The sequence below is a fragment of the Eptatretus burgeri genome, chromosome 7 (genome assembly GCF_056783735.1).
Source record: "Eptatretus burgeri isolate ZD-2024b chromosome 7, Ebu_testis_v1, whole genome shotgun sequence".
Taxonomy (NCBI): domain Eukaryota; kingdom Metazoa; phylum Chordata; class Myxini; order Myxiniformes; family Myxinidae; genus Eptatretus; species Eptatretus burgeri.
The window spans coordinates 87,851,514-87,922,621 of record NC_140967.1 but is presented as its reverse complement, the minus strand read 5'-3'; the positions used below and the strand labels follow the sequence as shown (position 1 = coordinate 87,922,621).

Sequence of the window (71,108 nt, the reverse complement as noted above, 5' to 3'; positions counted from 1 at the left end):
TTGTGAACAAGCACTTAGTTAATTTAATCAACATGAAGAGAAATTATATTTGCCCCTATCCAATCATGAACAAGTTTGAATTCACCTTCTGCTGTGTCAACAAGGACATGAGGGTCTCGAAGTGATCAGAAAATATTTCAATTGTCAGTGAACCATACAAATGACAAGATGGACAAGGTGTGTATGTGTGTATGTGTGTGTGTGTGTGTGTGTGTGTGTGTGTGTGTGTGTGTGTGTGTGTGTGTGTGTGTGTGTGTGTGTGTGTGTGTGTGTGTCCTCCATAACTCCAAAGCCATGAAACCGAGCGGCCCAAAACTTTACATACATACTGAGGGAACTCCAAGGGAGTACATTATTAAAACTGGGTATTTGGGTAAATTCCAACACCCCTTAATTAACGGCTTACCTTCATGAAAGACATCCTTGATGAACCTGACTTCATCTTGGAGGGGTCTTTTGATTCGGCCTACTCAAAACGCCTTGCCTTGGAAACATGATCTTCTCTCACGTTATCTTCTTCTGTCAATTTGCGAAGACGAGCTTTCAACATGAGGTTGTCATGAAGGATACTTAGTTCTGATGTACATGAAAAATGGGAAAATGATGATGATTCCTGATTTTAAAGGCGATGACATATTTGTGAATATATTGTCGACTCGTAAATACAACGTGACACTTCACTTATTACATAACGAAGGATCATTGATGTAACAGTCAGACAAAGATCTCCGCTAATCGGAGGTCACAGGAATTCATATATATATATATATATATATATATATATATATATATATATATATATATATATATATATATATATATATATATATATATATATATATATATATATATATATATATATATATATTGGAACCCAGGAAAGGTGTGGGAGGTTTGGAAGGGAGTCGGGGATGGAAGGGAGTCGGCTCATAATGACCCACATCTGACCTCGACTTGGCCGGCGAGAGTGATGTGAAGGATTTATTGGGAAAAGTGAGACAACCCAGAGAGTGCTTCTTATCGCCCCGGTTTGAAACAACAATCTGTGCAGGTAGACAAGAGTAAGACGAGCAAGGGTCTCGAATAGCGGTTTAACTCCGAGCAGGGCAACTCTGGACTGAAGATCTATCAAGCGATAACGAACATAAAGAACATGACATAATTCCTTTACAAAGGCATGTCCGTACAAATGGCGAATACATGAATAAGAAAGGTAAAGAAAGATAGAGGAGAGGGAGGGAATATTTGGGGGTTGCATTCTCAAGACATTCAGCAAACCAGCGAGTGAATCATGTCCATGGAGTCAAATGGCTGAAGGTCTTCGCTCCAGTCCAAAATAAGACCTCAAGAAGGAAAGACACAGATAACAAGTTCTCATAAAATGAGTTATCATCAATAACATTTGTCATAAATAACATCAAGATGAATCAATTCAATAAATATTAAGTAATTTGAAAAACACATTCAGTGATTAAATGAGACTACAATTGTTATAAATGTCACATTGAAGCAGATTGATTATAAAAACAACTAAAAAAGGAAAATCCACTTCAACAGAAGGGAAAAGGGGGTGGGGTGTGAAGAGGGAAGGGAGGGGTGTGAGGAGGGAAGGGAGGGGTGTGAAGAGGGAAGGGAGGGGTGTGAGGAGGGAAGGGAGGGGTGTGAGGAGGAAGGTGCAAGGGAGAGACAGACTTGTGGGAAGAGATGTTGCATTTTACGAGAGAGAGAGGGTTAAAAAAGAGGGAAGACAATGTTCCCGTTTGCGTTTTTTTCCATTTCAACTTTTCAGGCTTCATCGTTTCCGTTTCAGGCTGTTATCAACATTTTTTTTTTGTGATTTTGCCTGTTGTGGCAGGCATTTTGGACGCCATCTTGGATTTTTAAGAATGTCAACAGAAGCCCAATTATCAGAAACGAGTAACTAATGATCAGGAGCCAAATGCCAATGATTATTTTTCCAGTTTGCCACATTTTTGAGATGTTATATACCGTATTCCATGATTTCACTCATTTTGGCGGCCATTTTGGACGCCATCTTGAATATCGCCAGAATGCTTGAAAATTTGCTTTTGTTGACATCTCAAATATGTGACAGGGCCATAAAAGGAAGTTTAAAATAGTTGGTTTGGTAGAGTCCTTGGGGTGGGGTAGGGGGGGGAGGGGGTGCATGAATACCCTCCGTGGATACTTGATGAGAGTGTATTCTGTTGAAAACAATTTCCTTCAATACACGGACTCTTCCAAACAAGTGAATGTACCTGAGATCACATTGGAGCCATCACCGAAACCTTTTTTGAAAGTACAGTCAAGGACAGGGATTTCACTCCTGATGGATATTTTGCATTTCACAAGAACAGGAACCTGAAATTTTATAGTGAAGGCTCCAAAGCTGCAGAAAACCATGGTGAGGTCTCATTGTTGACGAAAAGGAATTCATCACCAACTTACATTGTTCATTGTCTGCCACCTGAATGGACACCTCACCGTGATTAAGGGCAGCAACGGCAGAAGCCATGTGCTATGCAAGACCTTCAACAGGTAAACATTTTTCAATACCTTTTGACAGGTGGGGTGAACACACTGGGTGCAAACACAGCCAACCCCAAGATCATAACAATAAGTTGAAATAAATTTTGGAACTTTGTCTTTCACCGACATTGCTGTAAATACTTCCTTCGCTAAAGAAGAACATCCTTAATTGTGGAGATAATTGTAATTATAATTTTTGAGGGAAGGTGAATTATTGACATGGTCATCCCCATGCAGAATATATAACAAGAACTTTAACTCCCTTTGATTGGATGACATCACCTGATTCACCTTTTCATCGATTACCTGCTCCATCCATGCATTTCCTTCTGTGGTCTTTTCTGAACAAGTTATCAAACTGATGAAGAAATCAATGTATTTAATCTTTCATATTTCTGTTGTTTCTTTTTTCCCCAAAGGCCCCTCAGAAGAGATGCTCCTTCCTGCTTACCTGAAACCATCCTTCCGGTTGGAATGTAAGTTGCCAAGATTATTGTCTTGCATCACAAATTATTCCAAACTTTGCCGAAACTACATGTTCTTCACCTGCATCATGTCCCATTTTGTCTGTGCCTCAGAAGTGTTGAGGACAAACCAATATTTTGCTGAACATGAATCCAGACAAGCATCAAACAAATGTTCCAGTTGGTGGAAGTCTGGTATGAGTGTTAATGTATACGTATCAAAGTCATTGTCTCCACCTGGATGATTGGTTCACGAGCGCCAGCCAGAGTGACCACCATATTTGTTGTGTCTGTGTGTCTGTATGTATGTCTGTCTTTCTGTCCAGAGCACAACTTCATGGGATGTGATCCGATTTGGATGAACCTTGAATATGATGTTGATATCCATGCCTCGTTTTGTCTTCCTGGCGATGGGTGTCCCACACCCATTGTGGACGGAGCCACGCCAACTTGTAATTTTTGTTTTTTCTCGATTTTTAATCGAAATTCCCACTCGAGAAATTGTGCACATTGGCCATATGTACAATATATAAAAAATTCAGTTTGATTCGGTCAATTTTGATGGAGAAGATAGGTTTTGAAGAAATGGGTGGGAGTTTTGCACCAAAGATCATAATCCTTGACCTTTAAGGGCCACAAAGGTCAAATTTTCAAAGTTGTGGGAATCGAACCGGGTTTTCGACCTTCTTCGACAAACTAACCCCAATAAGCTATCGCACGTATCCTGTTTCCTTGTTTTAATGTCCACAACATTGTTTTGTGACCTTTAAAGGTTATGCAAAGGTCAAATTTTGAAAGTTGTTGAACGAAACCGGGTTTTCGACATTTTGCAGCTTATAACCTTTCACTCGTACCACACCATGTTGATCATTTTTATAACGAACGCTGTGAGCTGCATACTTAACGCGTGCACATGAGAGAATAGGAAACAACAAGAACAACAACACAATACCCCTGGCTATTTGGAATCCGTGTTGTTAGCTATGACCTTTTGCTTCCGGTTGTTTTTAAACGCTGTGCGGTGTATAAACACGATTGGGTTTAATTTCTATCTTGTGAATATTACTTAACGCGTGCACATGAGAGAATAGGAAACAACAAAAACAACACAATACCCTGGCAATTGTGAATCCGTGTAGTTGCCAATGACCATTTTGCTTCTGTTTTTTTTTTTGCTTCTGTTTTTTTTTGTTTCCGGTTTTTGTCATGGGGAATGATGCATGCCGGGAGATAAAGGCATCGTCGGAGACATGAATGACCCAAATAATATCACACATGGTGTATATTTCCTCCACTGATTTTAATAAAGATATCTCTCGCATCATCAAAAAATAATTTTTAATCGTGATTTACGTTATTTGATCGCTGATCCCGAATCCAGGCCAAAGTAACCGGAAATTGCGTATACAGTTGTGAACCAGTTATAGGTAAAGTCAGAAGCGAATGTAAGAAGTATACTACGTTCGCTTCTAGTATTAATTTTTTTTCTATGAGATCCTGTTCTCGGCGGTGTAGTTGTTGTTGTGAAGGTAAAGTTGAGGTAATATTTATTTTTTCAGATGAGATCCTGTTCCAGGTGGTGTAGTTGTTGTTGTGAAGGTAATGTTGAGGTAATTTTTTTTTTTTTAGATGAGATCCTGTTCTCGGCGGTGTAGTTGTTGTTGTGAAGGTAATGTTGAGGTAATATTTATTTTTTCAGATGAGATCCTGTTCTAGGCAGTGTAGTTGTTGTTGTGAAGGTAATGTTGAGGTAATATTTATTTTTTCAGATGAGATCCTGTTCTCGGCGGTGTCGTTGTTGTTGTGAAGGTAAAGTTGAGGTAATATTTATTTTTTCAGATGAGATCCTGTTCTCGGCGGTGTCGTTGTTGTTGTGAAGGTAAAGTTGAGGTAATATTAATTTTTTCAGATGAGATCCTGTTCCAGGCGGTGTCATTGTGAAGGTAATGTCGAGGTTATATTTATTTTTGCACAAGAGATCCTGTTCTCGGCCGTGTCGTTGTTGTGAAGGTAATGTTGAGGAATTTTTTTTTTCAGAAGAGATCCTCTTCTCGGCGGTGCAGTTGTTAATGTGAAGGTAATGTTGAGGTATAATGTCGAGGTAATATTTATTTTTGCACATGAGCTCCTATTCTCGGCGGTGTAGTTGTTGTTGTGAAGGTAATGTTCAGGTACTATTTATTTTTTTTCAAGGCAAAAAGACTTTAATTTGATATATTTAAGAAGCGAATGCAAGAAGAACTCGACGTTCGCTTCTCGGCTTTGTCTATTCCACATTAACTTGGTCAAAAATTATCACATTGTCTCATCCTTGACTTCTGAAACAATCCACATCGTCAAATATCGCTCGTGAACCATCGTCGCCTACCGGCTTGTCTTCTTCTTCTTTAGTTTTACCACACCCGATACACCGCCAGAAGTACCTCCACGCTGCTACACCGCCCCATGCACTCCACCCCCGTTTTGCCGCCTGCAGGAGACTCAGGACTCCATGTTGGGCCAGACCGGAAGTGACGTTTCTTCGCAATCACGGAGCACAACCAACCACAATCAGCAATCATCATGAAATGAAGACGAGAGAAGAACCTTCAGAGTTTAGGCTTTATTCCATTTGATTGAAGCCGCTTCTACGGGCACACCAGGAAATACAGACGCAGCATGGAGTACAAGCAGTAAGGTACACACGCGCAACTAATCACTGCAAAATAAATCAGTATTATATATCAATCAGTGTTCTCACCATTCAATGAGCACCAAGTGAGCCGGCGACATACAACGGCAATGCCCCAGGGACAAAACCCCGTGGCCGAGCCGAACCTCAGCTTTATCTCTTCTGTGCTCGAGCCGGGCATCACGTGGTCACACGTCACGACCTTCCATTCACCACATTCTCCCCGTCTTTAAAATGTAACTAGAGGCCCAGCTAACGCACCAGGATTACTTCAGCGCGACAGGAGTATACATTTCAAGCAATGCGAACTATCTAATCCACAGAAGCATACATGCCAAGCAGTGAGGATTATTTGGAGTTGAAGGAGCATGGTAATGAGCATCGATATATTATGTAACGAGCATATAGGGGCATGAGCATCGAGGATGCCGATAATCCCCTTTACAGATTGAGTCGGCGAGGGGGTATTATTCGCCGGCCTCTCCGGGAGTAGATGGCGGTTTCACTTGAGGGAGGCTTCCGATCCTTTTGGTGAGCCTCGACTCGAGCCGGAGATGACTCCCCGATCGCCCCCGGGTGGAACGCGGTAGCTCCGCCGTCACCCTTCTCGGGTGGAGTCCCTGGGGGGGAAACACCTGGGGAGGGAATGTCAGAGGGAGGTGTGCCAGATGGTGGTGTACCGGCGGGGGGAGTGCCTGAGGGAGCCAAATGACGAACCGACACAGTGGTCTCCCTGCCATCCGGGAGCCTGACATGAGCGTATTCTGGATTAGTGTCGATGAGTTCGACCTCTTCCACCATGGGTTCATACTTGCTTTGTCGTACCGGGCGTTTCATGAACACTGTTCCGGGATGGGTTAGCCAGTTGGGCACCGATTGGCCGTCAACATAACGTCGTTGGTGAGTAAACATTCGTTCGTGAGGAGTCGCATTGGTGGACGTGCAGAGCAAAGAGCGTCGAGAAGGGTAACCTCCCACCACTCGGGCCCCAGTCCTCTTGATTTCAACGCCAGAGTTACGGCTTTCCAAATAACTCCATTATATCGTTCCACCTGACCATTACCCTGTGGGTTGTAACCCGTCGTTCGACTAGTTGCGATGCCGTGCTCTAATAGGAATTGTTTTAGCCCGGCCGACATGAAACACGGCCCTCTGTCTGAATGTATGTACGAAGGTTTCCCAAACATAGCGAAGAGGTCAGACAGACATTTCACGACAGTGCCCGAGGTCATATCCGAGCACGGAAACGCGAAAGGGAACCTTGAATACTCATCAACAACAGTGAATATGTATCTGTTGTCTGTCTCGGTCGGCAGGGGCCCTTTGAAGTCAATGTTTAGTCTCTCGAAGGGAGAAGTGGCCTTGATCGGTCTGCCAGAAGCCGAACCATAGAATCTGGGTTTTAGTTCAGCACAAACATGGCATGAAGCATTCATTTGTTTAATATCTTCAATAGAATAGGGCAGGTTCTGTCTGCGTACGAAATGTGCCATTCTGGTTACCCTGGGGTGGCACAGAGACACATGGAGGTCTTGCAAAGCCCGACCGATAGCGGCCGAGCAGTAGACCCGCGAGAAGGTGTCTGCAGCAGGGTTTTCCCTCCCGGGCCGGCAAACAATGTCGTAACTATAGCAAGCTAGGTCTATCCGCCATCTCACAATTTTTTCATTCTTAATTTTCCCGTTATTTTTCCCATCAAACATGAATGCCACGGATCGTTGGTCCGAAACGAGCGTGAAGTGGTTTCCCAGTAAATAATGTCTCCATTTCCGCAGCGCTTCGACGATGGCGTACGCTTCCTTCTCTATCGCTGAGTGTCTCTGCTCGCTTCCAGAGAGAGTTCTCGAGAAGAACGCGACGGGTCTCCCAGACTGGTTAAGCGTAGCAGCTATCGCGTGATCTGAAGCGTCGGTCTCCACCACAAAGGGCACCGAGCTATCGATCGATAAAACCACGGAATTACAGATATCGTCTTTGAGGTTGTGGAAAGCTGTCACAACAGCGGCATCTGGTGGAAAGTTTTTGCAATGCACTCGGGGATGTATTTTCTCGGAGTATTGCGAAATCCATCTTGCATAGTAAGCAAACATGCCGATCACCCGGCGCATCGTCTGCAGGTCCTGAGGTGGGGGTAGCTCACGAAGTGGGCGCAATCGCTCAGGATCAGGCTTAATCGTGCCGTTGGCTATTGTGTAGCCGAGAAGGTCAATTGATCTTGCCGAGAATACGCATTTCTCGTAGTTGAGAGTCAGATTATATTTTCTAGCAATGCTCAAGAATCTGTCCAGATTCATATCATGTTCCCCCTGATCCCTACCGCACACTGTGACATTGTCCACGTAAACAAAAGTGTCTTTGAGGTTTTCATCTGAGATGATGTCGTCCATAACCCGTTGGAAGCAAGCTACCCCATTCGTGACACCGAAAGGTATTCTCCTGAATTGGTAGAGGCGCCTACCTGCCTGGAATGCGGTGTAAGGTTTGTCTTCCTCTCGGATGGGAATTTGGTGATAGGCGCTTCGCAAGTCGATGGTACTGAATACCTTATAATTGGCCACGCGTTCGACCATCTCGTCTATGCGCGGCAGGGGGTAGGCATCGAGTTGGGTAAAGCGATTGACCATTTGGGAATAATCGACAACCATTCGTTTCTTATGGTTCTGGCTGCTGGTCACCAACACCTGTGCGCGCCATGGCGAATCGCTCGGTTCTATAATTCCTTCTTCCAGTAATCGCTTGGTTTCTGAAGTGATGAAATTCATGTCAGCAGTGGTATATCGCCGCGATTTGATCGCTATCGGTTTGCAGACCGGCGACAAGTTAGCGAACAGCTGGGGGGACGTTACCTCGGCGGTGGTCAAAGCATTTAAAATTAGACGAGGTTTGCTTCCTCCAAAGGGTATTTCGACGCTCGTGTGCTGCTTGAGGACATTATGACCCAGAATTACGTCTGCGCACAAATCACGAAGCACCAGTACCCTTACATCCCGATGCGTGTACCCTTTTACGTCCAATTCGACTTTGCAGTACCCTCGTACGCGGGACTGTGGTGAGGTGGCGGCCATGCATCCCGTATTGTCTGTCGGGTGGATTATCCATTTCCTGCCCTTTACTAGCGAGCTGTTGACGAAACTTTCAGAGCTACCGGTATCAATCAGTGCCTCAGCCATATGCCCGTTAATTCGTACGTTGATGATAGCCTTGGATAGATTCCCCGGGGAGGCTGCAGTTAATTTACTTTGCGAGTAGAGAGCCGCAGAAGTGGGTTTATTTCTCCTCAGAGTAGGTTTACATACCCTGGCATAATGCCCTTTCTTGTCGCAATTCATGCATGTGGCATCTCTGGCGGAGCATTTTTGGCGGGGGTGTCTTTTGTACCCACAAAAGAAGCATTTACCGACCGGAGTAGCAGCTGAGGAGTTTGACGTGGCCTGTGTATCCGCTCCTCGGGTGTTTCTCCATCCCCTTTGTCTGGCTGTGTCTGTGCCAGTGGGGTTCCTTGAGTTCCCATCGTAGCAGCATTCATTAGCAGCATCGGTGTCCCAAATGACTCAGATTGCTGCTGTGCCGTATCCATCGCTCGAGCCTGATCGACTACCTTGTCAAGAGTGGGTTGCGCTTTCTCTAGTAAGCGTTGCCGTATGTGGGCTGATCTGAGTCCTTGGATGAATGCCTCCCGTGTCGCTTCCTTTCGGTGTTCCTCGGCGCTTACGGCCCGGAAGCTGCAGTCTTTTCCCAGCTGATTCAGAGCTTGCAGGAACTGATCGATTGTCTCCCCGGCAGCTTGCCTGCGTGTGTTGAGAAGATGTCGTATGTATACCTCGTTCTTGCGCTTCACGTCGAGCGCCTGCAGCACGTCGATCGCTGCTTCGTAAGTGTCGCACTCCGAGAAGAGCCTGTACACGCTGGGCGAGACATGATTCACGAGAGCGGCAAATTTGTCAGCTCCCTCTTCGATGATGGTCAGATAGTGTGAGAAGGAACAGAACTAATGCGACCATTTCATTTCTGCGTCAGTCGCGTTTGGGTCTGCGTCGAACCTCTCTGGTTTGTAGATCTTGTCCATCGTTGGTTGAGAGAGCCGAGAAAACCAAATGGAATAAATTGAAATGAGGACGAGAGAAGAACCTTCAGAGTTTAGGCTTTATTCCATTTGATTGAAGCCGCTTCTACGGGCACACCAGGAAATACAAACGCAGCATGGAGTACAAGCAGTAAGGTACACACGCGCAACTAATCACCGCAAAATAAATCAGTATTATATATCAATCAGTGTTCTCACCATTCAATGAGCACCAAGTGAGCCGGCGACATACAACGGCAATGCCCCAGGGACAAAACCTCGCGGCCGAGCCGAACCTCAGCTTTATCTCTTCTGTGCTCGAGCCGGGCATCACGTGGTCACACGTCACGACCTTCCATTCACCACACATCATACGTTACACCGCCCTCAATGTCCTCCACCGCATTACACTGCCCTATGTTCCCCCATTCCCCTACACCACCCTATGTACCCCCATTTCCGCTACACCGCCTTATGTTCCCCCATTCCCCTGCACCGCCCTAATCCACGTGAAAATCTCGTTTATTTTTAATCGTCATTGTTTCATCATCCCTGCCCTGACGACATGAAGCCAATCGATTCTCTGTGATGAAATCGCCATTTTTAACCTGAATCCAGAAAATAAACGGGATTTTTAATTTTGAATTTAAAACACAAAACAATTCACACCCAGTTGATCCTTGTTGTAAATTTTAATTTAATTTAAACAAACTTTCAAACATTCGAACTTGTGGTTTGTTTCACTTGAGTGTGGGTTTTGTCAGTTTGTGAAGAACAGTAAATGAAAACAAATATTACAAGTAAACGCACAGACGTTTATCGTGACGCACAGACGTTTATCGTGACGCACAGACGTTCATCGTGACGCACAGACATTCATTGTGACGCACAGACGTTCATCGTGACGCACAAACGTTCATTGTGACGCACAGTGCGGATTCCACGACAGACTCGTTCACAGCGACAGAAGCAAGTTTACAAGCTCTGACAATGTGGACGCTGATTGGGATCATTTGTATCTTCATCTTCAGACTTTTTTCTTGGGGAATTGTCCAGCTGAACTCAGAACGGGAAATGTTTGTGTCTGCGAATCAGACTCGTCACGGACGATGGATTCTCAAGTCAAAACGGGTGAGGGGTAACTACGGTAACATGGGAGGGGGTGAGCTGGGGTTCATGGAGAGAAGAGAAAGTAAAATAAAGTACAGAACGACAACAAAAATATTTAATTCAGTTTTACATTTTGTGAACTTTCATTTTTCACGTTTCTCCTTTCTATTTGTGACTGCTCACCTTTTACCAATGTGACGTTCATGTAGATTGATTCGGTTTGTGAACAGTGATCAGTAAGTCTGTGGCCTCACTAAAATGTCATTGTGAAAGCCCCCTGAGGGTGAAACTTGGAGGTCATTTGGTTTGAGATTCCTTTTTTTATCACTGTGTTTCTGGTGAGGATTTGGTGAATTTACATTTTCAAATCTCCACAGACAGTGCAGCTGTGAGGGTACGAGAGCATCCCAAAATCAGACTTTTTTCTGTGTAAACTGATAAGGTCTTTGATATATAAAAATTGTGTAAATGTAAAATTCAAATTAACATCTCCTGACATCATGTGGGGCCACAATCAACCCCATACCTGGAGTTAACTTAATGGTTGGAGTGGTGGGCTTGGGATCCCACGATCCTCAGTTCAAACCCTCCTCAGATGTATAATTAATACCAGGTGGGGTTGACTCTGCCTGTCATCGTTCCGAGGTCGGCAAAATGAGTGCCACCATGCTGGTGTACTGTGTCGGAGTGGTGACCCGTCGAGCATTGTGTTCAAAAGCCAAGGACTCTGCTTCAGCAGCACCAACACTCTGCACAGAGTATGGTCCCAATGGATGGATGGAATCACCCCCGTAAATCAATGATGTCAGGACTTGGTTGTTGCTGAACTCGGTGTCCTGGTTCAATGAGGTGACTCCAGGATTCACAATTGTAAATATTAATCACAAAATTATAACCGAGGGGGTTTTACAAATCATTGGTATTGTAGCACCAGGCATTCATCACCAGGGATATCCAAGTATCTAAAGGTGTCAGATTTTAAAAACTATAATTTTAGTTATCTCACTATAACTGAACCTACACCACCGAATGGTTAAACTTCCCAAAATCCAGGCTGACTGCAAACCTCCATCTTGCTCCTTACTCATCCCGTCAGTAGAACTGCATTCCAGAGGTTGTGATTTCCCACTCTTCCCTGCAGGTTCTTCAGCAGACAGTGAACCCTTATCTCATGTCATCCTCCCCATTTTGACCCACCATCTTTATTACCCCCCATTAACGCTCCAAGCCTGACCCCCTTACTTGCAGATTGCAGTGTTCCCTTTCCCTCCTCTCACTCTTCTCTCCTCCTTTCCTGTTTGTCATTCCTTCCTTGATGGATCCAGGAGTTGCTGTGCTTCCCAAATGACAGCTCGTACTCTCAATCACCTTGCTCTTCCATGAGCCTCGATCTTGTTGAGTAAAAAAAATGGACGAGTTTCACATCAAATGCAGAAATGACAAACTGTTGAAAGATGGAGTAGGAAAGAAAGAAAGAGTTGATTTTTAGGTTGTTGAAAATGTCAATTGATTATAAAATATAACTTGTAGTGTTTGGTGGATAAAACCCACTTTTATCACATTTAATTTCTATCCTGACACTGCTGTCCATGTCCACGTGCTCTACGCAGATCATCCAATCCAAGTACCTTCACCTGGGGAATATCAATGAACAAGCCAGGCAGATGCAATGGATTGGGCTTACCTGGTTCGGCCTTGTGTTGATCGTAATCATTGCGGTCATCACCGCATGGTCTCGTGGATGGTTCATAAAGAAGAGAAATAAAAAGTGCCTCATTTCACGGTAAAGAGCGATGTGTCACATGTTTAGTTTTGGAATCTCTCACTCAGCTTGTCCTCCACCTCATCAAGGTTCTGGTCTTTCTTCTTTTCCTTCCTTTGTCCCAGTTTCTTAGCCCGTCCCTCATGCAGCAGGTCATGGGGTTGTGTGGGTGTGTGTGTGTGTGTGTGTGTGTGTGTGTGTGTGTGTGTGTGTGTGTGTGTGTGTGTGTGTGTGTGTGTGTGTGTGTGTGTGTGTGTGTGTGTGTGTGTGTGTGTGTGTGTGCGCGTGCGCAGGTCATTTACCATTTGAGCTTTTGTCATCAAATCTTCAACAAACCTTCTGAGAATATGAAGAACACTGTTTAATAAAATGTATAAATATAAATACACACACAGTTTATATTTTCTATCCATTGTTTTGATTGTTTATTTTGAGTGCGGTACAAAGTGGACGTGGACGGGCTTTGTGTTTTGGGATGCTTTCTCGTTGTCGTTTTGGTCTTTCTGAAGTCGACATTCTTCTCAGTCTCGTGTCATTCAGGAAATATTCTCTTTTGTAGAAGTTACAGGATGATGATAGAACAGCTGCGAGACATGAACATCAAGCTGATCAGCCACCTGGAGCACCAAGAGATGGAGCAACAGCAGAACCAGGCCGAGCAAATGATACTACATGAGCTTCTTGCCCAGCAAGAGCACGTAAACTCTGAAAATTTTGCGTTTATTGCAAAAGAAAATCAAGAATTAAAAGAAATTCTCCAAAACCTAAATATGAATCTGCGACAAGTACATGAAGTGGCACATCAGCATCAACAGCAAAATGAGGACCACAAAATGAAGGAGCAGCAGTTTCACGAGAAACAAGAGGAAACCAACAAACAATGTGAAAACCTTGCACGTGCAAACAAAGAACTGAACAAGGAGGTCCAGCAGCTGAAGAGCAAGCTGATACTTCTTGAGGAACAGCAGAAGCAGCTCGATCATGAAAATGTCCAGGAACAAAATTTGAACATGGAGGAGAGTCAACACCACAACAACTCTCCAGGAGCCTCCCGGCACTGTGTGGACACCCCAAATCAAGAAGGTTTCCATCATCGACCGGTAAATATCACTCATTGTTGATAATCAACATGTGTGGGTGGTTTCAAATTTGGGTAAATTAAAAATCCTTTTCTTGAGCAATGCACGAAGTTCTGAGTGAAATCACAACTTTGACAAACAACCAACTCGGATTTCATAACTAAAAGTCTCAAGCTTTGTAAACCTCAAAACTTTCACAACTTTACTTTGTCACTCAGACCTTGACTTCTGTTGTTTCTCTCGCTCAGGATCTTCTCAAACTCTTTGGCACTTTGTTAAACAAAATGTCCCCAGATAACTATCACCACCTTCTTGCAATGATCATGGCTCTAAACATCACGTACGGACATTTTGAGAGCATTGTTCAGATGATCGTCTGTCAAGCTATTGCCATGCCCAAACATTCAGCGGTCTATGCAAGTTTATGCCAACACCTCACCAAGGTGAGGAGCTTTAAACACTGATGGAGGTCACATGTTGGAACATCCTGGGCTTATTGAACACTTTTGCTCTTTTTCACATTCTCAGACCCTTCTACCCACCATGTCACCACCCTGCTTTGTCTTTCACAGATTGAAGTACCAATGGGGGACACAGCCAGAACGTTTGAGACCTTTCAGCAAATTTTGCTCAAACATTGCGAGGAGGAGTATTGCAAGAGTCTTGCTGGAATCAGCTGCATATGCGACATCAAGAGCGTTGAAGCCTCCAGATTGGTTAACTTGGGAAAATGGGTGATACTTGAAAAATTGTACAAAAAATGGGAATTTTGATCACACTTTACTAACGTTGCCTTTGAACATTTCTTTTGATTCAGGTGAACGAGGATGAACTGTGCACCCTCTTGATATCCAGAAAATGCTCCTTGGGAATCATCCGATTCATTGGGGAGCTCTATAAACTCGGTGCCGTCAACACCAACACCATCGTGCATATTCTTGCCGAGTTGCTCAGAGATGGAAGAAACCAATCTGTGGAATACATCTGTTGCATGTTGAATACCGTGGGAAAGGAACTTACTTCTGACTTGACGGATAACGTGGTAGATATTATCTTCTGATCTATGACAGACATGTTCAATTCCACTTGGGATTTTCATGAAGATCCATCACATAGCTTTTCGTGTCGATGACTTGCCAATTATTTTTGTTCCTCAACAGATGGATGAATATTTCCACCATTTGGAGTTAATTCTGAACGAAGGAAAGTTGTCAGCTCGCATTCTGTTGATATTGCAACGATTTATATTTCACCGCAAGGTAAATGCCTCAACCTACCTTTTCTAACCACAATAACCTACCTGCCACAGACATCTGAAGACAGTACACAGTATATCCGTGTCAACCCATGTCTGACATGTCTTTCCTTAAACAGCGCAACTGGGTTCCATTGAAACAGTGAAGATCCCTAAACACCAGCTGAAAAACAAAGGACCAGAAGATGTCGATCAGCACGGTGGAAGACCGACATGATTGTGGACTGTATGGTCTCGAAAAAAAACACAACCTCGAGGCCCACCCCCTCACCTTCACAGGTTGTCTGAACTGCTTCCAGATTCAGTCTCAACTCACCTGAATTAGTCACCTGAACTGAATCTAGTTTCTGTCATCGTGGAAGATCGTTGATTGTTGCATTCTTCCTTCCACCCTTCAATCTGTGTCTGCATATCATATTCAACTCAGAAATGCTCAACATCTCGACCTCCTTCGGTGAAACACTCAAAAGTACAAAAATCCATCATTCCTTTTTTCACCGAAATACTTAATTCTGTTCTGAGGATGTTTATATCAATTACATGTTTCATATTAGTTTGAATTGTGTTTTTGTTATTCCCCGCCGCGTGGCGGAAGGGGGATATTGTTATCACCCGGTCGTCAGGCTGTCCGTCCGTCCGGGCGTCAACATTTATAGCTGTGAGTGTGATAACTCATAAACTGTTTGCCATATCGATTTGAAATTTGGGTCACACATGTACCACCTGAAAAGGAAGAACCCCATTGATTTTGGGCGTGGCCGGATCCAAGATGGCCGACTGGGGCCGCCATTTTGAAAAAAATGTTTTTCGTAATAAATGGAAAACCGCTTATCTGATTTTAATTATTTTTGGTTCCTACGTTCCTCACCCCTTGGGAACTTTTTCGAGATGATGAACAAATGGTGTCTTGTTTCCAATTCTCCTCCCTCATTATCTGGAATATGGATGACCTTTTTCCTTCAATGGCGGGGGATTCCCCATCTCTGATGGTATATTTTTGTCTATGATCTTGTGGATTTAGATTTGTTTAAACATAATTTTTCTTGCTATTTTGATGTCAACCTTGTATCTTTGTATCTATCAATCTTCTGTTTGGCTTTACCAAGGATGTTTTCTTGAAAAAACCGAAATGATGATGATGATCAGCTCACCGTAAACAGTCAGTCGACTGAATTTCCTCCAAAATGTCAGCTCACTTTCACCGATTGGCGAAACTGCCTCCACATTGAATCTCAGCTCTACTGAATCTCGTTTCTGCCACCAGTTAGTTCACTTCAGTCAGATGTTCTTTCTCCAAAATCTCAGCTCACCTTAACCAGTTGGCTAAACTGCCTCAAGATTCGTGTCTTACCGAAACTCAACCGGTCAGCTGTGCTCAATTTGGTTTCTCTCAACAACTCACCTTAAAGAGTCCACTGAACTTCCTCTAATATGTCAACTCACCTTAACCAGTTGGCTGAGCTGCCTCAAGATTCAGTCTTACCTCAAATTTAGCAGTCAGGTGAAGTGCCTCCAAATACACCTAAATTCACCTTTACCAGTCAGCTGAGCTGCACCTCATTTCTGGACTCAGCTCATCTTCAACAATGCTGAACAATCTCAAGAGATAATCTGACAAGGTATCATTCAAAGGATTCCTCTTGATGTGGAAATGGCTGGGAAGAGGCGGAATGAGAAACGGAAACGGGAAGATGATGAAGGTTCCAGTGAAGAGCACAGTATTCACCAGGTAATGTAAAACCAGGTAATAAACTTTGAATGATTCCATAGTGATTGTTCATTTGATGGTATTATCTGTGTGAGCAAACAATGGCTGGCATTTTATAAAATGTACAAGTGAATGTTTACAGATGCTGACAGGAAACTTCATGTCCCCTTCGATACGACCACGTGTGCTTGATATTGTATCCTTCATGTGAAGCACATTTTATACGACACTTGACGTTTGTCACCTAAGAATCATCATCTCCTCCACTGGGTGTTGCCTCAAAACCATCAGAATGAAAACATTAGTTCCATTTGATAATTTTGTATCGACATACAAAACGCAATTCCCCAAAGCACGTTACATCCTACGTACGAAACGCAATTCCCCAAAGCACGTTCCACCCGACGTATGAAACTCAATTCCCCAAAGCACGTTACATCCTACGTATGAAACGCAATTACCCAAAGCACGTTACATCCTACGTACGAAACGCAATACCCCAAAACACGTTCCACCCGACGTATGAAACGCAATCCCCAAAGCACGTTCCACCCGACGTATGAAACTCAATTCCCCAAAGCACGTTACATCCTACGTACGAAACGCAATTCCCCAAAGCACGTTCCACCTGACATATGAAACGCAATCCTCCAAAGCACGTTACATCCTACGTATGAAACGCAATCCTCCAAAGCACGTTTTTACATCAATTTGATGTGGAAGTGAAGGTGTTTATTGCAACATTGACCTTTTGCATATGAAAACCATGTGATTCAGGAAATTGGCCCAGGTGTTTGGAAACGTTTTTGGAACAAACAAACAAACTCATTCTTACGTATCGAGATAGTGTCATTGCACTTCCACTGGTCATGTGTGGTGAATGATGATTGACGTGTACAATGTGACAGAACAGAGAGCCAAGTAAATGTGGATGAAAAGGAAAAAGTACGTAAAGTTGGTGAATACATCACAGTGCTTTTGTAATGTTGTGATTCCTTGCAGGAGAATCCCAGGAAAAGAAGGAGTGCAATCACCCACAGAGTTGCAAGAGGATTGTCAGATCTGGGATGAGAGGAATATTGAGGTAAGGGACACAAACAAGATATTTTGTGTCAATGTGGAACACCAGATATTTTTTCATGTTCACGTCTGGTTCAAGTTTCCCTTTGTCTGGCAAATTCCCCATTTTCTTCTTTACAAAGTGTAAGCCCCAATTTTAGATCCTCATTTTCGTTATGATCATTTTTATCATGATGCATGATCCTCATTTTTGTCTGAAAGGGTCCTTCCAACCCTTTTGCCATTCCATTTGATGTGTGCGTGTGCACATTGCTGCCTTGATTCATATTTCTTGGACCTGTTTTTCTCGGATGCCCTTCCTGTCACAAGTTGGTCCCACCAGATGGATGTTTTTTTTGACTCAGCTTCATCCTGGGACATTCCAATCATCTTGAAAGCCTTGGGGTCCTCAGCGTTAAACTGAGCAAGGTGTGAGGCAGGGGTGCCAGCCCAGACGTGAGAGCAGTTCTCCATCAAGCTGCGATTGAAGGCCTTGTCATTTGTCAAAAGTTGTACGGGAGGAAAAATAGAGTGCTCGGCCCATCGTTATGGAGAGATGCCAAGACTTGCAATGGTGGGTGAAGTTGGTGATTTAGAACCATGATAGTGAAAATGTTTAAAATGTAACGGCAATTGTTGAAATGTTACGGCCGTGACTATTTCTCCTTGACAACACGCAAGTATGAATTTCTCCCACCCCCAACCCCCACCCACCTCCCCTCCACTGAGCTCCAAGTTCACAGTTTCTGGGCCTTCTGCAATGAAAAGGCCAGCACAAGGACGTCGATGACTCACCATCGCTGCGAGACGACCCATGCTTTTTGTTCATTGAAGTGGACCACGAGGACCAAGAAGACTCCCATATGCCGCAGTCACGTGGTCCTACCACCAATATGTTGCAATTCACAGCAAAGAAAAGGCCATCGTGCTTTTTGTTCATTGAAGGAGGCCACGTGCATCAAGGAGACTCCCACGTTGAGTGGCCACGTGCTCCCACCAATATGTTACCATGAACGGTGTTGGGGAATATTCCTCTCTTAGAAAAGAGACCTTTTGCTGTCTGTCTTACTGGGTTAAAAGTTACATACTTTTCGTCTCTTCATAATCATTTATTAAATTGTAAAAACCTATAACCCACTGTCTTATCCTGTCACCGCGTGTACACTCCTGGACGTTTGTTTAATTCCCTCGAAGTCCAAGGTGACTGTTATGATAACACTGTACCTTTGACATTAATTCTGTTTTTGCTGTCCATGTCTGTGTTCTTTTAACTGACATGCTTATCCAACCCTCCCCCACTCTCCCAATGTATTTCTATGAGTGAGAAGTTCATTGTGGTGTGCGAGGGTGAGAATAAACTGGTCGGTGCTGACCTCTGAGTGTTTGAACTCAAAAGGGAAATAAATTGTTCTCTGAGAAAAGTACTCTTGTTGTGGAAAGTGAATTAATCGGTGTCTTTTGATTTGACGAAAAGGATTTACAATTGAGTCGGTTAAACGGTTAGCTCAAAGCAAGAGAATAAAATAGAATTCCAGAACAACTACAGAATTCCACAGCGATCACAACGAAACTTCAAAAGTCAAGATCAAGCCGAGAATTCCCCATCAACGGTGAAGTGAAGATCACCGTGCTTTTTATTCAAATGTTGGCCACATGGGTCGAAGGACTCACCTCGTGTTGAGTGGCCATGTTGTCCCAGTGTAAGAATGTGAACCCTTCAGGTTGAAGAATGCCATCAAGCTTATGGGCAGAGGTTTTTGCCAGGCATTGGGGAGCCACTAAAAATATCTCTGGACTTCAAATGAGCGGAATAGTGCCCACCTGGTCAACTCAACTTTTTCTCTCCAAATGTACAGAATCCGAATGTGAAGTATAAGTGATGTTTAAGACAGAATGGCGAGCCATAGTTACGCAACGCATTCGTTTTTCTTTTTCTTTCAGCAGAGGAATGTGATTGTAAACAAAAACAGGGTCAGAGGAGGGAGAGTTGTGCAAAATATGGGGGAAGAAACAGTGGGAGAAAAAGAGGAATAGAGGAAGCTTGAACAGCCTCGGGAGAGACTTGGTGAAGAGGCGGGGGTCATGTGACGGTTGTGGCCCGGGGTTGGAATTCGTGCACCCCCTCTGGGAGAATGGAAGCACACACACATAGATATTATTTATTTATTTCGTGTTCTCTTTGGTGTTCGCTAAATCATATCAATGTGATCAATATGCATTGTGCATGTGTAAGCAGCATAAGTGTCTGTTCCTTTCCCCTCTTTCCATCCACCTCTTTTTCTCTATCTTTCCATCTCTTCCGTTTTACACCATTCTCTTCCATTCCTCACCATTCACGTTCATTGCTCGCCTGCTCACAAACCCGTTCATTCATTTGCTCACATGGTAGCAGAATAATGGCGATGCCTGGCATGAGTTGAGATAGAAGTCGCTCAGGTAGAGGTTGTTTCGACCCTTTCATGCACACACCACTCACGTGACATGAATGGGGTATGGCAAGGACAACGGAAAATGGCCAGTGAGGGGGAGGGGCAGGGTATATACCCAGATCAGTCGCAAAATCTCTCGCTTCAACAAACGCCTGAGCGAGATCAGAGTTTTGAGAGCTTGTTCCCAGAGACATTTTCCACTTTTCGCTTCATTCCACCAGAACAGATTTTCAAACCTCACTCGCCACACTTTCTCTTCCATCTCACGTCTTCCTCATTTTTACACGCCTTTACTCACATCGCTCCAGTGTAGTATTTTCCAGCGCTGCCTTCCAAACGCCAAAGCCTGCCAATATTTACACGGAACGAGCTGTCCTGAGGCCGCAGAACATCATGCTGGTCGGCCAGGTACCAACTCCGGACCCGAGACCACCAGGGTTCAGTTGCAAGGGTCGACACGATGCGCGACTTTGGGCAAGATAGTTTTGAACAGGAGCGATCTCAGGTGGGGTGAAGGCTCGACAAAGTCCCTCAAACTTTTTCTTATCAACCTCTTCATTCTCTTTCTCCCTCAACCCAACCTCTCTGTGTCTTCCTTCTGGATCCAGTATTGTAATTGTGTATCAAGTGATTGTTTGCAAGTGCTCCGGGGTTGCGTATGATCGCGAGAGGGTAAGGGAGAATGTATACGTGTTTATAATATGCTTTACATGTGTTTGATATGTGTTCAACTTCTTGTAATTTCATGTATCATTTTCCTCACCATTTTCTGAGGTTAAAATCCCCACCCTGCCATTTGCTCTCCTCTGCATTCCTTTAATCATTCCTCCCATCGTTTTCCGCTCTTTCGATTCCCTTGCATGCTGTGGAGTAAATTCTTCAAGTGTTGAATGTGTCTTGATTTATCCTGCTTGTGTTGGACCGAATAGCATTCCCGGTGGGCAATATTGGTCTGAGTTCCCAATGGTAACGGAAGCCCACATCAAGCAGCATGCAACATTGCTTCACACGGCCAAAGTAACCGCCGCGTTGTCGCAAGCAAGATTCCCCATCCGCCATGCTTGATTCACTGGTTCGGTAAACCCACTTTGGGCGTGAGGATCCGGCCCGAGTTGAGGGTTGCAGTTGGCGTTTGTGGTTTCTCGTGACATGCCGCTGTCTTGGAGATCTCCAGAGGCGATGTCCATTGGAATATCTACAAAATAGAAGTTATCGTGAAAGAAACCAATGTATGCAAAGAAACCCATGTTCAAAAAGCATCAGCAGCAATAATCAGGTGTCACATGTCAGAAGTAGAATTATTTATGATCATGATTAAACGGACTGAATGTATCAAAGACGATATTTAAATTTTCTTTTCAAGCTTCCAATGCCATTAACTTGTTGAAGATTTGTATCCAAGTCATTCCAGAATTTGTGTTTTGTGGACACAAGAAATTTTTGTGTGAAAACAGTTCTGGTAAAAGGTAAATGAGGGTTTTCACTCTGTCTTGTTGGATAAGAGTGTATTTGGTTGTTTCTGATCAATAAAGATTCCATAGCATGCTTCACTCGGCCAAATTAACCGCCGCGTTGTCGCAAGCACGATTCCCCATCCGTCATGGTTGATTCACTGGCTCGGTAAACCCACTTTGGTCGTGGAAAATGATACACATCGGCATTCAATTGAAACATGAATTTACCTAAATTAAAATAAAGAAATCATCACCTTCCAGAACCTTTTTGTTGAGAAATAACACATCAGTGTGAGAATGAAAACCAGTATGAGTAACAATTCTGAGTGCTCGTTTTTGAATCAATAAAATTATCTCCCAATCGGTATTTGATACATTTCCCTCCCCCCCCCTCTCCCCAAGATAAAATTCCATAGTTTAAATAAGGGAGCATCAATGCAGAATATGACAGGTAATACATATACTGGGAAAAACCCTTAACTTGTTAATAATACCAACATTTGGTGAGAGAAATTTGTGTCGATAATCGGAATATCCTTTTGATGATATTGTTGCGGATCTGGAAGGGATGAGCACACAGACATTCAGGTTCCTATAGATTAGTTATGTCGGTGAGTACGTGTTTTGTAGTTCGTCCTTTTCCCTTGTTGATTGGGTAAATAAAGGCGCTGTGATTTGTATTAGGAAAACCCCATCTTCAGCGCAGCCGCAAAATGCCCATTGGTTGTGCACATGCTGCAGAACAGCACAAGCCCTCAGCTCCCGGCATCCCCCGCGCGCTTAGTCGGGGAAAGGTGAAGCCCCCACCCACCAAGCCCTCTGCTCCAGGTATTCAGTGCACGCTCAGTAGGTGAAAGGTGAAGCCCCCACCCACCAAACCCTCTGCTCCCGGCATCCTCTGCACGCTCGGGGGGGGGGGGGGGGGGGATGGAATGCGGCAGCCAACACCGACAGTTCATGAGTCACGCGGGAAGCGAGGCACGCCGGAGAGAAATAAAAAGGGAAGAGAGGGATGGAAACAGAGCTTCTACCAGCTTCTTCGAGCTTCTACCAGCTTCTTCGTGCTTTCTACCAGCTTCTTTGAGCTTCTACCAGCTTCTACTGGCTTCTACCAGCTTCTTCGTGCTTTCTACCAGCTTCTTTGAGCTTCTACCAGCTTCTACCGGCTTGTACCAGCTTCTTCGAGCTTTCTCCCAGCTTCTTCCGGCTTCTACCATTTTCTTTATGCTTCTTCGAGCTTCAAGCCTCTTGTTGGTTCTCCAGGTGTTTTCCTCCTGTCGTCCTTCGTGGCTGGTTCTCCGCTGGTCCGCCTGTGGTTCTGGTCGCGCACAAGTTCTGGGAAGTGCACACGGAGAGTCTTCTCCCGCCAACCGTCACCCTGCCGACTTCGCTCACTTGGATTATCCGGATCGTGCTGGGGTCCAGTCGGCCCCGGGGACCTGGTCCTCGAAGACCGCATGAGGCGGGCAGGTCCAAGATAGGTCTCAATGAAGACCAGCTGGTCCGATCGTGTGTGTGTGTGTGTGTGTGTGTGTGTGTGTGTGTGTGTGTGTGTGTGTGTGTGTGTGTGTGTGTGTGTGTGTGTGTGTGTGTGTGTTCGTGGCGCCAGTCCAACAAGTCGTGAATTGTATAAGTGTCTGTATATACTTGCATTTCTTATAATCGGCTGTAGGCTTTGCTCGTGTCTCGTCCCCATCCCCCCATTCATTGACTGCATGCCTACTGTAAATAAATTCCCCATTGTTTGAATGTCAACCTGCTCGTTTGTGTCATTTTCCCTGCATTGACTGCCACGGCACGTATTGGGAATTAACTGGCTTTTAAAGCAGATAAAAGTAAATCTGGTCCGACGGGACTTGGCAGTATCAAACCACTCGGCTTCGCATAAGGAACGAGCACGCTGAAGCGGCTCGTTTTCGTCCAAGTCCCGTCGAGGCGTAAACTCTCGGTATTTCTGTCCGCGCAAATAGATAGGTAAATCGACAATTCGGCGATCGACCCTGTCGCACGTGGACAGAGTATTGACTGGTTTACGATGCGTTAAGGCATCCGGGGCTGGATTTCAGGGTTGGTCCGGAAAGTCACGACTGGATTGCCGCCTTCGGTGGGCGCGCGACCATGATTGGGCTGAAGCAGCCGTCCGCACGCCGAACGCGGCGGAAAACCATAACAATATATTATGATCAATGAACAAGCCAAGAAATGTAGTCGGGTCAAGTCTGTCTCGATGTATAAAATTAACACCAAAATGTCCAGGAAGCTCTGTAATTGAATTGTGAACAAGCACTTAGTTACTTTAATCTACATGAAGAGAAATTATATTTGCCCCTATCCAATCATGAACAAGTTTGAATTCACCTTCTGCTGTGTCAACAAGGACATGAGGGTCTCGAAGTGATCAGAAAATATTTCAATTGTCAGTGAACCATACAAATGACAAGATGGACAAGGTGTGTATGTGTGTATGTGTGTGTGTGTGTGTGTGTGTGTGTGTGTGTGTGTGTGTGTGTGTGTGTGTGTGTGTGTGTGTGTGTGTGTGTGTGTGTGTGTGTGTGTCCTCCATAACTCCAAAGCCATGAAACCGAGCGGCCCAAAACTTTACATACATACTGAGGGAACTCCAAGGGAGTACATTATTAAAACTGGGTATTTGGGTAAATTCCAACACCCCTTAATTAACGGCTTACCTTCATGAAAGACATCCTTGATGAACCTGACTTCATCTTTGAGGGGTCTTTTGATTCGGCCTACTCAAAACGCCTTGCCTTGGAAACATGATCTTCTCTCACGTTATCTTCTTCTGTCAATTTGCGAAGACGAGCTTTCAACATGAGGTTGTCATGAAGGATACTTAGTTCTGATGTACATGAAAAATGGGAAAATGATGATGATTCCTGATTTTAAAGGCGATGACATATTTGTGAATATATTGTCGACTCGTAAATACAACATGACACTTCACTTATTACATAACGAAGGATCATTGATGTAACAGTCAGACAAAGATCTCCGCTAATCGGAGGTCACAGGAATTCAAATATATATATATATATATATATATATATATATATATATATATATATATATATATATATATATATATATATATATATATATATATATATATATACATATTGGAACCCAGGAAAGGTGTGGGAGGTTTGGAAGGGAGTCGGGGATGGAAGGGAGTCGGGTCATAATGACCCACATCTAACCTCGACTCGGCCGGCAAGAGTGATGTGAAGGATTTATTGGGAAAAGTGAGACAACCCAGAGAGTGCTTCTTATCGCCCCGGTTTGAAACAACAATCTGTGCAGGTAGACAAGAGTAAGACGAGCAAGGGTCTCGAATAGCGGTTTAACTCCGAGCAGGGCAACTCTGGACTGAAGATCTATCAAGCGATAACGAACATAAAGAACATGACATAATTCCTTTACAAAGGCATGTCCGTACAAATGGCGAATACATGAATTAGAAAGGTAAAGAAAGATAGAGGAGAGGGAGGGAATATTTGGGGGTTGCATTCTCAAGACATTCAGCAAACCAGCGAGTGAATCATGTCCATGGAGTCAAATGGCTGAAGGTCTTCGCTCCAGTCCAAAATAAGACCTCAAGAAGGAAAGACACAGATAACAAGTTCTCATAAAATGAGTTATCATCAATAACATTTATCATAAATAACATCAAGATGAATCAATTCAATAAATATTTAGTAATTTGAAAAACACATTCGGTGATTAACTGAGACTACAATTGTTATAAATGTCACATTCAAGCAGATTGATTATAAAAACAACTAAAAAAGGAAAATCCACTTCAACAGAAGGGAAAAGGGGGTGGGGTGTGAAGAGGGAAGGGAGGGGTGTGAGGAGGGAAGGGAGGGGTGTGAGGAAGGAAGGGAGGGGTGTGAGGAGGGAGGTGCAAGGGAGAGACAGACATGTGGGAAGAGATGTTGCATTTTACGAGAGAGAGAGGGTTAAAAAAGAGGGAACACAATGTTCCCGTTTGCGTTTTTTTTCCATTTCAACTTTTCAGGCTTCATCGTTTCAGTTTCAGGCTGTTATCAACATTTTTTTTTTGTGATTTTGCCTGTTGTGGCAGGCATTTTGGACGCCATCTTGGATTTTTAAGAATGTCAACAGAAGCCCAATTATCAGAAACGAGTAACTAATGATCAGGAGCCAAATGCCAATGATTATTTTTCCAGTTTGCCACATTTTTGAGATGTTGTATACCGTATTCCATGATTTCACTCATTTTGGCGGCCATTTTGGACGCCATCTTGAATATCGCCAGAATGCTTGAAAATTTCCTTTTGTTGACATCTCAAATATGTGACAGGGCCATTAAAGGAAGTTTAAAAAGTTAGTTTGGTAGAGTCCTTGGGGTGGGGTAGGGGGGGAGGGGGTGCATGAATTCCCTCCGTGGATACTTGACGAGAGTGTATTCTGTTGAAAACAATTTCCTTCAATACACGGACTCTTCCAAACAAGTGAATGTACCTGAGATCACATTGGAGCCATCACCGAAACCTTTTTTGAAAGTACAGTCAAGGACAGGGATTTCACTCCTGATGGATATTTTGCATTTCACAAGAACAGGAACCTGAAATTTTATGGTGAAGGCTCCAAAGCTGCAGAAAACCATGGTGGGGTCTCATTGTTGACGAAAAGGAATTCATCACCAACTTACATTGTTCATTGTCTGCCACCTGAATGGACACCTCACCGTGATTAAGGGCAGCAACGGCAGAAGCCATGTGCTATGCAAGACCTTCAACAGGTAAACATTTTTCAATACCTTTTGACAGGTGGGGTGAACACACTGGGTGCAAACACAGCCAACCCCAAGATCATAACAATAAGTTGAAATAAATTTTGGAACTTTGTCTTTCACCGACATTGCTGTAAATACTTCCTTCGATGAAGAAGAACATCCTTAATTGTGGAGATAATTGTAATTATAATTTTTGAGGGAAGGTGAATTATTGACATGGTCATCCCCATGCAGAATATATAACAAGAACTTTAACTCCCTTTGATTGGATGACATCACCTGATTAACCTTTTCATCGATTACCTGCTCCATCCATGCATTTCCTTCTGTGGTCTTTTCTGATCAAGTTATCAAACTGATGAAGAAATCAATGTATTTAATCTTTCATATTTCTGTTGTTTCTTTTTTGTCCAAAGGCCCCTCAGAAGAGATGCTCCTTCCTGCTTACCTGAAACCATCCTTCCGGTTGGAATGTAAGTTGCCAAGATTATTGTCTTGCATCACAAATTATTCCAAACTTTGCCGAAACTACATGTTCTTCACCTGCATCATGTCCCATTTTGTCTGTGCCTCAGAAGTGTTGAGGACAAACCAATATTTTTCTGAACATGAATCCAGACAAGCATCAAACAAATGTTCCAGTTGGTGGAAGTCTGGTATGAGTGTTAATGTATACGTATCAAAGTCATTGCCTCCACCTGGATGATTGGTTCACGAGCGCCAGCCAGAGTGACCACCATATTTGTTGTGTCTGTGTGTCTGCATGTATTTCTGTCTTGCTGTCCAGAGCACAACTTCATGGGATGTGATCCGATTTGGATGAACCTTGAATATGATGTTGATATCCATGCCTCGTTTTGTCTTCCTGGCGATGGGTGTCCCACACCCATTGTGGGCGGAGCCACGCCAACTTGTAATTTTTGTTTTTTCTCGATTTTAATCGAAATTCCCGCTCGAGAAATTGTGCACATTGGCCATATGTACAACATATAAAAAATTCAGTTTGATTCGGTCAATTTTGATGGAGAAGATAGGTTTTGAAGAAATGGGTGGGAGTTTTGCACCAAAGGTCATAATCCTTGACCTTTCAGGGCCACAAAGGTCAAATTTTCAAAGTTGTGGGAATCGAACCGGGTTTTCGACCTTCTTCGACAAACTAACCCCAATAAGCTATCACACGTATCCTGTTTCCTTGTTTTAATGTCCACAACATTGTTTTGTGACCTTTGAAGGTTATGCAAAGGTCAAATTTTGAAAGTTGTTGAACGAAACCGGGTTTCGACATTTTGCAGCTAATAACCTTTCACTCGTACCACATCATGTTGATCATTTTTATAGCGAACGCAGTGAGCTGCATACTTAACGCATGCACGTGAGAGAATAGGAAACAACAAGAACAACAACACAATACCCCTGGCTATTTGGAATCCGTGTTGTTAGCTATGACCTTTTGCTTCCGGTTGTTTTTAAACGCTGTGCGGTGTATAAACACGATTGGGTTTAATTTCTATCTTGTGAATATTACTTAACGCGTGCACATGAGAGAATAGGAAACAACAAAAACAACACAATACCCTGGCAATGGTGAATCCGTGTCGTTGCCAATGACCATTTTGCTTCTGTTTTTTTTTTTGCTTCTGTTTTATTTTGTTTCCGGTTTTTGTCATGGGGAATGATGCATGCCGGGAGATAAAGGCATCGTCGGAGACATGAATGACCCAAATAATATCACACATGGTGTATATTTCCTCCACTGATTTTAATAAAGATATCTCTCGCATCATCAAAAAATAATTTTTAATCGTGATTTCCGTTATTTGATCGCTGATCCCGAATCCAGGCCAAAGTAACCGGAAATTGCGTATTCAGTTGTAAACAAGTTATAGGTGATGTCAGAAGCGAATGTAAGAAGTATACTACGTTCGCTTCTTGTATTAATTTTTTCAGATGAGATCCTGTTCTCGGCGGTGTTGTTGTTGTTGTGAAGGTAATGTTGAGGTCATATTTATTTTTTCGATGAGATCCTGTTCTAGGCGGTGTAGTTGTTGTTATGAAGGTAAAGTTGAGGTAATATTTATTTTTTCGATGAGATCCTGTTCTCGGCGGTGTAGTTGTTGTTATGAAGGTAAAGTTGAGGTAATATTTATTTTTTCAGATGAGATCCTGTTCTAGGCGGTGTAGTTGTTGTTGTGAAGGTAAAGTTGAGGTAATATTTATTTTTTCAGATGAGATCCTGTTCTAGGCGGTGTAGTTGTTGTTATGAAGGTAAAGTTGAGGTAATATTTATTTTTTTTAGATGAGATCCTGTTCTCGGCGGTGTAGTTGTTGTTGTGAAGGTAAAGTTGAGGTAATATTTATTTTTTTTAGATGAGATCCTGTTCTCGGCGGTGTAGTTGTTGTTATGAAGGTAAAGTTGAGGTAATATTTATTTTTTCGATGAGATCCTGTTCTCGGCGGTGTAGTTGTTGTTGTGAAGGTAAAGTTGAGGTAATATTTATTTTTTTTAGATGAGATCCTGTTTTAGGCGGTGTCATTGTTGTTGTGAAGGTAATATTGAGGTATAATGTTGAGGTAACATTAATTTTTTTAAGATGAGATCCTGTTCGAGGCGATGTAGTTGTTGTTGTGAGGTAATATTTCTTTTTTCAGATGAGATTTCAGATGAGATGAGATCCTGTTCTCAGCGGTGTCGTTGTGAAGGTAATATTTTTTTTCGATGAGATCCTGTTCTCGGCCGTGTAGGTGTTGTGAAGGTAATGTTGAGGAATTTTTTTTTTCAGATGAGATCCTGTTCTCGGCGGTGTAGTTGTTGTTGTGAAGGTAATGTCGAGGTTATATTTATTTTTGCACAAGAGATCCTGTTCGTGGCGGTGTAGTTGTTAATGTGAAGGTAATGTTGAGGTATAATGTCGAGGTTATATTTATTTTTGCACATGAGATCCTATTCTCGCGGTGTAGTTGTTGTTGTGAAGGTAATGTTCAGGTACTATTTATTTTTTTCAAGGCAAAAAGACTTTAATTTGATATATTTAAGAAGCGAATGCAAGAAGAACTCGACGTTCGCTTCTCGGCTTTGTCTATTCCACATTAACTTGGTCAAAAATTATCACTGTCTCATCCTTGACTTCTGAAACAATCTACATCGTCAAATACCGCTCGTGAATCATCGTCGCCTACCGGCTTGTCTTCTTCTTCTTTAGTTTTACCACACCCGATACACCGCCAGAAGTACCTCCACGCTGCTACACCGCCCCATGCACTCCACCCCCGTTTTGCCGCCTGCAGGAGACTCAGGACTCCATGTTGGGCCAGACCGGAAGTGACGTTTATTCGCAATCACGGAGCACAACCAACCACAATCAGCAATCATCATACGTTACACAGCCCTCAATGTCCTCCACCGCATTACACCACCCTATGTTACCCCATTCCCCTACACCGCCCTATGTTCCCCCATTCCCCTACACCACCCTATTTTCCCCCATTCCCCTACACCACCCTATGTTCCCCCATTCCCCTACACCACCCTATGTTCCCCCATTCCGCTGCACCGCCCGAATCCACGTGAAAATTTCGTTTATTAATAATCCTCATTGTGTTTCATCATCCCTGCCCTGAAGACATGAAGCCAATCGATTCTCTGTGATGAAATCGCCATTTTTAACCTGAATCCAGAAATTAAACGGGATTTTTAATTTTGAATTTAAAACACAAAACAATTTACACCGAGTTGATCCTTGTTGTAAAATTTTAATTTAATTTAAACAAACTTTCAAACATTCGAACTTGTGCTTTGTTTCACTTGAATGTGGGTTTTGTCACTTTGTGAAGAACAGCAAATGAAAACAAATATTACAAGAAAACGCACAGACGTTTATCGTGACGCACAGACGTTGATGGTGACGCAAAGACGTTCATGGTGACGCACATACGTTTATGGTGACACACAGACGTTTATGGTGACGCACAAACGTTCATGGTGACGCACAAACGTTCATCGTGACGCACAGCCGTTCATCGTGACGCACAAACGTTCATTGTGACGCACAAACGTTCATTGTGACGCACAGACGTTCATTGTGACGCACAGCGCGGATTCCACGACAGACTCGTTCACAGCGACAGAAGCAAGTTTACAAGCTCTGACAATGTGGACGCTGATTGGGATCATTTGTATCTTCATCTTCAGACTTTTTTCTTGGGGAATTGTCCAGCTGAACTCAGAACGGGAAATGTTTATGTCTGCGAATCAGACTCGTCACGGACGATGGATTCTCAAGTCAAAACGGGTGAGGGGTAACTATGGTAACATGGGAGGGGGTGAGCTGGGGTTCATGGAGAGAAGAGAAAGTAAAATAATCTAAAGTACAGAACGACAACAAAAATATTTAATTCAGTTTTACATTTTGTGAACTTTCATTTTTCACGTTTCTCCTTTCCATTTGTGACTGCTCACCTTTTACCAATGTGACGTTCATGTAGATTGATTCGGTATGTGAACAGTGATCAGTAAGTCTGTGGCCTCACTAAAATGTGATTGTGAAAGCCCCCTGAGGGGGAAACTTGGAGGTTATTTGGCTTGAGATTCCTTTTTTTATCACTGTGTTTCTGGTGAGGATTTGGTGAATTTACATTTTCAAATCTCCACAGACAGTGCAGCTGTGAGGGTACGAGAGCATCCCAAAATCAGACTTTTTTCTGTGTAAACTGATGAGGTCTTTGATATATAAAAATTGTGAAAATGTAAAATTCAAATTAACATCTCCTGACATCATGTGGGGCCACAATCAACCCCATACCTGGAGTTAACTTAATGGTTGGAGTGGTGGGCTTGGGATCCCACGATCCTCAGTTCAAACCCTCCTCGGATGTTTAATTAATACCAGGTGGGGTTGACTCTGCCTGTCATCCTTCGGAGGTCGGCAAAATGAGTGCCTCCATGCTGGTGTACTGTGTCGGAGTGGTGACCCGTCCAGCATTGTGTTCAAAAGCCAAGGACTCTGCTTCAGCAGCACCAACGCTCTGCACAGAGTATGGTCCCACTGGATGGATGGAATCACCCCCGAAAATCAATGATGTTAGGACTTGGTTATTGCTGAACTCGGTGTCCTGGTTCAATGAGGTGACTCCAGGATTCACAATTGCAAACATTAATCAGAAAATTATAACCGAGTGAGTTTTACAAATCAGAGTTGTTGTAACACCAGGTATTCATCACCAGGGATATCCAAGTATCTAAAGGTGTCAGATTTTAAAATTATAATTTAAATTATCTCACCATAACTGAACCTACACCACCGATTGGTTAAACTTCCCAAAATCCAGGCTGACTGCAAACCTCCATCTTGCTCCTCACTCATCCCGTCTGCACCACTGCATTCCAGAGGTTGTGATTTCCCACTCTTCCCTGCAGGTTCTTCAGCAGACAGTGAACCCTTATCTCATGTCATCCTCCCCATTTTGACCCACCATCTTTATTACCCCCCATTAACGCTCCAAGCCTGACCCCCTTACTTGCAGATTGCAGTGTTCCCTTTCCCTCCTCTCACTCTTCTCTCCTCCTCTCCTGTTTGTCATTCCTTCCTTGATGGATCCAGGAGTTGCTGTGCTTCCCAAATGACAGCTTGTACTCTCAATCACCTTGCAGTTCCATGAGCCTCGATCGTGTTGAGTAAAAAAAATGGACGAGTTTTATATCAAAGGCAGAAATGACAAACTGTTGAAAGATGGAGTAGGAAAGAAAGAAAGAGTTGATTTTTAGGGTGTTGAAAATGTCAATTGATTATAAAATATAACTTGTAGTGTTTGATGGATAAAACCCACTTTCATCACATTTAATTTCAGTCCTGACACTGCTGTCCATGTCCACATGCTCTACGCAGATCATCCAATCCAAGTACCTTCACCTGGGGAATATCAATGAACAAGCCAGGCAGCTGCAATGGATTGGGCTTACCTGGTTCGGCCTTGTGTTGATCGTAATCATTGCGGTCATCACCGCATGGTCTCGTGGCTGGTTCATAAAGAAGAGAAATAAAAAGTGCCTCATTTCACGGTAAAGAGCGATGTGTCACATGTTTAGTTTTGGAATCTCTCATTCAGCTTGTCCTCCACCTCATCAAGGTTCTGTTCTTTCTTCGTTTCCTTCCTTTGTCCCAGTTTCTGAGCCCGTCCCTCATGCAGCAGGTCATGGGGTTGTGTGTGTGTGCGTGTGTGTGCGTGTGTGTGTGTGTGTGTGTGTGTGTGTGTGTGTGTGTGTGTGTGTGTGTGTGTGTGTGTGTGTGTGTGTGTGTGTGTGTGTGCAGGTCATTTACCAATTGATATTTTGTCATCAAATCTTCAACAAACCTTCTGAAAACATGAAGAACACTGTTTAATAAAATGTATAAATATAAATACACACACAGTTTATATTTTCTATCCATTGTTTTGATTGTTTATTTTGAGTGCGGTACAAAGTGGATGCGGACGGGCTTTGTGTTATGGGATGCTTTCTCGTTGTCGTTTTGTTCTTTCTGAAGTTACTATTCTTCCCAGTCGAGTCTCATTCAGGAAATATTCTCTTTTGTAGAAGTTACAGGATGATGATAGAACAGCTGCGAGACATGAACATCAAGCTGATCAGCCACCTGGAGCACCAAGAGATGGAGCAACAGCAGAACCAGGCCGAGCAAATGATACTACATGAGCTTCTTGCCCAGCACGAGCACGTAAACTCTGAAAATTTTGCGATTATTGCAAAAGAAAATCAAGAATTGAAAGAAATTCTCCAAAACCTAAATGTGAATCTGCTGCAAGTACATGAAGTGGCACATCAGCATCAACAGCAAAATGAGGACCACAAAATGAAGGAGCAGCAGTTTCACGAGAAACAAGAGGAAACCAACAAACAATGTGAAAAACTTGCACGTGGAAACAAAGACCTGAACGAGGAGGTCCAGCAGCTGAAGAGCAAGCTGATACTTCTTGAGGAACAGCAGAAGCAGCTCGATCATGAAAATGTCCAGGAACATAATTTGAAAATGGAGGAGAGTCAACACCACAACAATTCTCCAGGAGCCTCCCGGCACTGTGTGGACACCCCAAATCAAGAAGGTTTCCATCCTCGACCGGTAAATATCACTCATTGTTGATAATCAACATGTGTGGGTGGTTTCACATTTGGGTAAATTAAAAATCCTTTTCTCGAGCAATGCACGAAGTTCTGAATGAAATCACAACTTTGATAAACAACCAACTCGGTTTTCACAACTAAAAGTCTCAAGCTTTGTAAACCTCAAAACTTTCAAAACCTAACTTTGTCACTCAGACCTTGACTTCTGTTGTTTCTCTCGCTCAGGATCTTCTCAAACTCTTTGGCACTTTGCTAAACAAAATGTCCCCAGATAACTATCACCACCTTCTTGCAATGATCATGGCTCTAAACATCACGTCCACACATTTTGAGAGAATGGTTCAGATGATCGTTTGTCAAGCTATCGCCATGCCCAAACATTCAGCGGTCTATGCAAGTTTATGCCAACACCTCACCAAGGTGAGGAGCTTTAAACACTGATGGAGGTCACATGTTGGAACATCCTGGGCTTATTGAACACTTTAGCTCTTTTTCACATTCTCAGACCCTTCTACCCACCATGTCACCACCCTGCTTTGTCTTTCACAGATTGAAGTACCAATGGGGGACACAGCCAGAACATTTGAGACCTTTCAGCAAATTTTGCTCAAACATTGCGAGGAGGAGTATTGCAAGAGTCTTGCTGGAATCAGCTGCATATGCGACATCAAGAGCGTTGAAGCCTCCAGATTGGTTAACTTGGGAAAATGGGTGATAATTGAAAAATTGTCCAAAAAATGGGAATTTTGATCACACACTGACGTCGTCTTTCAACATTTCTTTTTGTCCAGGTAAACGAGGATGAACTGTGCACCCTCTTGATATCCAGAAAATGCTCCTTGGGAATCATCCGATTCATTGGGGAGCTCTATAAACTCGGTGCCGTCAACACCAACACCATCGTGCATATTCTGGCCGAGTTGCTCAGAGATGGAAGAAACCAATCTGTGGAATACATCTGTTGCATGTTGAATACCGTGGGAAAGGAACTTACTTCTGACTTGACGGATAACGTGGTAGATATTATATTCTGATCTATGACAGACATGTTCAATTCCACTTGGGATTTTCATGAAGATCCATCACATAGCTTTTCGTGTCGATGACTTGCCAATTATTTTGTTCCTCAACAGATGGATGAATATTTCCACCATTTGGAGTTAATTCTGAACGAAGGAAAGTTGTCAGCTCGCATTCTGTTGATATTGCAACGATTTGTGTTTCACCGCAAGGTAAATGCCTCACTCTCCCTTTTCTAACCACAATAACCTTCCTGCCACAGACATCTGCAAACTATTCAGTATATCCGACTATCCGTGTCAACCCATGTCTGACATGTCTTTCCTTAAACAGCGCAACTGGGTTCCATTGAAACAGTGAAGATCCCTAAACACCAGCTGAAAAACAAAGGACCGGAAGATGTCGATCAGCACGGTGGAAGACCGACATGATTGTGGACTGTATGGTCTCGAAAAAAAACACAACCTCGAGGCCCACCCCCTCACCTTCACAGGTTGTCTGAACTGCTTCCAGATTCAGTCTCAACTCACCTGAATTAGTTACCTGAACTGAATCTAGTTTCTGTCATCGTGGAAGATCGTTGATTGTTGCATTCTTCCTTCCACCCTTCAATCTGTGTCTGCATATCATATTCAACTCAGAAATGCTCAACATCTCGACCTCCCTCGGTGAAACACTCAAAAGTACAAAAATTCCATCATTCCTTTTTTCACCGAAATACTTAATTCTGTTCTGAGGATGTTTATATCAATTACATGTTTCATATTAGTTTGAATTGTGTTTTTGTTATTCCCCGCCGCGTGGCGGAAGGGGGATATTGTTATCACCCGGTCGTCAGGCTGTCCGTCCGTCCGGGCGTCAACATTTATAGCTGTGAGTGTGATAACTCATAAACTGTTTGCCATATCGATTTGAAATTTGGTTCACACATGTACCACCTGAAAAGGAAGAACCCCATTGATTTTGGGCGTGGCCGGATCCAAGATGGCCGACTGGGGCCGCCATTTTGAAAAAAATGTTTTTCGTAATAAATGGAAAACCGCTCATCTGATTTTAATTATTTTTGGTTCCTACGTTCCTCACCCCTGGGGAACTTTTTCGAGATGATGAACAAATGGTGTCTTGTTTCCAATTCTCCTCCCTCATTATCTGGAATATGGATGACCTTTTTCATTCAATGGCGGGGATTCCCCATCTCTGATGGTATATTTTTGTCTATGATCTTGTTGATTTAGATTTGTTTAAATATAATTTTTCTTCGATTTTGATGTCACCCTTGTATCTTTGTATCTATCAATCTTCTGTTTGGCTTTACCAAGGATGTTTGCTTGAAAAAACCGAAATGATGATGATGATCAGCTCACCGTAAACAGTCAGTCGACTGAATTTCCTCCAAAATATCAGCTCACTTTCACCGATTGGCGAAACTGCCTCCACATTGAATCTCAGCTCTACTGACTCTCGTTTCTGCCACCAGTTAGTTCACTTCAGTCAGATGTTCTTTCTCCAAAATCTCAGCTCACCTTAACCAGTTGGCTAAACTGCCTCAAGATTCGTGTATTACCGAAACTCAACCGGTCAGCTGTGCTCAATTTGGTTTCTCTCAACAACTCACCTTAAAGAGTCCACTGAACTTCCTCTGATATGTCAACTCACTCAACTTAACTCACCTTAACCAGTTGGCTGAGCTGCCTCAAGATTCAGTCTTACCTCAAATTTAGCAGTCAGGTGAAGTTCCTCCAAATACACCTAAATTCACCTTTACCAGTCAGCTGAGCTGCACCTCATTTCTGGACTCAGCTCACCTTCAACAATGCTGAACAATCTCATGAGATAATCCGACAAGGTATCATTCAAAGGATTCCTCTTGATGTGGAAATGGCTGGGAAGAGGCGGAATGAGAAACGGAAACGGGAAGATGATGAAGGTTCCAGTGAAGAGCACAGCGTTGACCAGGTAATGTAAAACCAGGTAATAAACTTTGAATGATTCCATAGTGATTGTTCATTTGATGGTATTATCTGTGTGAGCAAACAATGGCTGATATTTTATAAAATGTACAAGTGAATGTTTACAGATGCTGACAGGAAACTTCATGTCCCCTTCGATACGACCACGTGTGCTTGATATTGTATCCTTCATGTGAAGCACATTTTACACGGCACTTGACGTTTGTCACCTAAGAATCATCATCTCCTCCACTGGGTGTTGCCTCAAAACCATCAGAATGAAAACATTAGTTCCATTTGATAATTTTGTATCAACATACAAAACGCAATTCCCCAACGCACGTTACATCCTACGTACGAAACGCAATTACCCAAAGCACGTAACATCCTACGTACGAAACGCAATCCCCAAAGCACGTTACATCCTACGTACGAAACGCAATTCCCCAAAGCACGTTACATCCTACGTACGAAACGCAATTCCCCAAAGCACGTTCCACCCGACGTATGAAACTCAATTCCCCAAAGCACGTTACATCCTACATACAAAACGCAATTCCCCAAAGCACGTTACATCCTACGTACGAAACGCAATTCCCCAAAGCACGTTCCACCCGACGTATGAAACTCAATTCCCCAAAGCACGTTACATCCTACGTACGAAACGCAATTCCCCAAAGCACGTTCCACCCGACGTATGAAACTCAATTCCCCAAAGCACGTTACATCCTACGTACGAAACTCAATTCCCCAAAGCATTTTACATCCTACGTATGAAACGCAATCCCCAAAACACGTTCCACCCGACGTATGAAACGCAATCCTCCAAAGCACGTTCCACCCGACGTATGAAACGCAATCCTCCAAAGCACGTTACATCCTACGTATGAAACGCAATCCTCCAAAGCACGTTTTTACATCAATTTGATGTGGAAGTGAAGGTGTTTATTGCAACATTGACCTTTTGCATATGAAAACCATGTGATTCAGGAAATTGGCCCAGGTGTTTGGAAACGTTTTTGGAACAAACAAACAAACTCATTCTTACGTATCGAGATAGTGTCATTGCACTTCCACTGGTCATGTGTGGAGAATGATGATTGACGTGTACAATGTGACAGAACAGAGAGCCAAGTAAATGTGGATGAAAAGGAAAAAGTACGTAAAGTTGGTGAATACATCACAGTGCTTTGGTAATGTTGTGATTCCTTGCAGGAGAATCCCAGGAAAAGAAGGAGTGCAATCACCCACAGAGTTGCAAGAGGATTGTCAGATCTGGGATGAGAGGAATATTGAGGTAAGGGACACAAACAAGATATTTTGTGTCAATGTGGAACACCAGATATTTTTTCATGTTCACGTCTGGTTCAAGTTTCCCTTTGTCTGGCAAATTCCCCATTTTCTTCTTTACAAAGTGTAAGCCCCAATTTTAGATCCTCATTTTCGTTATGATCATTTTTATCATGATGCATGATCCTCATTTTTGTCTGAAAGGGTCCTTCCAACCCTTTTGCCATTCCATTTGATGTGTGCGTGTGCACATTGCTGCCTTGATTCATATTTCTTGGACCTGTTTTTCTCGGATGCCCTTCCTGTCACAAGTTGGTCCCACCAGATGGATGTTTTTTTTGACTCAGCTTCATCCTGGGACATTCCAATCATCTTGAAAGCCTTGGGGTCCTCAGCGAGAAACTGAGCAAGGTGTGAGGCAGGGGTGCCAGCCCAGACGTGAGAGCAGTTCTCCATCAAGCTGCGATTGAAGGCCTTGTCATTTGTCAAAAGTTGTACGGGAGGAAAAATAGAGTGCTCGGCCCATCGTTATGGAGAGATGCCAAGACTTGCAATGGTGGGTGAAGTTGGTGATTTAGAACCATGATAGTGTAAATGTTTAAAATGTAAAGGCAATTGTTGAAATGTTACGGCCGTGACTATTTCTCCTTGACAACACGCAAGTATGAATTTCTCCCACCCCCAACCCCCACCCACCTCCCCTCCACTGAGCTCCAAGTTCACAGTTTCTGGGCCTTCTGCAATGAAAAGGCCAGCACAAGGACGTCGATGACTCACCATCGCTGCGAGACGACCCATGCTTTTTGTTCATTGAAGTGGACCACGAGGACCAAGAAGACTCCCATATGCCGCAGTCACGTGGTCCTACCACCAATATGTTGCAATTCACAGCAAAGAAAAGGCCATCGTGCTTTTTGTTCATTGAAGGAGGCCACGTGCATCAAGGAGACTCCCACGTTGAGTGGCCACGTGCTCCCACCAATATGTTACCATGAACGGTGTTGGGGAATATTCCTCTCTTAGAAAAGAGACCTTTTGCTGTCTGTCTTACTGGGTTAAAAGTTACATACTTTTCGTCTCTTCATAATCATTTATTAAATTGTAAAAACCTATAACCTACTGTCTTATCCTGTCACCGCGTGTACACTCCTGGACGTTTGTTTAATTCCCTCGAAGTCCAAGGTGACTGTTATGATAACACTGTACCTTTGACATTAATTCTGTTTTTGCTGTCCATGTCTGTGTTCTTTAAACCGACATGCTTATCCAACCCTCCCCCACTCTCCCAATGTATTTCTATGAGTGAGAAGTTCATTGTGGTGTGCGAGGGTGAGAATAAACTGGTCGGTGCTGACCTCTGAGTGTTTGAACTCAAAAGGGAAATAAATTGTTCTCTGAGAAAAGTACTCTTGTTGTGGAAAGTGAATTAATCGGTGTCTTTTGATTTGACGAAAAGGATTTACAATTGAGTCGGTTAAACGGTTAGCTCAAAGCAAGAGAATAAAATAGAATTCCAGAACAACTACAGAATTCCACAGCGATCACAACGAAACTTCAAAAGTCAAGATCAAGCCGAGAATTCCCCATCAACGGTGAAGTGAAGATCACCGTGCTTTTTATTCAAATGTTGGCCACATGGGTCGAAGGACTCACCACGTGTTGAGTGGCCATGTTGTCCCAGTGTAAGAATGTGAACCCTTCAGGTTGAAGAATGCCATCAAGCTTATGGGCAGAGGTTTTTGCCAGGCATTGGGGAGCCACTAAAAATATCTCTGGACTTCAAATGAGCGGAATATTGCTCACCTGGTCAACTCAACTTTTTCTCTCCAAATGTACAGAATCCGAATGTGAAGTATAAGTGATGTTTAAGGTGGAATGGCGAGCCATAGTTACGCAACGCATTCGTTTTTCTTTTTTTTCAGCAGAGGAATGTGATTGTAAACAAAAACAGGGTCAGAGGAGGGAGAGTTGTGCAAAATATGGGGGAAGAAAGAGTGGGAGAAAAAGAGGAATGGAGGAAGCTTGAACAGCCTCGGGAGAGACTTAGTGAAGAGGCGGGGGTCATGTGACGGTTGTGGCCCGGGGTTGGAATTCGTGCACCCCCTCTGGGAGAATGGAAGCACACACACATAGATATTATTTATTTATTTCGTGTTCTCTTTGGTGTTCGCTAAATCATATCAATGTGATCAATATGCATTGTGCATGTGTAAGCAGCATAAGTGTCTGTTCCTTTCCCCTCTTTCCATCCACCTCTTTTTCTCTATCTTTCCATCTCTTCCGTTTTACACCATTCTCTTCCATTCCTCACCATTCACGTTCATTGCTCGCCTGCTCACAAACCCGTTCATTCATTTGCTCACATGGTAGCAGAATAATGGCGATGCCTGGCATGAGTTGAGACAGAAGTCGCTCAGGTAGAGGTTGTTTCGACCCTTTCATGAGCACACCACTCACGTGACATGAATGGGGTATTGCAAGGACAACGGAAAATGGCCAGTGAGGGGGAGGGGCAGGGTATATACCCAGATCAGTCGCAAAATCTCTCGCTTCAACAAACGCCTGAGCGAGATCAGAGTTTTGAGAGCTTGTTCCCAGAGACATTTTCCACTTTTCGCTTCATTCCACCAGAACAGATTTTCAAACCTCACTCGCCACACTTTCTCTTCCATCTCACGTCTTCCTCATTTTTACACGCCTTTACTCACATCGCTCCAGTGTAGTATTTTCCAGCGCTGCCTTCCAAACGCCAAAGCCTGCCAATATTTACACGGAACGAGCTGTCCTGAGGCCGCAGAACATCATGCTGGTCGGCCAGGTACCAACTCCGGACCCGAGACCACCAGGGTTCAGTTGCAAGGGTCGACACGATGCGCGACTTTGGGCAAGATAGTTTTGAACAGGAGCGATCTCAGGTGGGGTGAAGGCTCGACAAAGTCCCTCAAACTTTTTCTTATCAACCTCTTCATTCTCTTTCTCCCTCAACCCAACCTCTCTGTGTCTTCCTTCTGGATCCAGTATTGTAATTGTGTATCAAGTGATTGTTTGCAAGTGCTCCGGGGTTGCGTATGATCGCGAGAGGGTAAGGGAGAATGTATACGTGTTTATAATATGCTTTACATGTGTTTGATATGTGTTCAACTTCTTGTAATTTCATGTATCATTTTCCTCACCATTTTCTGAGGTTAAAATCCCCACCCTGCCATTTGCTCTCCTCTGCATTCCTTTAATCATTCCTCCCATCGTTTTCCGCTCTTTCGATTCCCTTGCATGCTGTGGAGTAAATTCTTCAAGTGTTGAATGTGTCTTGATTTATCCTGCTTGTGTTGGACCGAATAGCATTCCCGGTGGGCAATATTGGTCTGAGTTCCCTATGGTAACGGAAGTGACATGCCGCTGTCTTGGAGATCTCCAGAGGCGATGTCCATTGGAATATCTACAAAATAGAAGTTATCGTGAAAGAAACCAATGTATGCAAAGAAACCCATGTTCAAAAAGCATCAGCAGCAATAATCAGGTGTCACATGTCAGAAGTAGAATTATTTATGATCATGATTAAACGGACTGAATGTATCAAAGACGATATTTAAATTTTCTTTTCAAGCTTCCAATGCCATTAACTTGTTGAAGATTTGTATCCAAGTCATTCCAGAATTTGTGTTTTGTGGACACAAGAAATTTTTGTGTGAAAACAGTTCTGGTAAAAGGTAAATGAGGGTTTTCACTCTGTCTTGTTGGATAAGAGTGTATTTGGTTGTTTCTGATCAATAAAGATTCCATAGCATGCTTCACTCGGCCAAATTAACCGCCGCGTTGTCGCAAGCACGATTCCCCATCCGTCATGGTTGATTCACTGGCTCGGTAAACCCACTTTGGTCGTGGAAAATGATACACATCGGCATTCAATTGAAACATGAATTTACCTAAATTAAAATAAAGAAATCATCACCTTCCAGAACCTTTTTGTTGAGAAATAACACATCAGTGTGAGAATGAAAACCAGTATGAGTAACAATTCTGAGTGCTCGTTTTTGAATCAATAAAATTATCTCCCAATTGGTATTTGATACATTTCTCTCCCCCCCCCCCCCTCTCCCCAAGATAAAATTCCATAGTTTAAATAAGGGAGCATCAATGCAGAATATGACAGGTAATACATATACTGGGAAAAACCCTTAACTTGTTTATAATACCAACATTTGGTGAGAGAAATTTGTGTCGATAATCGGAATATCCTTTTGATGATATTGTTGCGGATCTGGAAGGGATGAGCACACAGACATTCAGGTTCCTATAGATTAGTTATGTCGGTGAGTACGTGTTTTGTAGTTCGTCCTTTTCCCTTGTTGATTGGGTAAATAAAGGCGCTGTGATTTGTATTAGGAAAACCCCATCTTCAGCGCAGCCCCAAAATGCCCATTGGTTGTGCACATGCTGCAGAACAGCACAAGCCCTCAGCTCCCGGCATCCCCCGCGCGCTTAGTCGGGGAAAGGTGAAGCCCCCACCCACCAAGCCCTCTGCTCCCGGTATTCAGTGCACGCTCAGTAGGTGAAAGGTGAAGCCCCCACCCACCAAACCCTCTGCTCCCGGCATCCTCTGCACGCTCGCGCGGGGGGGGGGGGGGATGGAATGCGGCAGCCAACACCGACAGTTGATGAGTCACGCGGGAAGCGACGCACGCCGGAGAGAAATAAAAAGGGAAGAGAGGGATGGAAACAGAGCTTCTCCCAGCTTCTTCGAGCTTCTTCGAGCTTCTACCAGCTTCTTCGGGCTTTTTACCAGCTTCTACCGGCTTCTACCAGCTTCTTCGTGCTTTCTACCAGCTTCTTTGAGCTTCTACCAGCTTCTACCGGCTTGTACCAGCTTCTTCGAGCTTTCTCCCAGCTTCTTCCGGCTTCTACCATTTTCTTTATGCTTCTTCGAGCTTCAAGCCTCTTGTTGGTTCTCCAGGTGTTTTCCTCCTGTCGTCCTTCGTGGCTGGTTCTCCGCTGGTCCGCCTGTGGTTCTGGTCGCGCACAAGTTCTGGGAAGTGCACACGGAGAGTCTTCTCCCGCCAACCGTCACCCTGCCGACTTCGCTCACTTGGATTATCCGGATCGTGCTGGGGTCCAGTCGGCCCCGGGGACCTGGTCCTCGAAGACCGCATGAGGCGGGCAGGTCCAAGATAGGTCTCAATGAAGACCAGCTGGTCCGATCGTGTGTGTGTGTGTGTGTGTGTGTGTGTGTGTGTGTGTGTGTGTGTGTGTGTGTGTGTGTGTGTGTGTGTGTGTGTGTGTGTGTGTTCGTGGCGCCAGTCCAACAAGTCGTGAATTGTATAAGTGTCTGTATATACTTGCATTTCTTATAATCGGCTGTAGGCTTTGCTTGTGTCTCGTCCCCATCCCCCCATTCATTGACTGCATGTCTACTGTAAATAAATTCCCCATTGTTTGAATGTCAACCTGCTCGTTTGTGTCATTTTCCCTGCATTGACTGCCACGGCACGTATTGGGAATTAACTGGCTTTTAAAGCAGATAAAAGTAAATCTGGTCCGATGGGACTTGGCAGTATCAAACCACTCGGCTTCGCATAAGGAACGAGCACGCTGAAGCGGCTCGTTTTCGTCCAAGTCCCATCGAGGCGTAAACTCTCGGTATTTCTGTCCGCGCAAATAGATAGGTAAATCGACAATTCGGCGATCGACCCTGTCGCACGTGGACAGAGTATTGACTGGTTTACGATGCGTTAAGGCATCCGGGGCTGGATTTCAGGGTTGGTCCGGAAAGTCACGACTGGATTGCCGCCTTCGGTGGGCGCGCGACCATGATTGGGCTGAAGCAGCCGTCCGCACGCCGAACGCGGCGGAAAACCATAACAATATATTATGATCAATGAACAAGCCAAGAAATGTAGTCGGGTCAAGTCTGTCTCGATGTATAAAATTAACACCAAAATGTCCAGGAAGCTCTGTAATTGAATTGTGAACAAGCACTTAGTTACTTTAATCTACATGAAGAGAAATTATATTTGCCCCTATCCAATCATGAACAAGTTTGAATTCACCTTCTGCTGTGTCAACAAGGACATGAGGGTCTCGAAGTGATCAGAAAATATTTCAATTGTCAGTGAACCATACAAATGACAAGATGGACAAGGTGTGTATGTGTGTATGTGTGTATGTGTGTGTGTGTGTGTGTGTGTGTGTGTGTGTGTGTGTGTGTGTGTGTGTGTGTGTGTGTGTGTGTGTGTGTGTGTGTGTCCTCCATAACTCCAAAGCCATGAAACCGAGCGGCCCAAAACTTTACATACATACTGAGGGAACTCCAAGGGAGTACATTATTAAAACTGGGTATTTGGGTAAATTCCAACACCCCTTAATTAACGGCTTACCTTCATGAAAGACATCCTTGATGAACCTGACTTCATCTTTGAGGGTCTTTTGATTCGGCCTACTCAAAACGCCTTGCCTTGGAAACATGATCTTCTCTCACGTTATCTTCTTCTGTCAATTTGCGAAGACGAGCTTTCAACATGAGGTTGTCATGAAGGATACTTAGTTCTGATGTACATGAAAAATGGGAAAATGATGATGATTCCTGATTTTAAAGGCGATGACATATTTGTGAATATATTGTCGACTCGTAAATACAACGTGACACTTCACTTATTACATAACGAAGGATCATTGATGTAACAGTCAGACAAAGATCTCCGCTAATCGGAGGTCACAGGAATTCATATATATATATATATATATATATATATATATATATATATATATATATATATATATATATATATATATATATATATATATATATATATATATATATATATATATATACATATTGGAACCCAGGAAAGGTGTGGGAGGTTTGGAAGGGAGTCGGGGATGGAAGGGAGTCGGCTCATAATGACCCACATCTGACCTCGACTCGGCCGGCGAGAGTGATGTGAAGGATTTATTGGGAAAAGTGAGACAACCCAGAGAGTGCTTCTTATCGCCCCGGTTTGAAACAACAATCTGTGCAGGTAGACAAGAGTAAGACGAGCAAGGGTCTCGAATAGCGGTTTAACTCCGAGCAGGGCAACTCTGGACTGAAGATCTATCAAGCGATAACGAACATAAAGAACATGACATAATTCCTTTACAAAGGCATGTCCGTACAAATGGCGAATACATGAATTAGAAAGGTAAAGAAAGATAGAGGAGAGGGAGGGAATATTTGGGGGTTGCATTCTCAAGACATTCAGCAAACCAGCGAGTGAATCATGTCCATGGAGTCAAATGGCTGAAGGTCTTCGCTCCAGTCCAAAATAAGACCTCAAGAAGGAAAGACACAGATAACAAGTTCTCATAAAATGAGTTATCATCAATAACATTTATCATAAATAACATCAAGATGAATCAATTCAATAAATATTTAGTAATTTGAAAAACACATTCGGTGATTAACTGAGACTACAATTGTTATAAATGTCACATTCAAGCAGATTGATTATAAAAACAACTAAAAAAGGAAAATCCACTTCAACAGAAGGGAAAAGGGGGTGGGGTGTGAAGAGGGAAGGGAGGGGTGTGAGGAGGGAAGGGAGGGGTGTGAGGAAGGAAGGGAGGGGTGTGAGGAGGGAGGTGCAAGGGAGAGACAGACATGTGGGAAGAGATGTTGCATTTTACGACAGAGAGAGGGTTAAAAAAGAGGGAACACAATGTTCCCGTTTGCGTTTTTTTTCCATTTCAACTTTTCAGGCTTCATCGTTTCAGTTTCAGGCTGTTATCAACATTTTTTTTTTGTGATTTTGCCTGTTGTGGCAGGCATTTTGGACGCCATCTTGGATTTTTAAGAATGTCAACAGAAGCCCAATTATCAGAAACGAGTAACTAATGATCAGGAGCCAAATGCCAATGATTATTTTTCCAGTTTGCCACATTTTTTGAGATGTTATATACCGTATTCCATGATTTCACTCATTTTGGCGGCCATTTTGGACGCCATCTTGAATATCGCCAGAATGCTTGAAAATTTGCTTTTGTTGACATCTCAAATATGTGACAGGGCCATAAAAGGAAGTTTAAAATAGTTGGTTTGGTAGAGTCCTTGGGGTGGGGTAGGGGGGGAGGGGGTGCATGAATACCCTCCGTGGATACTTGATGAGAGTGTATTCTGTTGAAAACAATTTCCTTCAATACACGGACTCTTCCAAACAAGTGAATGTACCTGAGATCACATTGGAGCCATCACCGAAACCTTTTTTGAAAGTACAGTCAAGGACAGGGATTTCACTCCTGATGGATATTTTGCATTTCACAAGAACAGGAACCTGAAATTTTATGGTGAAGGCTCCAAAGCTGCAGAAAACCATGGTGGGGTCTCATTGTTGACGAAAAGGAATTCATCACCAACTTACATTGTTCATTGTCTGCCACCTGAATGGACACCTCACCGTGATTAAGGGCAGCAACGGCAGAAGCCATGTGCTATGCAAGACCTTCAACAGGTAAACATTTTCAATACCTTTTGACAGGTGGGGTGAACACACTGGGTGCAAACACAGCCAACCCCAAGATCATAACAATAAGTTGAAATAAATTTTGGAACTTTGTCTTTCACCGACATTGCTGTAAATACTTCCTTCGATGAAGAAGAACATCCTTAATTGTGGAGATAATTGTAATTATAATTTTTGAGGGAAGGTGAATTATTGACATGGTCATCCCCATGCAGAATATATAACAAGAACTTTAACTCCCTTTGATTGGATGACATCACCTGATTCACCTTTTCATCGATTACCTGCTCCATCCATGCATTTCCTTCTGTGGTCTTTTCTGAACAAGTTATCAAACTGATGAAGAAATCAATGTATTTAATCTTTCATATTTCTGTTGTTTCTTTTTTGTCCAAAGGCCCCTCAGAAGAGATGCTCCTTCCTGCTTACCTGAAACCATCCTTCCGGTTGGAATGTAAGTTGCCAAGATTATTGTCTTGCATCACAAATTATTCCAAACTTTGCCGAAACTACATGTTCTTCACCTGCATCATGTCCCATTTTGTCTGTGCCTCAGAAGTGTTGAGGACAAACCAATATTTTGCTGAACATGAATCCAGACAAGCATCAAACAAATGTTCCAGTTGGTGGAAGTCTGGTATGAGTGTTAATGTTTACGTATCAAAGTCATTGCCTCCACCTGGATGATTGGTTCACGAGCGCCAGCCAGAGTGACCACCATATTTGTTGTGTCTGTGTGTCTGCATGTATTTCTGTCTTGCTGTCCAGAGCACAACTTCATGGGATGTGATCCGATTTGGATGAAACTTGAATATGATGTTGATATCCATGCCTCGTTTTGTCTTCCTGGCGATGGGTGTCCCACACCCATTGTGGGCGTAGCCACGCCAACTTGTAATTTTTGTTTTTTCTCGATTTTAATCGAAATTCCCGCTCGAGAAATTGTGCACATTGGCCATATGTACAACATATAAAAAATTCAGTTTGATTCGGTCAATTTTGATGGAGAAGATAGGTTTTGAAGAAATGGGTGGGAGTTTTGCACCAAAGGTCATAATCCTTGACCTTTCAGGGCCACAAAGGTCAAATTTTCAAAGTTGTGGGAATCGAACCGGGTTTTCGACCTTCTTCGACAAACTAACCCCAATAAGCTATAGCACGTATCCTGTTTCCTTGTTTTAATGTCTACAACATTGTTTTGTGACCTTTGAAGGTTATGCAAAGGTCAAATTTTGAAAGTTGTTGAACGAAACCGGGGTTTCGACATTTTGCAGCTAATAACCTTTCACTCGTACCACATCATGTTGATCATTTTTATAACGAACGCAGTGAGCTGCATACTTAACGCGTGCACGTGAGAGAATAGGAAACAACAACAACAACAACACAATACCCCTGGCTATTTGGAATCCGTGTCGTTCGCTATGACCTTTTGCTTCCGGTTGTTTTTAAACGCTGTGCGGTGTATAAACACGATTGGGTTTAATTTCTATCTTGTGAATATTACTTAACGCGTGCACATGTGAGAATAGGAAACAACAAAAACAACACAATACCCTGGCAATGGTGAATCCGTGTCGTTGCCAATGACCATTTTGCTTCTGTTTTTTTTTTTGCTTCTGTTTTATTTTGTTTCCGGTTTTTGTCATGGGGAATGATGCATGCCGGGAGATAAAGGCATCGTCGGAGACATGAATGACCCAAATAATATCACACATGGTGTATATTTCCTCCACTGATTTTAATAAAGATATCTCTCGCATCATCAAAAAATAATTTTTAATCGTGATTTACGTTATTTGATCGCTGATCCCGAATCCAGGCCAAAGTAACCGGAAATTGCGTATACAGTTGTAAACAAGTTATAGGTGATGTCAGAAGCGAATGTAAGAAGTATACTACGTTCGCTTCTAGTATTAATTTTTTCAGATGAGATCCTGTTCTCGGCGGTGTTGTTGTTGTTGTGAAGGTAATGTTGAGGTAATATTTATTTTTTTAGAAGAGATCCTGTTCTAGGCGGTGTAGTTGTTGTTATGAAGGTAAAGTTGAGGTAATATTTATTTTTTTTAGATGAGATCCTGTTCTCGGCGGTGTAGTTGTTGTTGTGAAGGTAAAGTTGAGGTAATATTTATTTTTTCAGATGAGATCCTGTTCTAGGCGGTGTAGTTGTTGTTATGAAGGTAAAGTTGAGGTAATATTTATTTTTTCAGATGAGATCCTGTTCTAGGCGGTGTAGTTGTTGTTATGAAGGTAAAGTTGAGGTAATATTTATTTTTTTTAGATGAGATCCTGTTCTCGGCGGTGTAGTTGTTGTTGTGAAGGTAAAGTTGAGGTAATATTTTTTTTTTTTAGATGAGATCCTGTTCTAGGCGGTGTAGTTGTTGTTATGAAGGTAAAGTTGAGGTAATATTTATTTTTTTTAGATGAGATCCTGTTCGAGGCGATGTAGTTGTTGTTGTGAGGTAATATTTCTTTTTTCAGATGAGATTTCAGATGAGATGAGATCCTGTTCTCAGCAGTGTCGTTGTGAAGGTAATATTTTTTTTCGATGAGATCCTGTTCTCGGCCGTGTAGGTGTTGTGAAGGTAATGTTGAGGATTTTTTTTTTCAGATGAGATCCTGTTCTCGGCGGTGTAGTTGTTGTTGTGAAGGTAATGTCGAGGTTATATTTATTTTTGCACAAGAGATCCTGTTCGTGGCGGTGCAGTTGTTAATGTGAAGGTAATGTTGAGGTATAATGTCGAGGTTATATTTATTTTTGCACATGAGATCCTATTCTCGGCGGTGTAGTTGTTGTTGTGAAGGTAATGTTCAGGTACTATTTATTTTTTTCAAGGCAAAAAGACTTTAATTTGATATATTTAAGAAGCGAATGCAAGAAGAACTCGACGTTCGCTTCTCGGCTTTGTTTATTCCACATTAACTTGGTCAAAAATTATCACTGTCTCATCCTTGACTTCTGAAACAATCTACATCGTCAAATACCGCTCGTGAATCATCGTCGCCTACCGGCTTGTCTTCTTCTTCTTTAGTTTTACCACACACGATACACCGCCGGAAGTACCTCCACGCTGCTACACCGCCCCATGCACTCCACCCCCATTTTGCCGCCTGCAGGAGACTCAGGACTCCATGTTGGGCCAGACCGGAAGTGACGTTTCTTCGCAATCACGGAGCACAACCAACCACAATCAGCAATCATCATACGTTACACAGCCCTCAATGTCCTCCACCGCATTACACCGCCCAATGTTCCCCCATTCCCCTACACCACCCTATGTTCCCCCATTCCGCTGCACCGCCCGAATCCACGTGAAAATTTCGTTTATTAATAATCCTCATTGTGTTTCATCATCCCTGCCCTGAAGACATGAAGCCAATCGATTCTCTGTGATGAAATCGCCATTTTTAACCTGAATCCAGAAATTAAACGGGATTTTTAATTTTGAATTTAAAACACAAAACAATTTACACCGAGTTGATCCTTGTTGTAAATTTTAATTTAATTTAAAACAAACTTTCAAACATTCGAACTTGTGCTTTGTTTCACTTGAATGTGGGTTTTGTCACTTTGTGAAGAACAGCAAATGAAAACAAATATTACAAGAAAACGCACAGACGTTTATCGTGACGCACAGACGTTGATGGTGACGCAAAGACGTTCATGGTGACGCACATACGTTTATGGTGACACACAGACGTTTATGGTGACGCACAAACGTTCATGGTGACGCACAAACGTTCATCGTGACGCACAGCCGTTCATCGTGACGCACAAACGTTCATTGTGACGCACAAACGTTCATTGTGACGCACAGCGCGGATTCCACGACAGACTCGTTCACAGCGACAGAAGCAAGTTTACAAGCTCTGACAATGTGGACGCTGATTGGGATCATTTGTATCTTCATCTTCAGACTTTTTTCTTGGGGAATTGTCCAGCTGAACTCAGAACGGGAAATGTTTGTGTCTGCGAATCAGACTCGTCACGGACGATGGATTCTCAAGTCAAAACGGGTGAGGGGTAACTATGGTAACATGGGAGGGGGTGAGCTGGGGTTCATGGAGAGAAGAGAAAGTAAAATAATCTAAAGTACAGAACGACAACAAAAATATTTAATTCAGTTTTACATTTTGTGAACTTTCACTTTTCACGTTTCTCCTTTCCATTTGTGACTGCTCACCTTTTACCAATGTGACGTTCATGAAGATTGATTCGGAATGTGAACAGTGATCAGTAAGTCTGTGGCCTCACTAAAATGTCATTGTGAAAGCCCCCTGAGGGTGAAACTTGGAGGTCATTTGGTTTGAGATTCCTTTTTTTATCACTGTGTTTCTGGTGAGGATTTGGTGAATTTACATTTTCAAATCTCCACAGACAGTGCAGCTGTGAGGGTACGAGAGCATCCCAAAATCAGACTTTTTTCTGTGTAAACTGATGAGGTCTTTGATATATAAAAATTGTGTAAATGTAAAATTCAAATTAACATCTCCTGACATCATGTGGGGCCACAATCAACCCCATACCTGGAGTAAACTTAATGGTTGGAGTGGTGGGCTTGGGATCCCACGATCCTCAGTTCAAACCCTCCTCGGATGTATAACTAATACCAGGTGGGGTTGACTCTGCCTGTCATCCTTCGGAGGTCGGCAAAATGAGTGCCTCCATGCTGGTGTACTGTGTCGGAGTGGTGACCCGTCCAGCATTGTGTTCAAAAGCCAAGGACTCTGCTTCAGCAGCACCAACGCTCTGCACAGAGTATGGTCCCACTGGATGGATGGAATCACCCCCGAAAATCAATGATGTAAGGACTTGGTTATTGCTGAACTCGGTGTCCTGGTTCAATGAGGTGACTCCAGGATTCACAATTGCAAACATTAATCAGAAAATTATAACCAAGTGAGTTTTACAAATCAGAGTTGTTGTAACACCAGGTATTCATCACCAGGGATATCCAAGTATCTAAAGGTGTCAGATTTTAAAATTATAATTTAAATTATCTCACCATAACTGAACCTACACCACCGATTGGTTAAACTTCCCAAAATCCAGGCTGACTGCAAACCTCCATCTTGCTCCTCACTCATCCCGTCTGCACCACTGCATTCCAGAGGTTGTGATTTCCCACTCTTCCCTGCAGGTTCTTCAGCAGACAGTGAACCGTTATCTCATGTCAACCTCCCCATTTTGACCCACCATCTTTATTACCCCCCATTAACGCTCCAAGCCTGACCCCCTTACTTGCAGATTGCAGTGTTCCCTTTCCCTCCTCTCACTCTTCTCTCCTCCTTTCCTGTTTGTCATTCCTTCCTTGATGGATCCAGGAGTTGCTGTGCTTCCCAAATGACAGCTCGTACTCTCAATCACCTTGCAGTTCCATGAGCCTCGATCGTGTTGAGTAAAAAAAATGGACGAGTTTTATATCAAAGGCAGAAATGACAAACTGTTGAAAGATGGAGTAGGAAAGAAAGAAAGAGTTGATTTTTAGGGTGTTGAAAATGTCAATTGATTATAAAATATAACTTGTAGTGTTTGATGGATAAAACCCACTTTCATCACATTTAATTTCAGTCCTGACACTGCTGTCCATGTCCACGTGCTGTACGCAGATCATCCAATCCAAGTACCTTCACCTGGGGAATATCAATGAACAAGCCAGGCAGCTGCAATGGATTGGGCTTACCTGGTTCGGCCTTGTGTTGATCGTAATCATTGCGGTCATCACCGCATGGTCTCGTGGCTGGTTCATAAAGAAGAGAAATAAAAAGTGCCTCATTTCACGGTAAAGAGCGATGTGTCACATGTTTAGTTTTGGAATCTCTCATTCAGCTTGTCCACCTCATTAAGGTTCTGGTCTTTCTTCGTTTCCTTCCTTTGTCCCAGTTTCTGAGCCCGTCCCTCATGCAGCAGGTCATGGGGTTGTGTGTGTGTGTGTGTGTGTGTGCGTGTGTGTGTGTGTGTGTGTGTGTGTGTGTGTGTGTGTGTGTGTGTGTGTGTGTGTGTGTGTGTGTGTGTGTGTGTGTGTGCGCGTGTGTGCAGGTCATTTACCAATTGATATTTTGTCATCAAATCTTCAACAAACCTTTCTTCTGAAAACATGAAGAACACTGTTTAATAAAATGTATAAATATAAATACACACACAGTTTATATTTTCTATCCATTGTTTTGATTGTTTATTTTGAGTGCGGTACAAAGTGGATGCGGACGGGCTTTGTGTTATGGGATGCTTTCTCGTTGTCGTTTTGTTCTTTCTGAAGTTACTATTCTTCCCAGTCGAGTCTCATTCAGGAAATATTCTCTTTTGTAGAAGTTACAGGATGATGATAGAACAGCTGCGAGACATGAACATCAAGCTGATCAGCCACCTGGAGCACCAAGAGATGGAGCAACAGCAGAACCAGGCCGAGCAAATGATACTACATGAGCTTCTTGCCCAGCACGAGCACGTAAACTCTGAAAATTTTGCGATTATTGCAAAAGAAAATCAAGAATTGAAAGAAATTCTCCAAAACCTAAATGTGAATCTGCTGCAAGTACATGAAGTGGCACATCAGCATCAACAGCAAAATGAGGACCACAAAATGAAGGAGCAGCAGTTTCACGAGAAACAAGAGGAAACCAACAAACAATGTGAAAAACTTGCACGTGGAAGCAAAGACCTGAACGAGGAGGTCCAGCAGCTGAAGAGCAAGCTGATACTTCTTGAGGAACAGCAGAAGCAGCTCGATCATGAAAATGTCCAGGAACATAATTTGAAAATGGAGGAGAGTCAACACCACAACAACTCTCCAGGAGCCTCCCGGCACTGTGTGGACACCCCAAATCAAGAAGGTTTCCATCCTCGACCGGTAAATATCACTCATTGTTGATAATCAACATGTGTGGGTGGTTTCACATTTGGGTAAATTAAAAATCCTTTTCTCGAGCAATGCACGAAGTTCTGAATGAAATCACAACTTTGATAAACAACCAACTCGGTTTTCACAACTAAAAGTCTCAAGCTTTGTAAACCTCAAAACTTTCAAAACCTAACTTTGTCACTCAGACCTTGACTTCTGTTGTTTCTCTCGCTCAGGATCTTCTCAAACTCTTTGGCACTTTGCTAAACAAAATGACCCCAGATAACTATCACCATCTTCTTGCAATGATCATGGCTCTAAACATCACGTCCACACATTTTGAGAGAATGGTTCAGATGATCGTTTGTCAAGCTATCGCCATGCCCAAACATTCAGCGGTCTATGCAAGTTTATGCCAACACCTCACCAAGGTGAGGAGCTTTAAACACTGATGGAGGTCACATGTTGGAACATCCTGGGCTTATTGAACACTTTAGCTCTTTTTCACATTCTCAGACCCTTCTACCCACCATGTCACCACCCTGCTTTGTCTTTCACAGATTGAAGTACCAATGGGGGACACAGCCAGAACGTTTGAGACCTTTCAGCAAATTTTGCTCAAACATTGCGAGGAGGAGTATTGCAAGAGTCTTGCTGGAATCAGCTGCATATGCGACATCAAGAGCGTTGAAGCCTCCAGATTGGTTAACTTGGGAAAATGGGTGATAATTGAAAAATTGTCCAAAAAATGGGAATTTTGATCACACACTGACGTCGTCTTTCAACATTTCTTTTTGTCCAGGTAAACGAGGATGAACTGTGCACCCTCTTGATATCCAGAAAATGCTCCTTGGGAATCATCCGATTCATTGGGGAGCTCTATAAACTCGGTGCCGTCAACACCAACACCATCGTGCATATTCTGGCCGAGTTGCTCAGAGATGGAAGAAACCAATCTGTGGAATACATCTGTTGCATGTTGAATACCGTGGGAAAGGAACTTACTTCTGACTTGACGGATAACGTGGTAGATATTATATTCTGATCTATGACAGACATGTTCAATTCCACTTGGGATTTTCATGAAGATCCATCACATAGCTTTTCGTGTCGATGACTTGCCAATTATTTTGTTCCTCAACAGATGGATGAATATTTCCACCATTTGGAGTTAATTCTGAACGAAGGAAAGTTGTCAGCTCGCATTCTGTTGATATTGCAACGATTTGTGTTTCACCGCAAGGTAAATGCCTCACTCTCCCTTTTCTAACCACAATAACCTTCCTGCCACAGACATCTGCAAACTATTCAGTATATTCGACTATCCGTGTCAACCCATGTCTGACATGTCTTTCCTTAAACAGCGCAACTGGGTTCCATTGAAACAGTGAAGATCCCTAAACACCAGCTGAAAAACAAAGGACCGGAAGATGTCGATCAGCACGGTGGAAGACCGACATGATTGTGGACTGTATGGTCTCGAAAAAAAACACAACCTCGAGGCCCACCCCTCACCTTCACAGGTTGTCTGAACTGCTTCCAGATTCAGTCTCAACTCACCTGAATTAGTTACCTGAACTGAATCTAGTTTCTGTCATCGTGGAAGATCGTTGATTGTTGCATTCTTCCTTCCACCCTTCAATCTGTGTCTGCATATCATATTCAACTCAGAAATGCTCAACATCTCGACCTCCCTCGGTGAAACACTCAAAAGTACAAAAATTCCATCATTCCTTTTTTCACCGAAATACTTAATTCTGTTCTGAGGATGTTTATATCAATTACATGTTTCATATTAGTTTGAATTGTGTTTTTGTTATTCCCCGCCGCGTGGCGGAAGGGGGATATTGTTATCACCCGGTCGTCAGGCTGTCCGTCCGTCCGGGCGTCAACATTTATAGCTGTGAGTGTGATAACTCATAAACTGTTTGCCATATCGATTTGAAATTTGGTTCACACATGTACCACCTGAAAAGGAAGAACCCCATTTATTTTGGGCGTGGCCGGATCCAAGATGGCCGACTGGGGCCGCCATTTTGAAAAAAATGTTTTTCGTAATAAATGGAAAACCGCTCATCTGATTTTAATTATTTTTGGTTCCTACGTTCCTCACCCCTGGGGAACTTTTTCGAGATGATGAACAAATGGTGTCTTGTTTCCAATTCTCCTCCCTCATTATCTGGAATATGGATGACCTTTTTCCTTCAATGGCGGGGGATTCCCCATCTCTGATGGTATATTTTTGTCTATGATCTTGTTGATTTAGATTTGTTTAAATATAATTTTTCTTCGATTTTGATGTCACCCTTGTATCTTTGTATCTATCAATCTTCTGTTTGGCTTTACCAAGGATGTTTTCTTGAAAAAACCGAAATGATGATGATGATCAGCTCACCGTAAACAGTCAGTCGACTGAATTTCCTCCAAAATGTCAGCTCACTTTCACCGATTGGCGAAACTGCCTCCACATTGAATCTCAGCTCTACTGACTCTCGTTTCTGCCACCAGTTAGTTCACTTCAGTCAGATGTTCTTTCTCCAAAATCTCAGCTCACCTTAACCAGTTGGCTAAACTGCCTCAAGATTCGTGTATTACCGAAACTCTACCGGTCAGCTGTGCTCAATTTGGTTTCTCTCAACAACTCAGCTTAAAGAGTCCACTGAACTTCCTCTAATATGTCAACTCACCTTAACCAGTTGGCTGAGCTGCCTCAAGATTCAGTCTTACCTCAAATTTAGCAGTCAGGTGAAGTGCCTCCAAATACACCTAAATTCACCTTTACCAGTCAGCTGAGCTGCACCTCATTTCTGGACTCAGCTCATCTTCAACAATGCTTAACAATCTCATGAGATAATCCGACAAGGTATCATTCAAAGGATTCCTCTTGATGTGGAAATGGCTGGGAAGAGGCGGAATGAGAAACGGAAACGGGAAGATGATGAAGGTTCCAGTGAAGAGCACAGTATTGACCAGGTAATGTAAAACCAGGTAATAAACTTTGAATGATTCCATAGTGATTGTTCATTTGATGGTATTATCTGTGTGAGCAAACAATGGCTGCTATTTTATAAAATGTACAAGTGAATGTTTACAGATGCTGACAGGAAACTTCATGTCCCCTTCGATACGACCACGTGTGCTTGATATTGTATCCTTCATGTGAAGCACATTTTATACGACACTTGACGTTTGTCACCTAAGAATCATCATCTCCTCCACTGGGTGTTGCCTCAAAACCATCAGAATGAAAACATTAGTTCCATTTGATAATTTTGTATCGACATACAAAACGCAATTCCCCAAAGCACGTTACATCCTACGTACGAAACGCAATTACCCAAAGCACGTAACATCCTACGTATGAAACTCAATTCCCCAAAGCACGTTACATCCTACGTATGAAACTCAATTCCCCAAAGCACGTAACATCCTACGTATGAAACTCAATTCCCCAAAGCACGTAACATCCTACGTATGAAACTCAATTCCCCAAAGCACGTTACATCCTTCGTATGAAACTCAATTACCCAAAGCACGTTACATCCTACGTACGAAACGCAATTCCCCAAAGCACGTTCCACCTGACATATGAAACGCAATCCTCCAAAGCACGTTACATCCTACGTATGAAACGCAATCCTCCAAAGCACGTTTTTACATCAATTTGATGTGGAAGTGAAGGTGTTTATTGCAACATTGACCTTTTGCATATGAAAACCATGTGATTCAGGAAATTGGCCCAGGTGTTTGGAAACGTTTTTGGAACAAACAAACAAACTCATTCTTACGTATCGAGATAGTGTCATTGCACTTCCACTGGTCATGTGTGGTGAATGATGATTGACGTGTACAATGTGACAGAACAGAGAGCCAAGTAAATGTGGATGAAAAGGAAAAAGTACGTAAAGTTGGTGAATACATCACAGTGCTTTTGTAATGTTGTGATTCCTTGCAGGAGAATCCCAGGAAAAGAAGGAGTGCAATCACCCACAGAGTTGCAAGAGGATTGTCAGATCTGGGATGAGAGGAATATTGAGGTAAGGGACACAAACAAGATATTTTGTGTCAATGTGGAACACCAGATATTTTTTCATGTTCACGTCTGGTTCAAGTTTCCCTTTGTCTGGCAAATTCCCCATTTTCTTCTTTACAAAGTGTAAGCCCCAATTTTAGATCCTCATTTTCGTTATGATCATTTTTATCATGATGCATGATCCTCATTTTTGTCTGAAAGGGTCCTTCCAACCCTTTTGCCATTCCATTTGATGTGTGCGTGTGCACATTGCTGCCTTGATTCATATTTCTTGGACCTGTTTTTCTCGGATGCCCTTCCTGTCACAAGTTGGTCCCACCAGATGGATGTTTTTTTTGACTCAGCTTCATCCTGGGACATTCCAATCATCTTGAAAGCCTTGGGGTCCTCAGCGAGAAACTGAGCAAGGTGTGAGGCAGGGGTGCCAGCCCAGACGTGAGAGCAGTTCTCCATCAAGCTGCGATTGAAGGCCTTGTCATTTGTCCAAAGTTGTACGGGAGGAAAAATAGAGTGCTCGGCCCATCGTTATGGAGAGATGCCAAGACTTGCAATGGTGGGTGAAGTTGGTGATTTAGAACCATGATAGTAAAAATGTTTAAAATGTAACGGCAATTGTTGAAATGTTATGGCCGTGACTATTTCTCCTTGACAACACGCAAGTATGAATTTCTCCCACCCCCAACCCCCACCCACCTCCCCTCCACTGAGCTCCAAGTTCACAGTTTCTGGGCCTTCTGCAATGAAAAGGCCAGCACAAGGACGTCGATGACTCACCATCGCTGCGAGACGACCCATGCTTTTTGTTCATTGAAGTGGACCACGAGGACCAAGAAGACTCCCATATGCCGCAGTCACGTGGTCCTACCACCAATATGTTGCAATTCACAGCAAAGAAAAGGCCATCGTGCTTTTTGTTCATTGAAGGAGGCCACGTGCATTAAGGAGACCCCCACGTTGAGTGGCCACGTGCTCCCACCAATATGTTACCATGAACGGTGTTGGGGAATATTCCTCTCTTAGAAAAGAGACCTTTTGCTGTCTGTCTTACTGGGTTAAAAGTTACATACTTTTCGTCTCTTCATAATCATTTATTAAATTGTAAAAACCTATAACCGACTGTCTTATCCTGTCACCGCGTGTACACTCCTGGACGTTTGTTTAATTCCCTCGAAGGCCAAGGTGACTGTTATGATAACACTGTACCTTTGACATTAATTCTGTTTTTGCTGTCCATGTCTGTGTTCTTTTTACCTACATGCTTATCCAACCCCCCCACTCTCCCAATGTGTATATATATATATATATATATATATATATATATATATATATATATATATATATATATATATATATATATGAGTAAGAAGTTCATTGTGGTGTGCGAGGGTGAGAATAAACTGGTCGGTGCTGACCTCTGAGTGTTTGAACTCAAAAGGGAAATAAATTGTTCTCTGAGAAAAGTACTCTTGTTGTGGAAAGTGAATTAATCGGTGTCTTTTGATTTGACGAAAAGGATTTACAATTGAGTCGGTTAAACGGTTAGCTCAAAGCAAGAGAATAAAATAGAATTCCAGAACAACTACAGAATTCCACAGCGATCACAACGAAACTTCAAAAGTCAAGATCAAGCCGAGAATTCCCCATCAACGGTGAAGTGAAGATCACCGTGCTTTTTATTCAAATGTTGGCCACATGGGTCGAAGGACTCACCTCGTGTTGAGTGGCCATGTTGTCCCAGTGTAAGAATGTGAACCCTTCAGGTTGAAGAATGCCATCAAGCTTATGGGCAGAGGTTTTTGCCAGGCATTGGGGAGCCACTAAAAATATCTCTGGACTTCAAATGAGCGGAATAGTGCCCACCTGGTCAACTCAACTTTTTCTCTCCAAATGTACAGAATCCGAATGTGAAGTATAAGTGATGTTTAAGGTGGAATGGCGAGCCATAGTTACGCAACGCATTCGTTTTTCTTTTTTTTTCAGCAGAGGAATGTGATTGTAAACAAAAACAGGGTCAGAGGAGGGAGAGTTGTGCAAAATATGGGGGAAGAAAGAGTGGGAGAAAAAGAGGAATGGAGGAAGCTTGAACAGCCTCGGGAGAGACTTAGTGAAGAGGCGGGGGTCATGTGACGGTTGTGGCCCGGGGTTGGAATTCGTGCACACCCTGAGGGAATGGAAGCACACACACATGGATATTATTTATTTATTTCGTGTTCTCTTTGGTGTTCGCTAAATCATATGAATGTGATCAATATGCATTGTGCATGTGTAAGCAGCACAAGTGTCTTTTCCTTTCCCCTTTCCATCCACCTCTTTTTCTCTATCTTTCCATCTTTTCCGTTTTACACCATTCTCTTCCATTCCTCACCATTCACGTTCATTGCTCGCCTGCTCACAAGCCCGTTCATTCATTTGCTCACATGGTAGCAGAATAATGGCGATGCCTGGCATGAGTTGAGACAGAAGTCGCTCAGGTAGAGGTTGTTTCGACCCTTTCATGCGCACACCACTTCACTTGACATGAATGGGGTATGGCAAGGACAACGGAAAATGGCCAGTGAGGGGGAGGGGCAGGGTATATACCCAGATCAGTCGCAAAATATCTCGCTTCAACAAATGCCTGAGCGAGATCAGAGTTTTGAGAGCTTGTTCCCAGAGTCATTTTCCACTTTTCGCTTCATTCCACCAGAACAGATTTTCAAACCTCACTCGCCACACTTTCTCTTCCATCTCACGTCTTCCTCATTTTCACACGCCTTTACTCACATCGCTCCAGTGTTGTATTTTCCAGCGCTGCCTTCCAAACGCCAAAGCCTGCCAATATTTACACGGAACGAGCTGTCCTGAGGCCGCAGAACATCATGCTGGTCGGCCAGGTACCAACTCCAGACCCGAGACCACCGGGGTTCAGTTGCAAGGGTCGATACGATGCGCGACTTTGGGCAAGATAGTTTTGAACAGGAGCGATCTCAGGTGGGGTGAAGGCTCGACAAAGTCCCTCAAACTTTTTCTTATCAACCTCTTCATTCTCTTTCTCCCTCAACCCAACCACTCTGTGTCTTCCTTCTGGATCCAGTATTGTAATTGTGTATCAAGTGATTGTTTGCAAGTGCTCCGGGGTTGCGTATGATCACGAGAGGGTAAGGGAGAATGTATACGTGTTTATAATATGCTTTACATGTGTTTGATATGTGTTCAACTTCTTGTAATTTCATGTATCATTTTCCTCACCATTTTCTGAGGTTAAAATCCCCACCCTGCCATTTGCTCTCCTCTGCATTCCTTTAATCATTCCTCCCATCGTTTTCCGCTCTTTCGATTCCCTTGCATGCTGTGGAGTAAATTCTTCAAGTGTTGAATGTGTTTTGATTTATCCTGCATCGTGTTGGACCGAATAGCATTCCCGGTGGGAAATATTGGTCTGAGTTCCCAATGGTAACGGAAGCCCACATCAAGCAGCATGCAACATTGCTTCACTCGGCCAAAGTAACCGCCGCGTTGTCGCAAGCACGATTCCCCATGCGCCATGCTTGATTCACTGGTTCGGTAAACCCACTTTGGGCGTGAGGATCCGGCCCGAGTTGAGGGTTGCAGTCGGCGTTTGTGGTTTCTCGTGACATGCCGCTGTCTTGGAGATCTCCAGAGGCGATGTCCATTGGAATATCTACAAAATAGAAGTTATCGTGAAAGAAACCAATGTATGCAAAGAAACCCATGTTCAAAAAGCATCAGCAGCAATAATCAGGTGTCACATGTCAGAAGTAGAATTATTTATGATCATGATTAAATGGACTGAATGTATCAAAGACGATATTTAAATTTTCTTTTCAAGCTTCCAATGCCATTAACTTGTTGAAGATTTGTATCCAAGTCATTCCAGAATTTGTGTTTTGTGGACACAAGAGATTTTTGTGTGAAAACAGTTCTGGTAAAAGGTAAATAAGGGTTTTCACTCTGTCTTGTTGGATAAGAGTGAATTTGGTTGTTTCTGATCAATAAAGATTCCATAGCATGCTTCACTCGGCCAAATTAACCGCCGCGTTGTCGCAAGCACGATTCCCCATCCGTCATGGTTGATTCACTGGCTCGGTAAACCCACTTTGGTCGTGGAAAATGATACACATCGGCATTCAATTGAAACATGAATTTACCTAAATTAAAATAAAAAAATCACCTTCCAGAACCTTTTTGTTGAGAAATAACACATCAGTGTGAGAATGAAAACCAGTATTAGTAACAATTCTGAGTGCTCGTTTTTGAATCAATAAAATTATCTCCCAATCGGTATTTGATACATTTCCCTCCCCCCCTCTCCCCAAGATAAAATTCCATAGTTTAAATAAGGGAGTCTCAGGGCAGAATATGACAGGTAATACATATACTGGGAAAAACCATAAACTTGTTTATAATACCAACATTTGGTGAGAGAAATTTGTGTCGATAATCGGAATATCCTTTTGATGATATTGTTGCGGATCTGGAAGGGATGAGCACACAGACATTCAGGTTCCTATAGATTAGTTATGTCGGTAAGTACATGTTTTGTAGTTCGTCCTTTTCCCTTGTTGATTGGGTAAATAAAGGCGCTGTGATTTGTATTAGGAAAGCCCCATCTTCAGCGCAGCCGCAAAATGCCCATTGGTTGTGGACACGCTGCAGAACAGCACAAGCCCTCAGCTCCCGGCATCCCGCGCGCGCTTAGTCGGGGAAAGGTGAAGCCCCCACCCACCAAGCCCTCTGCTCCTGGTATTCAGTGCACGCTCAGTCGGTGAAAGGTGAAGCCCCCACCCACCAAACCCTCTGCTCCCGGCATCCTCTGCACGCTCGCGCGGGGGGGGGGGGGATGGAATGCGGCAGCCAACACCGACAGTTCATGAGTCACGCGGGAAGCGAGGCACGCCGGAGAGAAATAAAAAGGGAAGAGAGGGATGGAAACAGAGCTTCTACCAGCTTCTTCGAGCTTCTACCAGCTTCTTTGTGCTTTCTACCAGCTTCTTCTGGCTTTTTACCAGCTTCTACCGGCTTTACCAGCTTCTTCGTGCTTTCTACCAGCTTCTTTGAGCTTCTACCAGCTTCTACTGGCTTCTACCAGCTTCTTCGAGCTTTCTCCCAGCTTCTTCGGGCTTTTTACCAGCTTCTTCCGGCTTCTACCATTTTCTTTATGCTTCTTCAAGCTTCAAGCCTCTTGTAGGTTCTCCAGGTGTTTTCCTCCTGTCGTCCTTCGTGGCTGGTTCTACGCTGGTCCGCCTGTGGTTCTGGTCGCGCACAAGTTCTGGGAAGTGCACACGGAGAGTCTTCTCCCGCCAACCGTCGCCCTGCCGACTTCGCTCACTTGGATTATCCGGATCGTGCTGGGGTCCAGTCGGCCCCGGGGACCTGGTCCTCGAAGACCGCATGAGGTGGGCAGGTCCAAGATAGGTCTCAATGAAGACCAGCTGGTCCGATCGTGTGTGTGTGTGTGTGTATGTGTGTGTGTGTGTGTGTGTGTGTGTGTGTGTGTGTGTGTGTGTGTGTGTGTGTGTGTGTGTTCGTGGCGCCAGTCCAACAAGTCGTGAATTGTATAAGTGCCTGTATATACTTGCATTTCTTATAATCGGCAGTAGGCTTTGCTCGAGTCTCGTCCCCATCCCCCCATTCATTGATTGCATGCCTACTGTAAATAAATTCCCCATTGTTTGAATGTCAACCTGCTCGTTTGTGTCATTTTCCCTGCATTGACTGCCACGGCACGTATTGGGAATTAACTGGCTTTTAAAGCAGATAAAAGTAAATCTGGTCCGACGGGACTTGGCGGTATCAATCCGCTCGGCTTCGCATAAGGAACGAGCACGCTGAAGCGGCTCGTTTTCGTCCAAGTCCCGTCGAGGGGTAAACTCTCGGTATTTCTGTCCGCGCAAATAGATAGGTAAATCGACAATTCGGCGATCGACCCTGTCGCACGTGGACAGAGTATTGACTGGTTTACGATGCGTTAAGGCATCCGGGGCTGGATTTCAGGGTTGGTCCGGAAAGTCACGACTGGATTGCCGCCTTCGGTGGGCGCGCGACCATGATTGGGCTGAAGCAGCCGTCCGCACGCCGAACGCGGCGGAAAACCATAACAATATATTATGATCAATGAACAAGCCAAGAAATGTAGTCGGGTCAAGTCTGTCTCGATGTATAAAATTAACACCAATATGTCCAGGAAGCTCTGTAATTGAATTGTGAACAAGCACTTAGTTACTTTAATCTACATGAAGAGAAATTATATTTGCCCCTATCCAATCATTCACAAGTTTGAATTCACCTTCTGCTGTGTCAACAAGGACATGAGGGTCTCGAAGTGATCAGAAAATATGTCAATTGTCAGTGAACCATACAAATGATAAGATGGACAAGGTGTGTATGTGTGTATGTGTGTGTGTGTGTGTGTGTGTGTGTGTGTGTGTGTGTGTGTGTGTGTGTGTGTGTGTGTGTGTGTGTGTGTGTGTGTGTCCTCCATAACTCCAAAGCCATGAAACCGAGCGGCCCAAAACTTTACATACATACTGAGGGAACTCCAAGGGAGTACATTATTAAAACTGGGTATTTGGGTAAATTCCAACACCCCTTAATTAACGGCTTACCTTCATGAAAGACATCCTTGATGAACCTGACTTCATCTTGGAGGGGTCTTTTGATTCGGCCTACTCAAAACGCCTTGCCTTGGAAACATGATCTTCTCTCACGTTATTTTCTTCTGTCAATTTGCGAAGACGAGCTTTCAACATGAGGTTGTCATGAAGGATACTTAGTTCTGATGTACATGAAAAATGGGAAAATGATGATGATTCCTGATTTTAAAGGCGATGACATATTTGTGAATATATTGTCGACTCGTAAATACAACGTGACACTTCACTTATTACATAACGAAGGGTCATTGATGTAACAGTCAGACAAAGATCTCCGCTAATCGGAGGTCACAGGAATTCATATATATATATATATATATATATATATATATATATATATATATATATATATATATATATATATATATTGGAAGCCAGGAAAGGTGTGGGAGGTTTGGAAGGGAGTCGGGGATGGAAGGGAGTCGGGTCATAATGACCCACATCTGACCTCGACTCGGCCGGCGAGAGTGATGTGAAGGATTTATTGGGAAAAGTGAGACAACCCAGAGAGTGCTTCTTATCGCCCCGGTTTGAAACAACAATCTGTGCAGGTAGACAAGAGTAAGACGAGCAAGGGTCTCGAATAGCGGTTTAACTCCGAGCAGGGCAACTCTGGACTGAAGATCTATCAAGCGATAACGAACATAAAGAACATGACATAATTCCTTTACAAAGGCATGTCCGTACAAATGGCGAATACATGAATTAGAAAGGTAAAGAAAGATAGAGGAGAGGGAGGGAATATTTGGGGGTTGCATTCTCAAGACATTCAGCAAACCAGCGAGTGAATCATGTCCATGGAGTCAAATGGCTGAAGGTCTTCGCTCCAGTCCATAATAAGACCTCAAGAAGGAAAGACACAGATAACAAGTTCTCATAAAATGAGTTATCATCAATAACATTTATCATAAATAACATCAAGATGAATCAATTCAATAAATATTTCGTCATTTGAAAAACACATTCAGTGATTAACTGAGACTACAATTGTTATAAATGTCACATTCAAGCAGATTGATTATAAAAACAACTAAAAAAGGAAAATCCACTTCAACAGAAGGGAAAAAGGGGTGGGGTGTGAAGAGGGAAGGGAGGGGTGTGAGGAGGGGAGGGAGGGGTGTGAGGAGGGAAGGGAGGGGTGTGAGGAGGGAGGTGCAAGGGAGAGACAGACATGTGGGAAGAGATGTTGCATTTTACGAGAGAGAGAGGGTTAAAAAAGAGGGAACACAATGTTCCCGTTTGCGTTTTTTTTCCATTTCAACTTTTCAGGCTTCATCGTTTCAGTTTCAGGCTGTTATCAACATTTTTTTTTTGTGATTTTGCCTGTTGTGGCAGGCATTTTGGACGCCATCTTGGATTTTTAAGAATGTCAACAGAAGCCCAATTATCAGAAACGAGTAACTAATGATCAGGAGCCAAATGCCAATGATTATTTTTCCAGTTTGCCACATTTTTGAGATGTTGTATACCGTATTCCATGATTTTACCCATTTTGGCGGCCATTTTGGACGCCATCTTGAATATCGCCAGAATGCTTGAAAATTTGCTTTTGTTGACATCTCAAATATGTGACAGGGCCATAAAAGGAAGTTTAAAAAGTTGGTTTGGTGGAGTCCTTGGGGTGGGGTAGGGGGGGAGGGGGTGCATGAATACCCTCCGTGGATACTTGACGAGAGTGTATTCTGTTGAAAACAATTTCCTTCAATACACGGACTCTTCCAAACAAGTGAATGTACCTGAGATCACATTGGAGCCATCACCGAAACCTTTTTTGAAAGTACAGTCAAGGACAGGGATTTCACTCCTGATGGATATTTTGCATTTCACAAGAACAGGAACCTGAAATTTTATAGTGAAGGCTCCAAAGCTGCAGAAACCCATGGTGGGGTCTCATTGTTGACGAAAAAGAATTCATCACCAACTTACATTGTTCATTGTCTGCCACCTGAATGGACACCTCACCGTGATTAAGGGCAGCAACGGCAGAAGCCATGTGCTATGCAAGACCTTCAACAGGTAAACATTTTTCAATACCTTTTGACAGGTGGGGTGAACACACTGGGTACAAACACAGCCAACCCCAAGATCATAACAATAAGTTAAAATAAATTTTGGAACTTTGTCTTTCACCGACATTGCTGTAAATACTTCCTTCGATGAAGAAGAACATCCTTAATTGTGGAGATAATTGTAATTATAATTTTTGAGGGAAGGTGAATTATTGACATGGTCATCCCCATGCAGAATATATAACAAGAACTTTAACTCCCTTTGCTTGGATGAGATCACCTGATTCACCTTTTCATCGATTACCTGCTCCATCCATGCATTTCCTTCTGTGGTCTTTTCTGAACAAGTTATCAAACTGATGAAGAAATCAATGTATTTAATCTTTCATATTTCTGTTGTTTCTTTTTTGTCCAAAGGCCCCTCAGAAGAGATGCTCCTTCCTGCTTACCTGAAACCATCCTTCCGGTTGGAATGTAAGTTGCCAAGATTATTGTCTTGCATCACAAATTATTCCAAACTTTGCCGAAACTACATGTTCTTCACCTGCATCATGTCCCATTTTGTCTGTGCCTCAGAAGTGTTGAGGACAAACCAATATTTTGCTGAACATGAATCCAGACAAGCATCAAACAAATGTTCCAGTTGGTGGAAGTCTGGTATGAGTGTTAATGTATACGTATCAAAGTCATTGCCTCCACCTGGATGATTGGTTCACGAGCGCCAGCCAGAGTGACCACCATATTTGTTGTGTCTGTGTGTCTGTATGTATGTCTGTCTTTCTGTCCAGAGCACAACTTCATGGGATGTGATCCGATTTGGATGAAAGTTGAATATGATGTTGATATCCATGCCTCGTTTTGTCTTCCTGGCGATGGGTGTCCCACACCCATTGTGGGCGGAGCCACGCCAACTTGTAATTTTTGTTTTTTCTCGATTTTTAATCGAAATTCCCGCTCGAGAAATTGTGCACATTGGCCATATGTACAATATATAAAAAATTCAGTTTGATTCGGTCAATTTTGATGGAGAAGATAGGTTTTGAAGAAATGGGTGGGAGTTTTGCACCAAAGATCATAATCCTTGACCTTTCAGGGCCACAAAGGTCAAATTTTCAAAGTTGTGGGAATCGAACCGGGTTTTCGACCTTCTTCGACAAACTAACCCCAATAAGCTATAGCACGTATCCTGTTTCCTTGTTTTAATGTCTACAACATTGTTTTGTGACCTTTAAAGGTTATGCAAAGGTCAAATTTTGAAAGTTGTTGAACGAAACTGGGGTTTCGACATTTTGCAGCAAATAACCTTTCACTCGTACCACATCATGTTGATCATTTTTATAGCGAATGCAGTGAGCTGCATACTTAACGCGTGCACGTGAGAGAATAGGAAACAACAACAACAACAACACAATACCCTGGCAATTGTGAATCCGTGTCGTTCGCTCTGACCTTTTGCTTCCGGTTGTTTTTAAACGCTGTGCGGTGTATAAACACGATTGGGTTTTATTTCTATCTTGTGAATATTACTTAACGCGTGCACATGTGAGAATAGGAAACAACAAAAACAACACAATACCCTGGCAATTGTGAATCCGTGTCGTTGCCAATGACCATTTTGCTTCTGTTTTTTTTTTTGCTTCTGTTTTTTTTTGTTTCCGGTGTTTGTCATGGGGAATGATGCATGCCGGGAGATAAAGGCATCGTCGGAGACATGAATGACCCAAATAATATCACACATGGTGTATATTTCCTCCACTGATTTTAATAAAGATATCTCTCGCATCATCAAAAAATAATTTTTAATCGTGATTTACGTTATTTGATCGCTGATCCCGAATCCAGGCCGAAGTAACCGGAAATTGCGTATACAGTTGTGAACCAGTTATAGGTGATGTCAGAAGCGAATGTAAGAAGTATACTACGTTCGCTTCTAGTATTAATTTTTTTTCGATGAGATCCTGTTCTCGGCGGTGTAGTTGTTGTTGTGAAGGTAAAGTTGAGGTAATATTTATTTTTGCACATGAGATCCTATTCTTGGCGGTGTAGTTGTTGTTGTGAAGGTAATGTTCAGGTACTATTTATTTTTTTCAAGGCAAAAAGACTTTAATTTGATATATTTAAGAAGCGAATGCAAGAAGAACTCGACGTTCGCTTCTCGTCTTTGTCTATTCCACATTAACTTGGTCAAAAATTATCACATTGTCTCATCCTTGACTTCTGAAACAATCTACATCGTCAAATATCGCTCGTGAACCATCGTCGCCTACTGTCTTGTCTTCTTCTTCTTTAGTTTTACCACACCCGATACACCGCCGGAAGTACCTCCACGCTGCTACACCGCCCCATGCACTCCACCCCCGTTTTGCCGCCTGCAGGAGACTCAGGACTCCATGTTGGGCCAGACCGGAAGTGACGTTTCTTCGCAATCACGGAGCACAACCAACCACAATCAGCAATCATTATACGTTACACCGCCCTCAATGTCCTCCACCGCATTACACCGCCCTATGTTCCCCCATTCCCCTTCACCACCCTATGTACCCCCATTTCCGCTACACCGCCTTATGTTCCCCCATTTCCCCTACACCGCCCTATGTACCCCCATTTCCGCTACACCACCCTATGTTCCCCCATTCCCCTACACCACCCTATGTTCCCCCATTCCCCTACACCGCCCTATGTTCCCCCATTCCCCTACACCACCCTATGTACCCCCATTTCCGCTACACCGCCTTATGTTCCCCCATTCCCCTACACCGCCCTATGTACCCCCATTTCCGCTACACCACCCTATGTTCCCCCATTCCCCTACACCACCCTATGTTCCCCCATTCCCCTACACCGCCTTATGTTCCCCCATTCCCCTGCACCGCCCTAAACCACGTGAAAATCTCGTTTATTTTTAATCCTCATTGTTTCATCATCCCTGCCCTGACGACATGAAGCCAATCCATTCTCTGTGATGAAATCGCCATTTTTAACCTGAATCCAGAAAATAAACGGGATTTTTATTTTTGAATTTAAAACACAAAACAATTCACACCGAGTTGATCCTTGTTGTAAATTTTAATTTAATTTAAACAAACTTTCAAACATTCGAACTTGTGGTTTGTTTCACTTGAGTGTGGGTTTTGTCACTTTGTGAAGAACAGTAAATGAAAACAAATATTACAAGTAAACGCACAGACGTTTATCGTGACGCACAGACGTTGATGGTGACGCACAAACGTTCATCGTGACGCACAGACGTTCATTGTGACGCACAGACGTTCATTGTGACACACAGCGCGGATTCCACGACAGAGTCGTTCACAGCGACAGAAGCAAGTTTACAAGCTCTGACAATGTGGACGCTGATTGGGATCATTTGTATCTTCATCTTCAGACTTTTTTCTTGGGGAATTGTCCAGCTGAACTCAGAACGGGAAATGTTTGTGTCTGCGAATCAGACTCGTCACGGACGATGGATTCTCAAGTCAAAACGGGTGAGGGGTAACTATGGTAACATGGGAGGGGGTGAGCTGGGGTTCATGGAGAGAAGAGAAAGTAAAATAATCTAAAGTACAGAACGACAACAAAAATATTTAATTCAGTTTTACATTTTGTGAACTTTCACTTTTCACGTTTCTCCTTTCCATTTGTGACTGCTCACCTTTTACCAATGTGACGTTCATGTAGATTGATTCGGTTTGTGAACAGTGATCAGTAAGTCTGTGGCCTCACTAAAATGTCATTGTGAAAGCCCCCTGAGGGGGAAACTTGGAGGTTATTTGGCTTGAGATTCCTTTTTTTATCACTGTGTTTCTGGTGAGGATTTGGTGAATTTACATTTTCAAATCTCCACAGACAGTGCAGCTGTGAGGGTACGAGAGCATCCCAAAATCAGACTTTTTTCTGTGTAAAATGATGAGGTCTTGATATATAAAAATTGTGAAAATGTAAAATTCAAATTAACATCTCCCGACATCATGTGGGGCCACAATCAACCCCATACCTGGAGTTAACTTAATGGTTGGAGTGGTGGGCTTGGGATCCCACGATCCTCAGTTCAAACCCTCCTCGGATGTATAATTAATACCAGGTGGGGTTGACTCTGCCTGTCATCCTTCGGAGGTCGGCAAAATGAGTGCCTCCATGCTGGTGTACTGTGTCGGAGTGGTGACCCGTCCAGCATTGTGTCCAAAAGCCAAGGACTCTGCTTCAGCAGCACCAACACTCTGCACAGAGTATGGTCCCACTGGATGGATGGAATCACCCCCGAAAATCAATGATGTAAGGACTTGGTTATTGCTGAACTCGGTGTCCTGGTTCAATGAGGTGACTCCAGGATTCACAATTGCAAACATTAATCAGAAAATTATAACCGAGTGAGTTTTACAAATCAGAGTTATTGTAACACCAGGTATTCATCACCAGGGATATCCAAGTATCTAAAGGTGTCAGATTTTAAAATTATAATTTAAATTATCTCACCATAACTGAACCTACACCACCGGTTGGTTAAACTTCCCAAAATCCAGGCTGACTGCAAACCTCCATCTTGCTCCTCACTCATAGTAAATGAGTAAATGTGGATGAAAAGGAAAAAGTACGTAAAGTTGGTGAATACATCACAGTGCTTTGGTAATGTTGTGATTCCTTGCAGGAGAATCCCAGGAAAAGAAGGAGTGCAATCACCCACAGAGTTGCAAGAGGATTGTCAGATCTGGGATGAGAGGAATATTGAGGTAAGGGACACAAACAAGATATTTTGTGTCAATGTGGAACACCAGATATTTTTTCATGTTCACGTCTGGTTCAAGTTTCCCTTTGTCTGGCAAATTCCCCATTTTCTTCTTTACAAAGTGTAAGCCCCACTTTTAGATCCTCATTTTCGTTATGATCATTTTTATCATGATGCATGATCCTCATTTTTGTCTGAAAGGGTCCTTCCAACCCTTTTGCCATTCCATTTGATGTGTGCGTGTGCACATTGCTGCCTTGATTCATATTTCTTGGACCTGTTTTTCTCGGATGCCCTTCCTGTCACAAGTTGGTCCCACCAGATGGATGTTTTTTTTGAGTCAGCTTCATCCTGGGACATTCCAATCATCTTGAAAGCCTTGGTGTCCTCAGCGTGAAACTGACCAAGGTGTGAGGCAGGGGTGCCAGCCCAGACGTGAGAGCAGTTCTCCATCAAGCTGCGATTGAAGGCCTTGTCATTTGTCAAAAGTTGTACGGGAGGAAAAATAGAGTGCTCGGCCCATCGTTATGGAGAGATGCCAAGACTTGCAATGGTGGGTGAAGTTGGTGATTTAGAACCATGATAGTGAAAATGTTTAAAATGTAAAGGCAATTGTTGAAATG

General features: G+C 43.1%; 3 protein-coding genes and 3 long non-coding RNA genes across 8 annotated transcripts in view; 5 read left to right on the top strand and 1 right to left on the bottom strand.

The window, feature by feature from the left end:
* Positions 1-10,676: 10,676 nt before the first annotated feature.
* Positions 10,677-19,124, top strand: LOC147023721 (uncharacterized). The gene is made up of 7 exons (XM_085889466.1): positions 10,677-10,858; positions 12,448-12,620; positions 13,159-13,699; positions 13,927-14,121; positions 14,251-14,394; positions 14,496-16,662; positions 17,644-19,124. Exons 1-6 carry the CDS (start codon positions 10,718-10,720, stop codon positions 14,736-14,738), a joined length of 1,437 nt encoding a protein of 478 aa, XP_085745592.1. The 5' UTR covers positions 10,677-10,717; the 3' UTR covers positions 14,739-16,662; positions 17,644-19,124.
* A 9,830-nt stretch (positions 19,125-28,954) lies between these two features.
* Positions 28,955-35,756, top strand: LOC147023720 (eukaryotic translation initiation factor 4 gamma 1-like). 2 transcript variants are annotated; one of them, XM_085889469.1, is made up of 8 exons: positions 28,955-29,060; positions 32,243-32,415; positions 32,932-33,472; positions 33,700-33,894; positions 34,024-34,167; positions 34,266-34,490; positions 34,608-34,706; positions 34,828-35,756. In XM_085889469.1, the coding sequence occupies exons 3-8, from the start codon at positions 32,942-32,944 to the stop codon at positions 34,852-34,854; spliced, it is 1,221 nt and encodes a 406-aa protein (XP_085745595.1). In that variant the 5' UTR covers positions 28,955-29,060; positions 32,243-32,415; positions 32,932-32,941; the 3' UTR covers positions 34,855-35,756. The 2 variants fall into 2 exon arrangements, with proteins under 2 accessions (XP_085745595.1, XP_085745594.1); XM_085889468.1 differs by lacking the exons at positions 28,955-29,060; positions 32,243-32,415 and having other exon boundaries at positions 32,819-33,472.
* Positions 35,757-37,341: 1,585 nt separating this feature from the next.
* LOC147023719 (uncharacterized) lies at positions 37,342-39,139 on the top strand. Its single transcript, XR_015059754.1, has 2 exons — positions 37,342-37,740; positions 38,046-39,139. It is a non-coding gene; the product is annotated as an uncharacterized LOC147023719 (long non-coding RNA).
* A 9,568-nt stretch (positions 39,140-48,707) lies between these two features.
* On the top strand, positions 48,708-54,872 carry LOC147023718 (uncharacterized). The gene is made up of 9 exons (XM_085890354.1): positions 48,708-48,757; positions 50,143-50,242; positions 51,836-52,008; positions 52,536-53,076; positions 53,304-53,498; positions 53,628-53,771; positions 53,870-54,094; positions 54,212-54,310; positions 54,432-54,872. Exons 2-9 carry the CDS (start codon positions 50,186-50,188, stop codon positions 54,456-54,458), a joined length of 1,461 nt encoding a protein of 486 aa, XP_085746480.1. The 5' UTR covers positions 48,708-48,757; positions 50,143-50,185; the 3' UTR covers positions 54,459-54,872.
* Positions 54,873-58,481: 3,609 nt separating this feature from the next.
* Positions 58,482-68,307, bottom strand: LOC147023717 (uncharacterized). The gene is made up of 3 exons (XR_015060356.1): positions 64,202-68,307; positions 61,827-63,875; positions 58,482-60,761 (listed from the first exon to the last, which is right to left on the bottom strand). It is a non-coding gene; the product is annotated as an uncharacterized LOC147023717 (long non-coding RNA).
* A 302-nt stretch (positions 68,308-68,609) lies between these two features.
* The window catches only part of LOC147023716 (uncharacterized), a 3,279-nt gene continuing 780 nt past the window's right edge, over positions 68,610-71,108 (top strand). Inside the window, exons 1-3 of one of the 2 annotated variants that reach the window (XR_015060355.1) lie at positions 68,610-69,247; positions 70,408-70,489; positions 70,830-71,108. The exon at positions 70,830-71,108 is cut by the window's right edge and continues 780 nt beyond it. This is a non-coding gene — a long non-coding RNA (uncharacterized LOC147023716). Of the gene's footprint in view, positions 69,248-70,407 lie in introns of both variants that reach the window. The other variant, XR_015060354.1, reaches the window with a different exon arrangement.

What these genes read in the sequence shown, in the direction of transcription:
- LOC147023718 (XM_085890354.1), top strand. Translation starts at nt 50,186, where the DNA reads ATGTTTGTGTCTGCGAATCAGACTCGTCACGGACGATGGATTCTCAAG. An exon ending in AAGGTTTCCATCCTCGACCG is followed by an intron (nt 53,077 to 53,303) that starts GTAAATATCACT and finishes TCTCTCGCTCAG; the next exon opens with GATCTTCTCAAACTCTTTGG. An exon ending in CTGACTTGACGGATAACGTG is followed by an intron (nt 54,095 to 54,211) that starts GTAGATATTATA and finishes GTTCCTCAACAG; the next exon opens with ATGGATGAATATTTCCACCA.
- LOC147023721 (XM_085889466.1), top strand. Translation starts at nt 10,718, where the DNA reads ATGTGGACGCTGATTGGGATCATTTGTATCTTCATCTTCAGACTTTTT. An exon ending in GGATTCTCAAGTCAAAACGG is followed by an intron (nt 10,859 to 12,447) that starts GTGAGGGGTAAC and finishes TGCTCTACGCAG; the next exon opens with ATCATCCAATCCAAGTACCT. An exon ending in AAAAAGTGCCTCATTTCACG is followed by an intron (nt 12,621 to 13,158) that starts GTAAAGAGCGAT and finishes TCTCTTTTGTAG; the next exon opens with AAGTTACAGGATGATGATAG.
- LOC147023720 (XM_085889468.1), top strand. Translation starts at nt 32,843, where the DNA reads ATGGGATGCTTTCTCGTTGTCGTTTTGTTCTTTCTGAAGTTACTATTC. An exon ending in AAGGTTTCCATCCTCGACCG is followed by an intron (nt 33,473 to 33,699) that starts GTAAATATCACT and finishes TCTCTCGCTCAG; the next exon opens with GATCTTCTCAAACTCTTTGG. An exon ending in TATGCCAACACCTCACCAAG is followed by an intron (nt 33,895 to 34,023) that starts GTGAGGAGCTTT and finishes TGTCTTTCACAG; the next exon opens with ATTGAAGTACCAATGGGGGA.